Source organism: Pseudophryne corroboree, chromosome 4 (assembly GCF_028390025.1).
Source record: "Pseudophryne corroboree isolate aPseCor3 chromosome 4, aPseCor3.hap2, whole genome shotgun sequence".
Lineage (NCBI taxonomy): Eukaryota > Metazoa > Chordata > Amphibia > Anura > Myobatrachidae > Pseudophryne > Pseudophryne corroboree.
This window is the reverse complement of record NC_086447.1, coordinates 220,712,480-220,784,568: the sequence shown is the minus strand read 5'-3', so window position 1 is coordinate 220,784,568 and position 72,089 is coordinate 220,712,480. Positions and strand designations below refer to the sequence as shown.

Sequence of the window (72,089 nt, the reverse complement as noted above, 5' to 3'; positions counted from 1 at the left end):
TTGGGTCCTGCACCCCGGACCCATACCTAGTATTAGGGACCCCCAGTGACGGAGAAGCCTTGTCGATCGGCCTGGGGGCTTAACCCTATATCTGCAGATATATGCAACTAAGATCTCCGTATTATCTGACTATTATGTAGTAATATTATTCACTCTGTGTGCATTAGGGAACACAGTTTTTTCCTACACAGAATTACCCCTCCCTTTTAGCACCTGAGTGACATTACAGTCTGATTGAGCAGCTTTCCATTTTGTGTATTGTATTTAGAGAGGCATGGATGGGTCAGCATTAGGAGGGATTGCTGACTCCGGAGTGCCATAGGGGAAGCCAGGGGTATCCCCAGGTAAGCTGGCTCTCAGATGCTGTAGGAGCCATTACCATGTGGCCTTACACTGGGAATTTAACCCAGACATATTTGTAATTATTTATGGGGTGGGTGTGGGGTGCGATGGCCCCTGTGTCAGTATGGCTGGGCTGCTTCAGGTCGGCACACCCTAACACTTTATTAACACTTATGATTTTCCCTATCACTTTGTATATATTATTTTAATCACACCACTTACATAGCACTTCTGTGCTTCTTATTAACCCCTATTAATTCTCACCTGTGTGCTGACCTGGGGTGGCCGGCCTGTGCCGACATCATTGGGTCCTGCACCCCGGACCCATACCTAGTATTAGGGACCCCCAGTGACGGAGAAGCCTTGTCGATCGGCCTGGGGGCTTAACCCTATATCTGCAGATATATGCAACTAAGATCTCCGTATTATCTGACTATTATGTAGTAATATTATTCACTCTGTGTGCATTAGGGAACACAGTTTTTTCCTACACAGAATTACCCCTCCCTTTTAGCACCTGAGTGACATTACAGTCTGATTGAGCAGCTTTCCATTTTGTGTATTGTATTTAGAGAGGCATAGATGGGTCAGCATTAGGAGGGATTGCTGACTCCGGAGTGCCATAGGGGAAGCCAGGGGTATCCCCGGGTAAGCTGGCTCTCAGATGCTGTAGGAGCCATTACCATGTGGCCTTACACTGGGAATTTAACCCAGACATATTTGTAATTATTTATGGGGTGGGTGTGGGGTGCGGTGGCCCCTGTGTCGGTATGGCTGGGCTGCTTCAGGTCGGCATACCCTAACACTTTATTAACACTTATGATTTTCCCTATCACTTTGTATATATTATTTTAATCACACCACTTACATAGCACTTCTGTGCTTCTTATTAACCCCTATTAATTCTCACCTGTGTGCTGACCTGGGGTGGCCGGCCTGTGCCGACATCGTGGGGTCCTGCACCCCGGACCCATACCTAGTATTAGGGACCCCCAGTGACGGAGAAGCCTTGTCGATCGGCCTGGGGGCTTAACCCTATATCTGCAGATATACGCAACTAAGATCTCCGTATTATCTGACTATTATGTAGTAATATTTTTCACTCGGTGTGCATTAGGGAACACAGTTTTTTCCTACACAGAATTACCCCTCCCTTTTAGCACCTGAGTGACATTACAATCTGATTGAGCAGCTTTCCATTTTGTGTATTGTATTTAGAGAGGCATAGATGGGTCAGCATTAGGAGGGATTGCTGGCTCCGGAGTGCCATAGGGGAAGCCAGGGGTATCCCCAGGTAAGCTGGCTCTCAGATGCTGTAGGAGCCATTACCATGTGGCCTTACACTGGGAATTTAACCCAGACATATTTGTAATTATTTATGGGGTGGGTGTGGGGTGCGGTGGCCCCTGTGTCGGTATGGCTGGGCTGCTTCAGGTCGGCACACCCTAACACTTTTATTAACACTTATGATTTTCCCTATCACTTTGTATATATTATTTTAATCACACCACTTACATAGCACTTCTGTGCTTCTTATTAACCCCTATTAATTCTCACCTGTGTGCTGACCTGGGGTGGCCGGCCTGTGCCGACATCGTGGGGTCCTACACCCCAGACCCATACCTAGTATTAGGGACCCCCAGTGACGGAGAAGCCTTGTCGATCGGCCTGGGGGCTTAACCCTATATCTGCAGATATACGCAACTAAGATCTCCGTATTATCTGACTATTATGTAGTAATATTTTTCACTCGGTGTGCATTAGGGAACACAGTTTTTTCCTACACAGAATTACCCCTCCCTTTTAGCACCTGAGTGTCATCACAATCTGATTGAGCAGCTTTCCATTTTGTGTATTGTATTTAGAGAGGCATAGATGGGTCAGCATTAGGAGGGATTGCTGACTCCGGAGTGCCATAGGGGAAGCCAGGGGTATCCCCAGGTAAGCTGGCTCTCAGATGCTGTAGGAGCCATTACCATGTGGCCTTACACTGGGAATTTAACCCAGACATATTTGTAATTATTTATGGGGTGGGTGTGGGGTGCGGTGGCCCCTGTGTCGGTATGGCTGGGCTGCTTCAGGTCGGCACACCCTAACACTTTATTAACACTTATGATTTTCCCTATCACTTTGTATATATTATTTTAATCACACCACTTACATAGCACTTCTGTGCTTCTTATTAACCCCTATTAATTCTCACCTGTGTGCTGACCTGGGGTGGCCGGCCTGTGCCGACATCGTGGGGTCCTGCACCCCGGACCCATACCTAGTATTAGGGACCCCCAGTGATGAAGAAGCCTTGTCGATCGGCCTGGGGGCTTAACCCTATATCTGCAGATATACGCAACTAAGATCTCCGTATTATCTGACTATTATGTAGTAATATTTTTCACTCGGTGTGCATTAGGGAACACAGTTTTTTCCTACACAGAATTACCCCTCCCTTTTAGCACCTGAGTGACATTACAATCTGATTGAGCAGCTTTCCATTTTGTGTATTGTATTTAGAGAGGCATAGATGGGTCAGCATTAGGAGGGATTGCTGGCTCCGGAGTGCCATAGGGGAAGCCAGGGGTATCCCCAGGTAAGCTGGCTCTCAGTTGCTGTAGGAGCCATTACCATGTGGCCTTACACTGGGAATTTAACCCAGACATATTTGTAATTATTTATGGGGTGGGTGTGGGGTGCGGTGGCCCCTGTGTCGGTATGGCTGGGCTGCTTCAGGTCGGCACACCCTAACACTTTATTAACACTTATGATTTTCCCTATCACTTTTTATATATTATTTTAATCACACCACTTACATAGCACTTCTGTGCTTCTTATTAACCCCTATTAATCATCACCTGTGTGCTGACCTGGGGTGGCCAGCCTGTGCCGACATCGTGGGGTCCTGCACCCCGGACCCATACCTAGTATTAGGGACCCCCAGTGATGGAGAAGCCTTGTCGATCGGCCTGGGGGCTTAACCCTATATCTGCAGATATACGCAACTAAGATCTCCGTATTATCTGACTATTATGTAGTAATATTTTTCACTCGGTGTGCATTAGGGAACACAGTTTTTTCCTACACAGAATTACCCCTCCCTTTTAGCACCTGAGTGACATTACAATCTGATTGAGCAGCTTTCCATTTTGTGTATTGTATTTAGAGAGGCATAGATGGGTCAGCATTAGGAGGGATTGCTGGCTCGGGAGTGCCATAGGGGAAGCCAGGGGTATCCCCAGGTAAGCTGGCTCTCAGTTGCTGTAGGAGCCATTACCATGTGGCCTTACACTGGGAATTTAACCCAGACATATTTGTAATTATTTATGGGGTGGGTGTGGGGTGCGGTGGCCCCTGTGTCGGTATGGCTGGGCTGCTTCAGGTCGGCACACCCTAACACTTTTATTAACACTTATGATTTTCCCTATCACTTTGTATATATTATTTTAATCACACCACTTACATAGCACTTCTGTGCTTCTTATTAACCCCTATTAATTCTCACCTGTGTGCTGACCTGGGGTGGCCGGCCTGTGCCGACATCGTGGGGTCCTACACCCCAGACCCATACCTAGTATTAGGGACCCCCAGTGACGGAGAAGCCTTGTCGATCGGCCTGGGGGCTTAACCCTATATCTGCAGATATACGCAACTAAGATCTCCGTATTATCTGACTATTATGTAGTAATATTTTTCACTCGGTGTGCATTAGGGAACACAGTTTTTTCCTACACAGAATTACCCCTCCCTTTTAGCACCTGAGTGTCATCACAGTCTGATTGAGCAGCTTTCCATTTTGTGTATTGTATTTAGAGAGGCATAGATGGGTCAGCATTAGGAGGGATTGCTGACTCCGGAGTGCCATAGGGGAAGCCAGGGGTATCCCCAGGTAAGCTGGCTCTCAGATGCTGTAGGAGCCATTACCATGTGGCCTTACACTGGGAATTTAACCCAGACATATTTGTAATTATTTATGGGGTGGGTGTGGGGTGCGGTGGCCCCTGTGTCGGTATGGCTGGGCTGCTTCAGGTCGGCACACCCTAACACTTTATTAACACTTATGATTTTCCCTATCACTTTGTATATATTATTTTAATCACACCACTTACATAGCACTTCTGTGCTTCTTATTAACCCCTATTAATTCTCACCTGTGTGCTGACCTGGGGTGGCCAGCCTGTGCCGACATCGTGGGGTCCTGCACCCCGGACCCATACCTAGTATTAGGGACCCCCAGTGATGGAGAAGCCTTGTCGATCGGCCTGGGGGCTTAACCCTATATCTGCAGATATACGCAACTAAGATCTCCGTATTATCTGACTATTATGTAGTAATATTTTTCACTCGGTGTGCATTAGGGAACACAGTTTTTTCCTACACAGAATTACCCCTCCCTTTTAGCACCTGAGTGACATTACAATCTGATTGAGCAGCTTTCCATTTTGTGTATTGTATTTAGAGAGGCATAGATGGGTCAGCATTAGGAGGGATTGCTGACTCCGGAGTGCCATAGGGGAAGCCAGGGGTATCCCCAGGTAAGCTGGCTCTCAGATGCTGTAGGAGCCATTACCATGTGGCCTTACACTGGGAATTTAACCCAGACATATTTGTAATTATTTATGGAGTGGGTGTGGGGTGCGGTGGCCCCTGTGTTGGTATGGCTGGGCTGCTTCAGGTCGGCACACCCTAACACTTTATTAACACTTATGATTTTCCCTATCACTTTGTATATATTATTTTAATCACACCACTTACATAGCACTTCTGTGCTTCTTATTAACCCCTATTAATTCTCACCTGTGTGCTGACCTGGGGTGGCCGGCCTGTGCCGACATCGTGGGGTCCTGCACCCCGGACCCATACCTAGTATTAGGGACCCCCAGTGACGGAGAAGCCTTGTCGATCGGCCTGGGGGCTTAACCCTATATCTGCAGATATACGCAACTAAGATCTCCGTATTATCTGACTATTATGTAGTAATATTTTTCACTCGGTGTGCATTAGGGAACACAGTTTTTTCCTACACAGAATTACCCCTCCCTTTTAGCACCTGAGTGACATTACAATCTGATTGAGCAGCTTTCCATTTTGTGTATTGCATCTCACACATCGCTCAGTACAGATTACAGGATGTATAAAATCACCAGGTGTATAACACACGTCGCACAGTACAGTATACATACTGGTCACAACAAAGCAGCAGATATTTAGCACTGATCAGGGTACTAGAAGTGACACAGAGCTGCAAGATACAGCAATGGCCTACTGTACTGTACTATATGTATACTGCTGGTCACCAAAAAGCTGCACTGTCCTACTATATACTGCTCACAATAATGCAGCACAGAGATAGTATACTTGACACAGAGCTGAAAGATACAGCAATGGCCTACTGTACTGTACTATATGTATACTGCTGGTCACCAAAATGCTGCACTGTCCTACTATATACTGCTCACAATAATGCAGCACAGATAGTATACTTGACACAGAGCTGCAAGATACAGCAATGGCCTACTGTACTGTACTATATGTATACTGCTGGTCACTAAAATGCTGCACTGTCCTACTATATACTGCTCACAATAATGCAGCACAGAGATAGTATACATGACACAGAGCTGCAAGATACATCAATGGCCTACTGTACTGTACTATATGTATGCTGCTTGTCACCAAAATGCTGCACTGTCCTACTATATACTGCTCACAATAATGCAGCACAGAGATAGCATACTTGACACAGAGCTGCAAGATACAGCAATGGCCTACTGTACTGTACTGTATGTATACTGCTGGTCACCAAAATGCTGCACTGTCCTACTATATACTGCTCACAATAATGCAGCACAGAGATATATACTTGACACAGAGCTGCAAGATACAGCAATGGCCTACTGTACTATATGTATATACTGCTGGTCACCAAAATGCTGCACTGTCCTACTATATACTGCTCACAATAATGCAGCACAGAGATAGTATACTTGACACAGAGCTGCAAGATACAGCAATGGCCTACTGTACTGTACTACTATAATTATATACTGGTGGTCCCCAGTCCCCACAATGCAGCACACTGAGCATAGATATTTGCGGCACACTGAGCACAGATATGGAGCGTTTTCAGGCAGAGAACATAGATATTTTTAGCACACTGAGCACAGATATTTGCAGCACACTGAGCACAGATTACGGAGCTTTTCAGGGAGAGAACGCAGCCACGTCCTCTCCGTTTAATCTCCAATGCACGAGTGAAAATGGAGGCGACGCGCGGCTCTTTATATAGAATACGAATCTAGCGAGAATCCGACAGCCGGATGAAGACGTTCGGGCGCGTTCGGGTTAACCGAGCAAGGCAGGAAGATCCGAGGCTGCCTCGGACCCGTGTAAAATAGGTGAAGTTCTGGGGGGTTCGGATCTCGGAGAACCGAACCCGCTCTTCTCTAATGTATACACATATATATATATATATATATATACATATACATATATATTAGTCCATAGCGGCCGGCACTCCTGTAGATATAGACAGCTCCGCTCTGTGCCTAGGTAAATATTTAAGCATAAGAGTCCATAGAAACGGCACTGGAGGCTTTCATCTAACAAAGAACTTGTATTAAAGGTAAACATTTTGGAGCTCACGCCCCGTCCTCAGATTGGGTTTGGTACTGAGGACGGGGCGTATATATTGTAGTCACATGCAAACATACAGTGTCAGACTGGGGCAATGAGGGCCCACCAGGGTTATGCAGTTGAAGGGGCCTATGTTTAAATTGTGTGGTGGCTGCCCAGCTGCATACAGTCACAGATCTAAACACATACAGTTGCACATATACAGTACAGTCACATGCAAACACATACATAGCCATACACGTACATAGTCACACACATACATAGTTATACATACATGCATAGTTGCACACATACATACATACATACATACATACATACATACACAGTGGTCGAAGTGGAAATTATGAAGTGGGGGTATGCAAAAGTCAAGGATGTAATTATGCGTGCGCCTCGTTCTCCAGAAAAGGGGGCGTGGTCACCCAAAAAGGGGGTGTCACCCAAAAGGGGGCGTGTCCCGTGTAGTATAACCCCTTATACTATCTAGTACTGGTTCCCCTTTCACATTATAGCACACTGAATGAGCCAAAATTCACATTGTAGCACACTGAATGAGCTGGAATTCACATTATAGCACACTGAATGAGCCGAAATTCACCTTGTAGCACACTGAATGAGCAGAAATTCACCTTGTAGCACACTGAATGAGCCGAAATTCACCTTGTAGCACACTGAATGAGACGAAATTCACATTGTAGCACACTGAATGAGCCGGAATTCACATTATAGCACACGGTATGAGCCGAAATTCACATTGTAGCACACTGAATGAGCCGAAATTCACCTTGTAGCACACTGAATGAGCCGAAATTCACCTTGTAGCACACGGTATTAGCCGAAATTCACATTGTAGCACACTGAATGAGCCAAAATTCACATTGTAGCACACTGAATGAGCCAAAATTCACCTTGTAGCACACTGAATGAGCCGAAATTCACATTGTAGCACACTGAATGAGCCGAAATTCACCTTGTAGCACACTGAATGAGCCAAAATTCACATTGTAGCACACTGAATGATCCGAAATTCACATTGTAACACACTGAATGAGCCGAAATTCACCTTGTAGCACACTGAATGAGCCAAAATTCACCTTGTAGCACACTGAATGAGCTGAAATTGTGACAGCAGGGACAGCCAGAGTGACGATAGGGAGAGAGACAGTGACGACAGGGAGAGAGACAGTGATGACAGGGAGAGAGAGTGACGACAGGGAGAGACAGTGATGACAGGGAGAGTGACGACGGAGAGACAGTGACGACAGGGGGAGAGAGTGACGACGGGGAGAGACAGGGAGAGAGAGACAGTGACGTCAGGGAGAGTGACGACGGAGAGATAGTGACGACAGGGGGAGAGACAGGGGGAGAGAGTGACGACAGGGAGAGAGTGACGACAGGGAGAGAGTGAAGACAGTGATGACGGAGAGTGACAACAGTGATGATAGGGGGAGAGAGAGTGACGACATTGAGAGTGACGACAGTGACGACAGGGAGAGTGACGATAATGAGAGACAGTAATGACAGAGAGAGACAGGGGGAGAGAGAGTGACGACAGTGAGAGAGTGACGACCGTGAGAGTGACTACAGTGACGACAGTGAGAGTGACGACAGTGACGACAGGGAGAGTGACGACAGTGACGACAGGGAGAGTGACGACAGTGACGACAGGGAGAGTGACGACAGTGACGACAGGGAGAGTGACGACAGAGAGAGACAGTGATGACAGAGAGAGACAGTGAGGACATAGAGAGAGGCAGGGGGAGAGACAGGGGGAGATAGAGTGATGTCAGGGAGAGAGTGACGACAGTGAGAGTGACGACAGTTAGAGTGACGAGAGTGACGACAGTGAGAGAAAGTAACAATAGAGAGAGACAGGGGGAGAGAGAGACAGGGGGAGAGAGAGTGACGACAGTGAGAGAGTGATGACAGTGAGAGAGTGACGACAGTGAAAGTGACGACAGGCAGAGTGACGACAGTGACGACAGGGAGAGTGACGACAGTGACGACAGGGAGAGTGACGACAGTGACGACAGGGAGAGTGACGACAGGGAGAGTGACGACAGAGAGAGACAGTGATGACAGAGAGAGTGGCAGGGGGAGAGACAGGGGGAGAGAGAGTGACAACAGGGAGAGAGTGACGACAGTGAGAGGGACGACAGTGAGAGGGATGACAGTGAGAGCGACGACATTGACGACAGGGAGAGTGACGACAGTGAGAGAAAGTAACGATAGAGAGAGACAGGGGGAGAGAGAGACAGGGGGAGAGAGAGTGACGACAGTGAGAGAGTGATGACATTGAGAGAGTGACAACAGTGAAAGTGACGACAGTGACGACAGGGAGAGTGACGACAGGGAGAGTGACGACAGTGACGACAGGGAGAGTGACGACAGGGAGAGTGACGACAGGGAGAGACAGTGATGACAGAGAGAGTGGCAGGGGGAGAGACAGGGGGAGAGAGAGTGACGACAGGGAGAGAGTGATGACAGTGAGAGCGACGACAGTGAGAGTGACGACAGTGAGAGAAAGTAACGATAGAGAGAGACGGGGAGAGAGAGACAGGGGGAGAGAGAGTGACGACAGTGAGAGAGTGATGACATTGAGAGAGTGACGACAGTGAAAGTGACAACAGTGACGACAGGGAGAGTGACAACAGGGAGAGTGACGACAGTGACGACAGGGAGAGTGCCAACAGTGATGACAGGGAGAGTGACGACAGTGACGACAGGTAGAGTGACGACAGGGAGAGTGACGACAGGGAGAGTGACGACAGAGAGAGACAGTGATGACAGAGAGAGTGGCAGGGGGAGAGAGAGTGACGACAGGGAGAGAGTGACGACAGTGAGAGCGACGACAGTGAGAGTGACGACAGTGACGACAGGGAGAGTGACGACAGTGAGAGAAAGTAACGATAGAGAGAGACGGGGAGAGAGAGACAGGGGGAGAGAGAGTGACGACAGTGAGAGAGTGATGACAGTGAGAGAGTGACGACAGTGAAAGTGACGACAGTGACGGCAGGGAGAGTGACGACAGGGAGAGTGACGACAGTGACGACAGGGAGAGTGACGACAGTGATGACAGGGAGAGTGACGACAGTGATGACAGGGAGAGTGACGACAGTGACGACAGGGAGAGTGACGACAGGGAGAGTGACGACAGAGAGAGACAGTGATGACAGAGGGAGTGGCAGGGGGAGAGACAGGGGGAGAGAGAGTGACGACAGGGAGAGAGTGACGACAGGGAGAGAGTGACGACAGTGAGAGCGATGACAGTGAGAGCGACGACAGGGAGAGTGACGACAGGGAGAGTGACGGCAGGGGGAGAGAGAGTGACGACAGTGAGAGTGACAACAGTGAGAGTGATGACAGTGACGAGAGTGACGACAGGGAGACAGTAACGACAGAGAGAGACAGGGGGAGAGAGAGAGACGGGGAGAGAGAGTGACGACAGGGAGAGAGAGTGACGACAGGGAGAGAGAGTGACGACAGTGAGGGTGACGACAGTGACGACAGGGAGAGTGACGACAGTGACAACAGGGAGAGTGACGACAGGGAGAGTGACGACAGGGACGACAGGGAGAGTGACGACAGTGACGACAGGGAGAGTAACGACAGTGACGACAGGGAGAGTGACGACAGGGAGAGACCGTGACTACAGAGAGAGACAGTGACGACAGAGAGAGAGAGGCAGGGGGTGAGACGGGGAGAGAGAGTGACGACAGGGAGAGAGTGACGACAGTGACGACAGGGAGAGTGACGACAGAGAGATACAGTGACGACAGGGAGAGAGGCAGGGGGAGAGGCAGGGGGAGAGAGAGTGACGACAGGAAGAGAGTGACGACAGGGAGAGTAACGACAGGGAGAGTGACGACAGTGACGACAGGGAGAGTGACGACAGTGACGACAGGGAGAGTGACGACAGTGACGACAGGGAGAGTGACGACAGAGAGAGACAGTGAGGACATTGAGAGAGGCAGGGGGAGAGACAGGGGGAGATAGAGTGATGTCAGGGAGAGAGTGACGACAGTGAGAGTGACGACAGTGAGAGTGACGACAGTGATGACAGGGAGAGTGACGACAGTGAGAGAAAGTAACGATAGAGAGAGACAGGGGGAGAGAGAGACAGGGGGAGAGAGAGTGACGACAGTGAGAGAGTGATGACAGTGAGAGAGTGACGACAGTGAAAGTGACGACAGTGACGACAGGGAGAGTGACGACAGGGAGAGTGACGACAGTGACGACAGGGAGAGTGACGACAGGGAGAGTGACGACAGTGATGACAGGGAGAGTGACGACAGGGAGAGTGACGACAGGGAAAGTGACGACAGAGAGAGACAGTGACGACAGGGAGAAAGACAGGGGGAGAGGCGGGGGGGAGAGAGTGACGACAGGAAGAGAGTAGGTAGAGTGACGACAGGGAGAGTGACAACAGTGACGACAGGGAGAGTGACGACAGGGAGAGACAGTGACGACAGGGACAGCAGGGAGAGAGGTGACAGCAATGGAACATTACCTTATTTGTTGCTGGCAGCAGTGAGCTGGCGCTGGGCAGCTGGTGAGCGGGAGCGGCGGGCGGCTGGTGAGCGGGGATGGAGTGGGAGCGGCGGCCGGCTTGTGAGCGGGAGCGGCAAGCGGCTTGTGAGTGGCGTGCGCGGGCGGCTGGCAGCGGTGAGCGGCTGTGAGCTAATACAGCGCTCTACATAGCCGCCGGCCGGCGCGCAGGGACGGGGAGCACCATGTGCAGCAGGGTGCCACTTCCCTCGCCTCCTGCTGCACTTTCTGGGCTCATTTCCGGGTCAGTGGAAGAAGTGGCGGTATACCATACCGCCCCACTTCGACCACTGTACATACATACATACATACATACATACATACATACATACATACATGCATATATACATACATACATATAGGCAGTACTCTTTCCCTGAGTTACTCTTACAATATATACTGGCTGCTGGATAGTCAAGTCCTCTTACTCTGTCATGTGCTGCTGCCACTGACTGTACAGTGCATTGTAGTCCCACCCCCTGCTCAACCCCTCCCTCTTTTCTTCAGCCGGCTTTACAGTCCTACGCTGCATTGCAGCTGTGAATAAAGGATTGGGGGGGCCTCTGAGGGGGGTGGGCTGGGGTAACTTGCTCATGTGTCCCCTTCTCTTTAATCCAGCGCTGCATATGCCCAGATTTACGTTGGCATAGTTCACATACACTGATCTCCCATTTTTAAAAACATTTGTTTTGATATTAAAACTATGCATTCACCATTACAGTAGGTTTTTAAAATACAGTCACAAAATAATATAATATATGCATGAGCAACGTAGAAGGCACCTATCTACTTCAGCAGTCAATTCACAAATTCAGAAAATCAGGAGCAACTAGCTGTGAATATCATATGCTTTTTACAGGCATACAGTACGTGCATTTATGTGCGCTTCTGCAAATATTCACATTTACTTGAACAGGCACTTACTGTATTTGCCTAGGTGGACCACCCATTCCTTCTCCCGGCCCTATCACAAAATTATATTCCCAGTAAACAGCATGTTTTTATATTTAAGTTTTGTTTGTAAAAGTTATATTTATTGTATTCTTTAAACCCTTCATAATGACATTTATTTTGTACTTTCAGGATTATTATTAAACCTACAACTCTCGTTAGGAACATCCAGACATCAACCTCTTAATTTCCAGCCTATAAATATGTTTCTTAAGTAATTGCATAAACGAAAAAAAAAAAAGTAACTAGAAGACCAAGGTCGGCCATTTGTTAAAAAGCATATATCTAAAATGGCTGCACAGGCTGGAATTGTTGAGTTAGTGCTACTACTGTTTTAATTTCCTATTATACTGCAATTATGGAAATGGTGCTACACATGAAGGTTCAGACTTTGGAAAGGTAAAACAGTATTTAACATTTTAATGAAGTCTACACAGTAAATTTCACATCATTTTAGGGACGCACCAGGATTGTGAATTAGCAAGGAGTCAAGGGTATGTACATTCACAGCGTCCAAATTGAAATATCTGACCCTGGGGAAATATTTTATATACAGAAGAAAAACACTACGTTAGTATTAGTGAGAGATAAAAAAAAAGAACTAATTAACAATAAACTCCACTTGCCTACAAAATTATACTTCAAGCATTAAGGGCTTATACAGACTGACTACTGCACTAATTTGTGCAGCATAAAATGTATGGTTTTGTTCTGAGAATACCAAGAACAGTGGGCACATGCAGGGCTGCCAAGAGAAATACTGGGCCCCCGTAAAATAACTTCCGGGGCCCCCCTTCCCCTCCTGGAGGGGGTGTGACCACAGCATGCTGGGGGCATGTCCACACCTGTTTGGGGGCGTGTCTAGCACATGAGAAGCACCCACTCACAGGAGCATGGCATGCCTCTCAGCCAGGGCAGTAGAGATCCTGGTTGGGCCCAGGTACTTTTCAGGGGGGCATGGCATAGCAGCGTTTGCTGGGCTGAGAAGAAAAGCTGTAGCTGCTGCTTCCAGGTAAGCGGGTACCTGGGCCACTCCATCAGACTTGGGCCCTGGTCATTTGTACACCCCCTCTCGAAGCCACTGGGCACATGCATCTTTGCTGTTGTAGATTTTTGTGATTTTGTCACTTACACTTGGTTGATTGATTGGGTCATTCTAAAGTAAGGCCAAGTACAGTGAGGACATATTGCGCAATTGCAAACACATGTAGACTGAAAGAAAATGCATGTACGTTTGAGAAAATTGTCTCAAGTTCAAGAGGGAATGGAACGTATTTTGTCGTGAAGGACTCTTAGACATGTCAAAAAGGTACAGGCATATAACCTGCTCAAACTAGTTGGTGCCAAGGCTGTTGATAAGGCAGATATATTTCTCTTACGTCCTAGAGGATGCTGGGTCACTGGCACTTTAAGAGTTTAATAGTGTGGGCTGGCCCCTCCCTCTATGCCCCTCCTACCAGACTCAGTTTAGAAAATGTGCCCGGAGGAGCTGGTCACAGCTAGGGGAGATCTTAGGAGTGTTCTTATTTTTTTATTTTTTTTAGAGTTTGTCATTTTACAGGAAGGCTGCTGGCAACAGCCTACCAGCTTCGTGGGACTTAGGGGGGGAGTAGAAACCAACTTAATGGAGAGTTAATGGTTCTCTATCTCCACTGACAGGACACTGAGCTCCTGAGGGTGCTGATCGCAAGCCCACAAGGCGACCGCTCACTCCCACAGCATGGCCGCCACCCTCTAACAGAACCAAAAGATAGAAGAGTGGTGAGTACAGCGCCGGCGCCCCGGTTAGCGGGTTGCCGGCGGGTATGGCGGCACAAGGGTTGAAACGCAGCTCTGCGGGGCTGCGCTCCAGGAAGGCTCAGCAAAATCACAGCATGTAGACGCTGGAGGGGCGTCCTGAGTCAGCGGTTTAACCCTACACTGGTCATAGAGTTAACAGGGGCTAATCCTGCTGTTAACAGAAAAATCCTCAGGCCAGTTTAAATATTAAGTGCGGGAAGCCACGTGCCATTTCAGGGGGTGGGGCTTCCTCTCAGACCGGATCCAGTACTCACCAGCGCCATTTCATCCCTGAAATTTATACAGACAGGACGCTGACAGGGAGCGCTGCCCTCCTCATAACTCCAGCAATACCTTAATAGTACCAGGGTGTTATAGACAGGGGGAGGAGTGTTATAACAGTACTAACTACCCTATTAAGGGTATTTTGAAAGCGCAGGGCTTCTATCATAATAATTGCCTACAGGGGCACTGTGTGGCTGTCTCCTTATACTATGTGCTTCTCTGAAGGTACTCTGGGGGAAACTGTATCTGAAATAGTCGTGTGTGTGTGTGTGTGTGTGTGTGTGTGTGTGTGTGTGTGTGTGTGTGTGTGTGTGTGTGTGTGTGTGTATCCACATTACCATGTGGGTTATTCGCTGCAGAGTGTTTATCTTCTCCAGAGGAGTCTATTCCACATACTCGGGACAGCAATATACTGTCTCAGCCTTCCGAATCTGAACCCGCATGGGTGGATTCTTTAAGGGGCATGATTTCCCAGATTTCAACTTGGATGTCACATACTGAGAAAGAGACACGGTTTTTGAGAAAGACTGTGGGGGGGTTTGCAGTACTCGGCCCCCACTACTTCAAAAACCCCACCTACATGCCCACAAAAACATACGCTTGCCCAGATAATGCAAGCTGACACTGATACCGACTCTGATACAGGGGACAGTGATGGAGATATGCAGGGGGGATGCCTCCCTTGCTAAAGGGGTGCAACTAATGATTGAAGCCATTAGGGATGTTTTGCACATTACTGAGAAGATACCTGATCAGGAAGAGGAGACTTATAGTACTGTAAATAAGACATCCTCGCTTACCTTCCCTGCTTCTAAGGAGTTAAACTTCTTGTTTGACAAATCCTGGGAAAACCCAGAGAAAAAAATCCAAATCCCTAAAAGAATTCTCATTGTTTTTCCTGTCCTCTTCAGGGAAAGTATAAAGTAGGAAAACCAACCTATAGTAGATGCTTCTGTATCCAGATTGTCAAAAAAGGTGGTTTTACCTGTCCTGGATCAACCGCCTTAAAGGAGCCGGCTGACCGCAAGATTGAGACTATGCTCAAGTCACTATACACTGCTACAGGCGTGGCCTATAGACCCACTATTGCTTGAACGTGGATTTCTAAAGCCATAGTAAATTGGTCAGGCACATTACTAGAGGAATTAGATACTATGGATAGAAGTGACATTTACTTGTTTTTACGTCACATACAGGATTCGGCAGGTTTCATGGTGGAAGTCATGAAGGACATTGGCCTGCTTAATGCAAGGGCTACTTCCATGGCAGTCTCGGCACACAGAGGTCTCTGGCTACGCCAATGGACTGCGGATGTGGAATCCAAGAAGAGTGTGGAGAATCTACCCTTCACAGGTCAGGCCCTGTTTGGGGAAGCACTGGATGCGTGGATATCCATAGCAACTGCGGTTAAGCCAACCTTTCTTCCTTTTGCAGCTGCACCGGCTCGGAAATCTTATCCTACGCCTACGCTGCAGTCCTTTCAGACCGCAAAATGTAAAAAATCCAAGGGACCCCCCACCTTCTTTAGAGGAGGTTGGGGAAAGTCCAGAAAACCTGCATCAACAGGTTCCCAGGAACAGAAACCAGGTTCTGTTTCCTCCAAATCTTCAGCATGACGGTGGACCTCCCAGCCTGGAAATCGGGCAGGTGGGAGCGAGAATAAAAGATTTCAGTCATGTCTGGGTGGCATCGTGCCTAGTCCCCTGGGTAAAATATATTGTTACCCAGGGGTACAGACTGGACTTTCAGGTACTGCCACCTCACAGATTCTTCAAATCAGGCTTACCAGCTTCACTGACAGAAAGTACAATCCTGCAGGAAGCCATTGAAAAATTGGTACAAACAAATGTAATTGTTCCAGTTCCACCTCATCTCAGAAACAGGGGTTATTACTCAAACCTGTTTGTGGTACCAAAACTGGATGGTTCGGTGAGGCCAATATCGAACCTAAAGTACTTGAACCCATACTTACAAGTATTCAAGTTCACAATGGAGTCTCTGAGAGTGGTGGTTTCAGGTCTGGAGGAGGGGGAATTCCTGGTATCCCTGGATATCAAGGATGCGTACCTTTACATTCCGATCTGGTCGCCTCACCAGGCCTATCTAAGGTTTGCACTACAGGACTGTCACTATCCGTTCCAGACATTGCCATTTGGCCTCTCCACTGCACCGAGGGTGTTTACCAAGGTCATGGCATAGATGATGTTCCTCCTCCGCAAGCAAGGAGTGAACATAATTCCATATCTGGATGATCTGCTGATAAAGGCATCTTCCAGGGAGAGGCTGTTGCAGAGTATTGCTCTCTCAATTCAACTACTCCAGGATCATGGGTGGATCCTGAACCTTACAAGGTCACATTTGGAATCAACAAGGAGACTGCCCTTCCTGGGGATGATACTCGATACGGAACTGCAGAGGGTGTTTCTACCAATGGAGAAAGCATTGGTGATCCAAGCAATGGTCCGGGATGTCTTGAAGCCGGTCCGGGTGTCGGTTCATCAGTGCATTCGCCTTCTGGGGAAGATGGTAGCCTCCTACGAGGTCTTACAGTATGGAAGATTTCATGCACGGTTTTCCAGCTGGATCTCCTGGACAAGTGGTCAGGATCACATCTTCACATGCACCAACGGATACGCCTGTCACCGAAAACCTGAGTTTCACTCCTCTTGTGGCTCCAAACTTCTCACCTACTCGAGGGCTGCAGGTTTGGAATTCAGAATTGGATTCTTCTAACCACGGATGCAAGTCTCAGAGGTTGGGGAGCAGTCACCCAAGGGGAAGACTTCCAAGGAAGGTGGTCCAGTCAGGAATCTCTCCTTCCAATAAACATTCTGGAACTGCTGGCCATTTACAATGGCCTTCTACAGGCGGCACATCTTCTGCAAAATCAAGCCATTCAGGTTCAGACAACATCACAGCGGTGTCCTACATAAACAGGCAGGGCGGAACGAACAAAGTCATTCCTACTCTGATCCAAGCTAGGAAGGCAGTAATGTCTAAACATTACCATCGGATTTGGAAAAAGTATGTGTCTTGGTGTGAATCCAAGAAGTTTCCTGTAATGGAGTTTCAACTAGGACGTTTTCTCCTCTTTCTGAAAGCTGGTGTGGATGTGGGCCTATGCTCAGGCTCCATAAAAGTCCAGATTTCGGCATTGTCCATTTTCTTCCAGAAACAATTGGCTGCTCTCCGGAGGTTCAGACATTCTTGAAAGGGGTTCTGCACATCCAGCCGCTCTTTGTGCTTCCTACGGCACCTTGGGATCTTAATGTGGTGCTGCAGTTCCTGAAATCAGATTGGTTCGAACCTTTACAGGAGGTGGATGTAAAGTTTCTTACTTGGAAGGCAGTCACACTGTTGGCATTGGCATCTGCAAGATGTGTGTCAGAATTGGGGGTATTGTCGCACAAGACCACCTACTTGATTTTCCATGAGGATAGAGCTGAGCTCAGAATGCGTCAACACTTTCTTCTAAAAGTTGTATCGGCTTTTCATATTAACCAACCTATCGTGGTGCCAGTGGCTACTGACACCTCGATTAACTCAAAGTCCTTGGATGTTGTGCAGGCTTTGAAAATATATGTGAAGAGAACTGCTCGTCACAGGATTCAAACGCACTATTCGTCCTTTATGATCCCAACAAGATTGGGTGTCCTGCTTCTAAGCAGACAATTTCTCGCTGGATCCGACTTACTATCCAGCATGCTTATTCTACGGCAGGATTTCCTATTCCAAAATCTGTTCAGGCTCACTCTACCCGTAAAGTGGGTTCTTCCTGGTCGGCTGCCCGGAGTGTCTTGGCTCTTCAGCTTTGCCGAACAGCTACTTGGTCTGGGTCGAACACGTTTACTAAGTTCTACAAGTTCGATACTTTGGCCTCTGAGGACCTGAAGTTTGGCCAATGTGTTCTGCAGGAACCTCAGCACTCTTTCTCCCGTACTGGGAGCTTTGGTACATCCCCATGGTACTAAATGGACCCCAGCATCCTCTAGGACGTAAGAGAAAACAGGATTTTATATACCTACCGGTAAATCATTTTCTCGTAGTCCGTAGAGGATGCTGGGCGCCCGCCCAGTGCTTCGTGTTTCCTGCACAGTTACTTGGTTAAGTATTGTTGGTTCAACTGTTGCTGAATCGTTTCATGTTGGTTAGCTTGGGCTTTCCTTTTGTTCTGTGTGAGCTGGTGTGAATCTCACCACTATCTGTGTATTTCCTTCTCTCGAAGTATGTCCGTCTCCTCGGGGACAGTTTCTAGACTGAGTCTGGTGGGAGGGGCCAGCCCACACTATTAAACTCTTAAAGTGCCAGTGGCTCCTAGTGGACCTGTCTATACCCCATGGTACTAAATGGACCCCAGCATCCTCTACGGATTACGGAAAAAGGATTTACCGGTAGGTATAGAAAATCCTGTTTTTTCATTTCAGAGAAGCGAGATCTGGAGGATCCAGAAACACTAATAAAAAAAGTTTGAGGAGATATGGTTTGCAGTGAAAATGTTTTAATGAACAGACATACTTTTAAAACTGCTGTGCAGAGCCCCTCTGAAAGTATCAGTTATATGGACTTAAATTGCATGACGGCATTGAATATCAATGCTCCAGTGGTGGAAACCCCTTTGCAGCCAGAGGCAGATTTACCGCTAGGCACCCCAGGTACACGCTTAGAGCACAGTGAGTCCCAGGGGCCCGGCCGCGATGATGGAGTGGCGCTGCACATAGGACCTTTTGTTTTTTCCAAGTACATCTGAGCAGGCCAGGCCCCAGCAGGTGGTCAGCGCACACTGATTAGACAGCTGCCGCAGGGAGCCTGCACCTGCTACACAGCATGCTTGTCTGTCAGCGGCCATCTGAGGCCCCGCCCACTGAAAACCCGGTGGCCTCTGCCCACCACAACACCCCCCGATGTGTCCCTCTTCCCCGGGAAGTTCCTCACCCGACCGACAATAACCTTGGCAGGCAGCAGTGGCAGTCATTGTTATTGGTGCCGAGGTCCCAGCACCGCACAGTACTACAGTAAATAAAACACTGCATGAACTACAGCTCCCATCAGCCTTTGCTGCCGGAGTTCACAGCAGCAAGGGCTGCTGGGAGCTGTAGTTTATGCACAGTTTCTTTATTGTAAGTATATGTAAAATCATTTTTTTACTCCAGTAAATGCTCACTTAGATCATAATTCAAATTTACAAGTATAGTGCCACTCCCGACCTCCCAAGAGACAGCTCAGTGTTTATAAACAAAAAAGTAGTTACATTCTTTCCTTTAACTGGTATTGCAGCGCTGGGCGGTATAAGCGTGTAGAATGGTCTTATTTATTTATTTATTAACAGTTTCTTATATAGCGCAGCAAATTCCGTTGTGCATTTCAACTGGACAAAATTAGAACACAAAACTGGGTAAAAACAAACACAGAGGGAGGAGGGCCCTGCTCGTAAGCTTACAATCTATGGGGAAATAGGCATTGATACACAAGTACAGGTGCTATCTATTGCATAGAAATTCAACAGATTGTAAAGGTTCCTTGTGGGCTGCTTGATATCACATCACAGCAGTGATAAACAAGGTTCAGGGGAAAGGAGAGTGAATAAAGAAAATATGTGGGGGATGTGTGGACTGTATTGTGAAGATATAATTGGATAGGAGAGCTATGAAGGTAATGTGAGTGGTTCTGGAATTTGATAAGCTTGTCTGAATAGGTGAGTTTTCAGGGAACGCTTGAAGGTTTGGAGACTAGAGGAGAGTCTTATTGTACGTGGTTGTACATTCTTGTACTGTTGTTGAACTACGTGTTCCAGTGGTGGACCATATAGGATGTATGTGCAGTCCACCTTGTGTCGCGAGGGAGGAAGAATCACCTACTTCGCCGGTATTCCGGCAGCAGTATAGTACCCCTGCTGGGATCCCGGTGTCAGTATTGAGACAGCTGGGATCCCAACGGGCGGTATTGTAACAATATACTGTTTGAGTAACGGGGGCCCCAAATTGGTGTCTTGATTAGGGCCTCATGAGGTCTAAATCCACCTCTGCCTGTAGCTGTCAGCTATGCTTTCTGCAGTAGATGGTCCAGCACGCATCTGCATTGCAAATAAAGAAAAAGTTCCTGCGCACTTAAGAAGGTATATGACACTCCTTATTTGGTGTCTTATGGATATGAAGCCAATCCTTCTAGTTGTAAATAGATAGGATCATACTCAATTTTAAAATCTTCCAGACACTTTTCTCAAAGCAGAAATCTCTCAATTATAGAACATGAATGTCCCAATAGAGTCAATCAGTCAAGAATTAAATAAATCTCTTATCTGGTCTCCTCCTGAATACTCCAACCACTGGAAATACCCGATGGTGATAAAACTTGAAGTAAGTCGTCACCACCGTTTGCAATTCTCTGTCAAGGTCCTCAATTAAGGTACATGCAAGACAAATAATGGGGAATCATAGTGCAGACTTATACAAGTTTATTCTTGAAACAATATTTTTACACTTAAAATGCGTACCCAAAATTACCTTCCAGGAAGGCACAGTAAATAACATACAGGGGTATTTATGAAGCCCCCCTATTGAAATGTACCTTCACCGAATCCTGGGCAGCAGTGAACACCAACGCGTTTCAACCGATAGGGTCTTTGTCAAGGTGTAAGTGATGTTTGTGGGACCAGATATTTATAGATAGAACTAAAACACACCCACTTACTGCTCCAGTGGGCGTGATTACATTATTAAAAATATTGCACACATATGTCAGTAATAAACAGGCACTTGTTAGCCTCAGATTATATAGCAAAACATCATACATTAATTTCGATGTCTACAGAACATTATAGAGTGAGAAATACCGCATTTTTAAACATGTGTTCCAACCTTTGGAACGCATGGCGTCACTTCCGGTTCCGCTGGAAATTACGTCGCTATCTAAAAGTAGCAGTCGGGGAGCAGTGAAGGTGTTACACACCGCTCCTCCTTCCACTGGATGTGACGTACGTCTCCCGCCAACCAGAATGGGAGGTGTAAAGTAATGCTCTCCAAGTGAGTAGAGCGCATATTCCAACTTCCGGTTCCGTCGGAAATAACACGGCGGCTGGTAGGGGGAGTAATAGTTGGATTACTTAACTTCCATCAGGTAGTACAAATGATGTTAGCTGCCTGACAAAAGGAAGTAGATATAATGTGCTCTCCTTAAGTCACCATTGTTAATTAAAAGTGACTGTTATAGAAACGGAGTTAGAATGGATATGCGTTCCAACTCCCGGAACCCATATTAACACTTCCGCTTCTGCCGGAAGTGACGAAGGTCCACATAGTAAATTAAAAATAATGAATTAAAAATTCCATAACTAAAGTAATACTGATAAATGGAAACACATCATCAATAAAAAATGCTAATCATATGCACTAAACATAAAAAAGAGATGTGGCTATTATGGAAAAGGATATGCGTTCCAGCTCCCGGAATGCATATTAACACTTCCGCTTCCGCCGGAAGTGCACATAATAAAGAATTAAAAATGGTATAACTGAAAATGAAGTTAACACATTGTGAATAAAAAAGGACTACAGTATGCGCTAAACATGAAAAAGAGATATGAAGTTATATTTAACCAGGCTGAAAACCTACTCTTGACTTATAAAAGACTAAAATGAACAATGCATGAACCTTATGGTAAAAGAGAATATAATGAATGATGAATGGGAAAGAAGGGGATTTGATAAATATGGCCCCATGATAATTTATAAGAACGGCATTGAGGCCCCATGGTTCAAGTGTTTTGACTTCATGAATGGCTCTCATCTCTGCTTTGGCCAAAAAAAGTTTCTGCTCCTTTCGTTCTCCAATGACCTTCTATCTTTTTGATCCCTATGATACTCTTAATATGTGAAAGAGAACAATTATGTTTTGCTGAAAAATGTTGAGAGAGGGAATGATTGGAAAAACCCTTTTTAATATTTCTCAAATGTTCGGCCCATCTTTCTCTAAGTTTCCTTGAGGTTTTTCCTAAGTATTGAAGACCGCAAATACATTCTATGAGGTAGATACAGTTAGGGCTATTGCAGGTAATAAATTCACTGATTTTAAAAACTTTATTGGTGGTGTTAGAAATATATTCGACCATCTTGGTGGGTTGTTTGGTATGAGATGTACAAACAATACAAGAACCGCACCTGTGAAAACCTTTGGTTTTGATTCTACCGGTTCTTTTCTCTGGTGTAGCACTTTTAACTAGTCTATTTCTCAAGTTAGGTGCTCTCTTATACACAAATCTTGGTTTTGAGGGTATGATGTCTTTTAAAACGGGATCTTGCTGTAATATATACCAATTCTTCCTAACAATATGTTTGATGGTTTTATATTCATTATTGAAAGAGGTGATGAACGGAACTTTAGGTTTCTCCTCAGGCTGAGATTTCTCCTTATATTTCAAGAGGGATTCTTGTGTTGTTTCCTTGTTTCCTTCCTTGTGTGTACATCTCATACCAAACAACTACCTTAATAGAACCTTTTTGCAAATTAAAATAGTGTAAAGATTTAGAGGAAGAATTAGAGTATAAAGTCATTAAAAAAGAGAAGGAAATTATCACAAGGAAGCAGAGTAATTACAATAGAGATATAAAAGAAAGTGAAAGAATAGAAAGAGAGGAAGGAGATAGTCTTATGACTATAGATCAGGAGGAATTCAATACCCCCCTATTGTCCAATTCATACACCTCTCCTAAATAGTAGGGGGTTTACACCATGACAAAATAGAAAGATACATTTCAGAAATCTAGATAAATGACCCAGATATGGAGAAGGATTTAGATCAAGAAGAAATTATGAGGGAGAGAGAAATAATGGGGATAGAAAAGAAAATTGGGAAAGAAAAGACAATTGGAACCATCCAAGAAATAAAAGAAGGTTCACCCGTCAAAGATTTTCCACAGCTGGGAGTTATGAAGAAAACCCCCGCCTGCATAGACTCGATCACCACCCTACAATAACATCTAATCGATTTGAAACACTTGATAAGGAGGTTTTTTTGGACCAAAGTCAGAGAAAGAACAGATGGAGATGAAGGAATATCGGAAGAGAACACATAGAGGAAAAAGGGGGAATGAAAAAACTAAAAGAGTAACCAAAGAAAATAGTAAAGCATCTACATCTGTGGAAGATCCCTCTATAAAGATCTTTAATCTCAGCAAACATGAGCTCAAGGATAATGAAAGGACCATTCTACAAAAAGGGCTTAAGTTTGCCCCAGTGAATAAACTTAACAAGTTTGATACATATGTGGATATCCAGAAATTTGTTAGAAACCTGACCCTGAAAAAGTATTTTGCTGGTCAGAAAGTAGCTAGCAATGAAGAGGTCAAGATTTTTAAACCTAAATCCACATTCAATCCCACCTTCAGTCGGGGTTGTTTCGTGGAGTCATTCAATGAAATTGTCTGTGCTGAAGTGGAAAATATCAATGAAAAAAAGCAACTCAACTACAATATTACTAAGGAAGAACAACAGGCTATAATTAGTCTGGAAAATAATGAAAGTATCACGATCAAATCAGCTGACAAGGGGGGAGGGGTTGTAATTATGGATACCTGTAAATATAATCAGGAAATCCTAAAACAACTGGAAGATTGTACTACATATGTCCTCCTGAGAGGTAATCCAATGGACCGGATCGAGAAGAATTTCATCTCACTTGTAAACACATATGAAGAAAATGGGACCATTACAGATTCAGAGAAAAAATACCTCATAAGAGAGCATCCCATCTTACCAGTAATGTACGTTCTACCCAAAATACACAAAGACCCGATAAACCCCACAGGACGTCCCATCATCGCAGGTACAGACTCGATATCATCTAACTTATCACATTTCATAGATGCTCACCACCAGCCCGAAGTATTGAAGATTCCGTCATATATCAAAGACACAATAGATACCATTAATCAACTTACGAAAGTGAAGGTGACTGATCAAAATCTACTAGTAACAGCAAATGTCTCTTCACTATATACTGTTATAGATCATCAGTTAGGTATTACTGCAGTTGAGTACTCCTTTAGAAAAAATAATGAGATCATAAATGAAAATAAATTAAACTTTATTAAGGAATCCATTGCTTTTATCCTAGAAAACAACTTCTTCTGGTACAACAATCAATATTATATACAAAAAAGGGGGACTGCAATGGGTACTAAATTTGCCCCGGCCTATGCCAACCTATTTATGGGGTGGTGGGAGGACCAAGTTATATGGCATAATAACCCCCAGAGAGATAATATCTCTCTATGGATTTGTTTTATTGATGACATCCTATTTGTCTGGACAGGAGACAGAGAAAGTCTAGAGGAATTCTGTAGAATATTAAATATCAACTCATATAACATTCAATTAACCTTCAACATGATCCTACAGAAGTCAATTTCCTTGATCTCATTATATATAAAGAAGGGGATTCTTTAATCACATTGAATTTCTCTAAACCTACTGATAGCAACTCCTATATTCATGTAACCAGTCACCATCATCCCAAATGGCTAAAAAAACATCCCCAAGGGACAAATTCAAAGAGTGCGTAGAAACTGCATGAAAAGGGAAGTTTTCATTAATCAAATTGAGGAAATGAAAGAAAAACTTCTGGTCAAATGGTATAAAAAGAATACTATTGAGAAAGCAATAGAAGATTTCAAGGAAACAACACAAGAATCCCTCTTGAAATATAAGGAGAAATCTCAGCCTGAGGAGAAACCTAAAGTTCCGTTCATCACCTCTTTCAATAATGAATATAAAACCATCAAACATATTGTTAGGAAGAATTGGTATATATTACAGCAAGATCCCGTTTTAAAAGACATCATACCCTCAAAACCAAGATTCGTGTATAGGAGAGCACCTAACTTGAGAAATAGACTAGTTAAAAGTGCTACACCAGAGAAAAGAACCGGTAGAATCAAAACAAAAGGTTTTCACAGGTGCGGTTCTTGTATTGTGTGTACATCTCATACCAAACAACCCACCAAGATGGTCGAATATATTTATAACACCACCAATAAAGTTTTTAAAATCAATGAATTTATTACCTGCAATAGCCCTAACTGTATCTACCTCATAGAATGTATTTGCGGTCTTCAATACATAGGAAAAACCTCAAGGAAACTTAGAGAAAGATGGTCCGAACATTTGAGAAATATTAAAAAGGGTTTTTCCAATCATTCCCTCTCTCAACATTTTTCAGCAAAACATAATTGTTCTCTTTCACATATTGAGCATCATAGGGATCAAAAAGATAGAAGGTCATTGGAGAACGAAAGGAGCAGAAACTTTTTTTGGCCAAAGCAGAGATGAGAGCCATTCATGAAGTCAAAACACTTGAACCTTGGGGCCTCAATGCTGACTTTGAACTAAAATGGTTCTTATAAATTATCATGGGGCCATATTTATTAAATCCCCTCCTTTCCCATTCATCGTTCATTATATTCTCTTTTACCATAAGGCTCATGCATTGTTCATTTTAGTCTTTTATAAGTCAAGAGTGGGTTTTCAGCCTGGTTAAATATAACTTCATATAGCTTCATATCTCTTTTTCATGTTTAGCGCATACTGTAGTCCTTTTTATTCATGATGTGTTAATTTCATTTTCAGTTATACCATTTTTAATTCTTTATTTTTAATTTATTATGTGCACTTCCGGTGGAAGCAGAAGTGTTAATATGCATTCCGGGAGCTGGAACGCATATCCTTTTCCATAATAGCCACATCTCTTTTTTATGTTTAGTGCATATGATTAGCATTTTTTATTCATGATGTGTTTCCATTTATCAGTATTACTTTAGTTATGGAATTTTTAATTCATTATTTTTAATTTACTATGTGGACCTTCATCACTTCCGGCGGAAGCGGAAGTGTTAATATGGGTTCCGGGAGTTGGAACGCATATCCATTCTAACTCCGTTTCTATAACAGTCACTTTTAATTAACAATGGTGACTTAAGGAGAGCACATTATATCTACTTCCTTTTGTCAGGCAGCTAACATCATTTGTACTACCTGACGGAAGTTAAGTAATCCAACTATTACTCCCCCTACCAGCCGCCGTGTTATTTCCGGCAGAAACGGAAGTTGGAATATGCGCTCCACTCACTTGGAGAGCATTACTTTACACATACCATTCTGGTTGGCGGGAGACGTACGTCACATCCAGCGGAAGGAGGAGCGGTGTGTAACACCTTCACTGCTCCCCGACCGCTACTTTTAGATAGCGACGTCATTTATTACTGAAATATGTGTGCAATGTTTTTAATAATGTAATCACACCCACTGGAGCAGGAAGTGGGTGTGTTTTAGTTCTATCTATAAATATCTGGTCCCCCAAACATCACTTACACCTTGACAAAGACCCTATCGGTTGAAACGCGTTGGTGTTCACTGCTGCCCAGGATTCGGTGAAGGTACAGCTCAATAGGGGGGGCTTCATAAATACCCCTGTATGTTATTTACTGTGCCTTGCTGGAAGGTCAGTTTGGGTACGCATTTTAAGTGTAAAAATATTGTTTCAAGAATAAAATTGTATAAGTCTGCACTATGATTCCCCATTATTTGTCTTGCATGTACCTTAATTGAGGACCTTGACAGAGAATTGCAAATGGTGGGGACGACTTACTACAAATTTTATCACCATCGGGTATTTCCAGTGGTTGGAGTATACAGGAGGAGACCAGATAAGAGATTTATCCAATTCTTGACTTTTTGACTGATTGACTCTATTGGGACATTCATGTTCTATAATTGAGAGATTTCTGCTTTGAGAAAAGTGTCTGGAAGATTTTAAAATTGAGTATGATCCTATCTATTTACAACTAGAAGGATTGGCTTCATATCCATAAGACACCGAATAAGGAGTTCATATACCTTCTTAAGTGCGCAGGAACTTTTTCTTTATTTATATTGTATTCCTGTGATTGGTGCAGTCACTTCTAGTTCCAGCAGCCAGTTTACCAGCAAGGTGCACAGGTGGTAACTTTGTTTCTTTTCACGCATCTGCATTGACCCTGTGCATCTGAACTGAGACCGCATCAACTGTGTGGAGTTTGTATACTCTCCCCGTGCTTGCATGGCTTTAATACGAATGCTCTTGTTTCCTCCCACAAGCCAAAAACATACTGGCAGGTTAATTGGTTGGCAAAAAAATTAACCCAAGCATTAATGTGTGCATGTGTGTGTGCGTGTGTGTGTGTGTGTACATGTGATAGGGAATATAAATTGTTAGCTCCACTGGGGCAGGGACTGATATGAATGGCCAAATATTCTCGGCAAATTGCTGCTGAATATGTGTGCACTATATAAATACAGGTTGAGTATCCCATATCCAAATATTCCGAAATACGGAATATTCCGAAATACGGGCTTTTTTGAGTGAGAGTGAGATAGTGAAACCTTTGTTTTTTGATGGCTTAATGTACACAAACTTTGTTTAATACACAAAGTTATTAAATATATTGTATTAAATTACCTTCAGGCTGTGTGTATAAGGTGTATATGAAACATAAATGAATTGTGTGAATGTACACACATTTTGTGTAATGCACAAAGTTATAAAAAATATTGTCTAAAATGACCTTCAGGCTGTGTGTATAAGGTGTATATGAAACATAAATGCATTCTGTGCTTATATTTAGGTCCCATCACCATGATATCTCATTATGGTATGCAATTATTCCAAAATACAGAAAAATCCAATATCCAAAATACCTCTGGTCCCAAGCATTTTGGATAAGGAATACCCAACCTGTAATTGGTAATAATAATTTTAGCTGGTTTTTATCCATTTTTTTATTTTAAAACAATCTAGAACCAAAACTAAAACACGATGGGGTAACACGACTAAGGTCCCGATTTTGACCGAGATGGTGTTTTTTCTTCAAAGAGTCATCTCGGGAATTTACTAAACTCAAATCACGGCAGTGATGAGGGCATTCGTATTATTTTGGAAGTCCTAGGAAAAAATTACGAATCAATACACCATCGGTCAAATACGCCTGGAATTTGGTAGAAATCGGTCATTTACTAAAAAGTGCAAATCACAAACACTGCCGACAATAGCCAAACACTGCCGTGATAAAATACAAATCGTGAAAAATTGCTAAAAAAACCAGACCTGCTTTTTTTTACCGTGTTCGGATAGGCATGCACGGATCCATGAGATCCGTGCATGTTTTTCAGTGGGAAGGGGTGGGAAAGTGTTAATTTAAAAAAAAATGTGTGGGGTCTCCCCTCCTAAGCAAAACCAGCCCCGGGCTCTTTGATCCGGCCCTGGTTGTAAAAATATGGGGGGGAAAGTGACAGGGGTTCCCCCATATTTAAACAACCAGCACCGGGCTCTGCGCCTGGTCCTGGTTCCCAAAATATGGGGGACAAAAAGAGTAGGGGTCCCCCGTATTACTGAAACCAGCACCTGGCTCCACTAGCCAGATACATAATGCCACAGCCGGGGGACACTTTTATTTTGGTCCCTGCGGCCCTGGCATTACATACCCAACTAGTCACCCCTGGCCAGGGTATACTGGAGGAGTGGGAACCCCTTCAATCAAGGGGTCCCCCCCTATAGCCACCCAAGGGCCAGGGGTGAAGCCCGAGGCTGTCCCCCCCATCCAAGGGCTGCGGATGGGGGGCTGATAGCCTTTTTGTCAAAAAATTAATATTGTTTTTAGTAGCAGTACTACAAGTCCCAGCAAGCCTCTCCCGCAAGCTGGTACTTGGAGAACCACAAGTACCAGCATGCGGTGGAAAACCGGGCCCGCTGGTAACTGTAGTACTACTACTAAAAAAATACCCCAATAAAAACAGAAGACACACACCTTGAAAGTAAAAGTTTAATACATACATCCACACCTCCATACACACATACTTACCTATGTTCACACGAGGGTCGGTCCTCTTCTCCATGTAGAATCCATTTGGTACCTGTTGGAAAAATTATACTCACAAAATCCAGTGTAGATCGGTCCTCTTCTTTTCTATTTGTAATCCACGTACTTTGCAAAATACAAAAACGGACACCCGACCACGCACTGAAAGGGGCCCCATGTTTTCACAAGGGACCCCTTTCCCCGACTGCCTGGAACCCCCCCTGACTTCTGTCTAAGAGGGTTCCATCAGCCAATCAGGGAGCGCCACGTTGTGGCACCCTCCTGATTGGCTGTGTGCTCCTGTAGTGTATGTCAGGCAGCACACGGCAGTGTTACAATGTAGCGCCTATGCGCTCCATTGTAACCAATGGTGGGAACTTTGTGGTCAGCGGTGAGGTTACTTTCGGTCAACCGCTGACCACAAAGTTCCCACCATTGGTTACAATGGAGCGCATAGGCGCTACATTGTAACACTGCCGTGTGCTGCCTGACATACACTACAGGAGCACACAGCCAATCAGGAGGGTGCCACAACGTGGCGCTCCCTGATTGGCTGATGGAACCCTCTTAGACAGAAGTCAGGGGGGGTTCCAGGCAGTCGGGGAAATGGGTCCCTTGTGAAAACATGGGGCCCCTTTCAGTGCGTGGTCGGGTGTCCGTTTTTGTATTTTGCAAAGTACGTGGATTACAAATAGAAAAGAAGAGGACCGATCTACACTGGATTTTGTGAGTATAATTTTTCCAACAGGTACCCCATCGATTCTACATGGAGAAGAGGACCGACCCTCGTGTGAACATAGGTAAGTATGTGTGTATGGAGGTGTGGATGTATGTATTAAACTTTTACTTTCAAGGTGTGTGTCTTCTGTTTTTATTGGGGTATTTTTTTAGTAGTAGTACTACAGTTACCAGCGGGCCCGGTTTTCCACCGCATGCTGGTACTTGTGGTACTCCAAGTACAAGCTTGCGGGGGAGGCTTGCTGGGACTTGTAGTACTGCTACTAAAAACAATATTAATTTTTTGACAAAAAGGCTATCAGTCCCCCATCCGCAGCCCTTGGATGGGGGGGACAGCCTCGGGCTTCACCCCTGGCCCTTGGGTGGCTGGAGGGGGGGACCCCTTGATTGAAGGGGTTCCCACTCCTCCAGGCTACCCCGGCCAGGGATGACTAGTTGGGTATGTAATGCCAGGGCCCAATATAAAAGTGTCCCCCGGCTGTGGCATTATGTATCTGGCTAGTGGAGCCCGGTGCTGGTTTCAGAAATATGGGGGACCCCTACGCTTTTTGTCCCCCGTATTTTTGGAACCAGGACCAGGCGCAGAGCCCGGTGCTGGTTGTTTAAAAATGGGGGAACCGCTGTCATTTATTTCCCCATATTTTTTCAACTAGGACCGGCTCAAAGAGCCCGAGGCTGGTTTTGCTTAGGAGGGGGGACCCCACACATTTTTTTTTAAAGATTTTAACAATGATTTTTATTTTAATAAAGGTGCAGATCCGGCCGAGATTCATTGTGTTAAAGTCGGCAGTGTTTTACAAGTCACTCACGTAAAACACTGCAAAAAATGACATCGACATCGGTAAATATGAAAATGCAGAATACGACAGCTTAGTAAATTAGTCGTAATAAATTCAAAAAGTTGCAACTTTACACTTTCGATGTCATTCGTGATTGAACTTTAACCTCAATCGGCAAAATACGAATCTTAGTAAATATACCCCGATGTTGAATTAAGATCAAAACCAAAACACTGGAGTCGTGACCAGGCCCGCCATCAGGGGGGTGCTGCGGGCACAGCCATCCCGGGCCCAGCCTCTCTGAAAGAGAGGAGAGGGCCCGGGCCGCTCATGCCGCTGCCCGCCCGCCGCCACTGTCCATCCCCCGCCACTGCCTCTGCCTTTGTATTCCCACTGCCTAGTGCATGCAGGCTATTGAAAATGTCTTTCTTAAGATGGCCGCCACCTCAGAGGAGACAATTATTAAAGATACTACAGGAGGCTCTAGTATCTTTAATAACTGTCTCCTCTGAGCCAGTGGCCATTTTGGGAGGGACTTTTTCAATAGTTTTGCTAGAAGCAGGCTGCTGAACAGCCTGCTGCGGTGGCAGGGAAGGGAGAAGGATCAGCAGAACCCCTGACAAAGATTACAACTCCATTACAGGTACTGGGGCATTAATGTGTTGGGCATTGAATAATATGATGAAGGGGCCATAGGAATTATTATTATCATTATTATTATTATTATTATTATTATTATTATTATTATTATTATTATTTTTCTTTTTAATATATATTTATTTTTACATTTGTTTTTATATCTATATATATATATATATATATATTATTTTTATTTATTTATTTTTATTTTTTTTGGGGGGGCTGCCTATTTGGCCAGTCTCGGGCCCCATAATTTCTGATGGCATTCCTGGTCGTGATCGTGAACATCTCTAATTACTAGGTGCTGTACGTGGATGGATCATGATGCAAACAAACAACATACAATGACATGAAACAACGTGCAACTTTTGCGCTTCTTTCTCATGGTTCTGTATTAAGTATTGTTTTCTATGTTGTTGCATGTGAAAAAGACTGTACTCATTCACAACTGCTTAGAACAGTGTGCATTACTGAAGATTGTGGGCATATCCAATTATCCGCGGTTTACAGCGCTGGGAATAAGCTCTGGGTTTAACATCCAGAGCTATTCAAATATACAGCATTTTCTTTGCACAGTAAACCTGAGGGTAACATGTACACACCTATAGATTCCTCGTAAAGTGCTGGAATCTCTCAATGTCCTGTGCGTTAAACTCTCCAGGTGAGCATTTACTGTGTATTTTTCCTTGAAGCTTTTGAGGACCCAAGGAAAAATCCTTGTTTGATGCAGGACTTAATTGAATAGCTCTGAGCCAACACTTAACTGCGGGGTAAACCCCATGGCTAATTGGATATGCCCCTATTATTAGCATTTGATCTTTTCAAACTATTCCATATACTCAAGGTATTCTACAAGTAATACACTTATTTCTTCACAATGTCTTATTTCTTCACAATATGCTTATTCTGCATTTACAGATTTATATCTGCTTTTTAAACGTCCTGTGTACCCATAACTTACTCTTGATTACTCTGACAGCCTTTGAGCAATTTATATGTTGGTGCTTTAATTTATAAGTATGAAAACCAATCTGGAAAGTCTTGCACAAAATTTATAAGCTATCCAGTACAATCAATAAGTTCATTATTTAATGAATTTATAAATTGTGTAAGCAAACTATTATTCCTTGGTAAGTACTGCCAGGCTATTTTGCAGAGCAGGGCGCATTGAAAAAAGAAAAAAAAAGCTGACATCTTTCATTAACCTCATCATTACTGTGGAAACCCAAGTGTCCTTTGGTGACAGTGAAAAAGACCTGTGCAAATAGAGAGATAGCCAAGAATATACTGAACTTAAAACTATGGTATCCTCTTACTAAATTCATATAATTGGCTAGAAAAATTGATTCCAGTACCGCAATTACTATTTACTAAAGAGACAGCAGCTTTTTGCAAAGAAACCCCAACTGAATAAAGGTGTTATTGTGGTACAATTGCTGTATTATAAAAGGGTGAATCTAATCTCGCCCTTATTTCTTAAACATTGATAATCAGCTATGCTATAAATACCACAGAAAAATCACATTTAAAAACCATTAGAATAAAAAACTAGGTAAAAAAAACTCACATTTTTCTGATAGCGCTGGTGGCAGGTAGAAGCACAGTAGCGCTGGTATTGCTGTAATAGGAGGGCTCATTATGTATTCATAAATGTACCAGCATTCAAATATCTACCATCACCTTCAGAAGGGACAAGACCAGTGGTGGGACCGGTTCTGCAGAACCAATACCTAATGTTAGGTATGGTTCTGCAAACTGTTTGCTAATGAGCGCAGCCAGTGCTATATTCGTGCAGGAACGGCGTTCCGAATGGCGTTCTGGAACCAGTGGTGGAGCCCTCTCTCTGTTTGTGTACCACTGCAGAGCTCCTCCGCCCGGCCCTGGCATGCTGACTTCTCCTCTCCCTAGTGTCCTGACATGCGCAGTAAGCATGTCAAGACGTGGAGAGAGAGTGGGACGGGCGCGGAGGAACACTGCAGTGCTACACAGAGATGCTTTGCCCTGTTGCGGTCTGTGCTGGCGGGCGGCTGTGCAGGCGGCAGCTCAGCCTAAGCAGGGGTGACAGAGGGCTCCATCACTTGTTCTGGAATTCCCGTTCCTATCAGGCGCCATTTTCGGGAGCAGAGCGGTCACTCACCCACGACTAGTGTGCAGCTGCATCAAGGAGCCAAGTGCAGGCCCTGTCCTGGGGCAGACTGACGGTCTGGGGGTATGTATGTAGTCCCTCTTTTTCCCCACTGGTAGTCCCACTTTTTCCCCTCCGCTTCTCCCACCCTCCTCCCTCTGCTAGTCCCACATTTTTGCCCTCTTCTAGTCCCACTTTTCTGCCATGAATTACTATATTAAACTACCTTTCTGTATATCTTTTGGTATATTTAAAATGGTCATTAGGACAAACCTGTTGTTAATTTATTTGAATCCCACCACTGGAACAAGACCCCAAGGGTGATTGCATTACAGTAGGGGTTCTTAGGCTCAATCCTCAGGACCCCAAACAGGTCATGTTTTCCAGCAGATGCACAGGTGTACCTATTACTCACTGACAAATTTTAAAATGTGGAGCTAATTATTTCACTTATGATTCTGTGAGGAGACTTGGAAACATGAACTGCTTGGGGTTCTGAGGATCGAGTTTGAAATCCTATGCATTACAGTGTCGGGGGGGCCCCCTGAAAATGATTGTTAATCGTACAGGTTACGATTGTGTTGCAGGTCCAGTGATTAGTTAATGGGACCCAGAGTAACCACTTGCATCCGATTAAACCTGATATGTGTGGTTCAGTTCTTTAGAAATCCAAACCCACCTGAATTTTGTGGTTCTAAACCGAACTGAGTCCTGGATTAGTCCCCTGAGGAGATCTGACCTGAACCGAGTGCTGATTTGGATCCTTCTGCAGTTCAGAATTCAAATTTTAAACCCAAATTTAATTGTTTGGATTGCAAAAATAACATGATTTTAGCTTTTATCAATTTTTAAGAAATCCAAAACCAAAGATTTGGATGCTAAATCCAAATTCAGACCCAAAACATTTGAGGGGGGTTTTCCAAAACCAAAACACGACAATGAAATTAGAACCAAAACCAATACACAAGAATCCGCTAACATCTCTAGATTAAACTTGTGGGCTAAAACTCAGACAGTTTCACAAATATTTTAAATTAATTCCCAGATAAAACCATTGCTCTCAAGACCATAAATAACTTTAAACCTTTGTCATATATTGTCTAGAATAATATCATAAACTAAACAGATTTTCCTGGCAGATTACTATATTATTAGATTCATTTAGTCTAATTAATTGAAGTCACTATTAATACACCTAGCTTTTCAACTATTGTTTACACAATCAATGCTAGTCGTCTATAAGCTTACTGCAGTAATGTTATTATTCATGCAAGCATCCTGTCTACTCCAGAACAATTGTCTCTTCACATATGAAGATGTTCTTGACATGAGAATTTATAGGTGCTAAAACCGCAAAGAAATTATCCAGGTTCCTCAGCACAAGAGGAAAGCAGATACTGTAGTTTTCCAGTGCGGTATAAGAATATGAAATAGTTGACATATCACAGATGGTAAGATCTATGAGGGCACCGATAAATTTAATTCACTAGTCAAGAAGCCCTGAATTTAATCAATGTTTTCCATATAAAGTGCATTTTCCATTTTTATTTTAATGCTTTAACTCTGTCAGACACAGTGAGATTTCAAGAAGCCCCCAAACTGAATCTCAGCCTCAGCTTCATTTGCAGATTAAAGAATCAATATACTATAGCGTCTATTTAACAAAAAGTGCTGATACAAGAGATTTTCTATCACGACATATCACATCAATAGATAAATCTTGTATCACCACTATTTATCATTAAAATATCACTGAGGCAGCCGAGTGGTGCTCTGCTCCCTGGCAAGACTAGCTTCGGGAGAGGAATGTAGAGACTTAGGGGTACATTTACTAAGCAGTGATAAGAGTGGAGAAGTGAGCCAGTGGAGAAATTTCCCCATCATTAATCAGCAGCTCTGTAACATTTTATAGTATGCAAATTATAGATGTTACTTCAGTGCTGATTGGTTGCCATGGACAACTTCTCCATTGGCTCACTTCTCCGCCCTTATAGCTGCTTAGTAAATGTACCCCTTATTTCTTTCCCATCCAGTCATGGCCCTTTTGGTAATACTTTACCAAAGTTACAGTACACCTGGTGACACATGCACTTCTCTGGAAGCCCTGTCTCAGGTTTCCAGTGCCAATTCTTTAAATAAATATATATATAAACAATAAAACATTACATAATAAATAAAAAATATTGAAAAATGCAAAAAATTTAATTTAAGTTTAAATGGCAGTGAATGTTTTGCAATAAGATGAAGAAGGATAAAACATGAGGTGTTTTCTTTGCATTGCCCCTTTAATGTACTCGTGTAATCTCCCTTTTAAGAATTAGCATTCTGGTGGCGGGATTTGTTAACCTATAGAATTGTTTGGAGGAGAGGTTTTACAGTTTGATAGTTTATGCAAGTCAGTTTAATTGCCTCTTTGTTCCAGTTCACCCTCCCTCCCACCCTGGATAAATGTACATAATGTGTCAGTGTTAGGGATACCCACTTGATGAGGTTCACCTGAAGTTTTGTGGATGGCGGTAAAGAACCGTACAGATGGAGCCTCGTTCATCTATACCGTCTGTAGCGTTTGTCCCGATCACGGAGTCGCAGTGTGTATGGTCGCAGGGTGGCGCATAGTGTGGCATATGGCGTTACCAGTAAGTGTAATATCAGCGATCATCCACAAGATGTCACTTTTGAAAATCACCATTGCATATGCGTGAGGTCTCCAATCAAATACTATCGTGCAACAATCACCATTGTGCATGTGTGAGGTCTCTACTGAAATGCACTATAGCGCAAGAACTACTTTACTGTACATATCTGTGGCTATGTTGGCCTAGAGGTATTGCCGATGGTTACCATACACTTCACCATTCTGTGTGTAATAGCGGCTTTATCTGCATCCGAAATTAAACGTTACAGTGTTTTCCAGGAAACACTGTAGCAGAACATTTTGTATGCACATACAGTCGCAATCACACACAGAATATAGGCATGCTGCATATCATTTTAATCAGCAGAAGCTGTTTGTGTGTCATATTACATTACTTTGCCTCTAAGACACATCTTCGTGGAAAAAACGCAAACAAAGACGAACGGCACTACTGAGTCCTGCCGTGACATGGTCTAATTTCAAGGGCTGTTTAGTGTGACTGCAGTGCACACAAAGAAAAGCACAGTTCCGAGTTCTACACAGTTTTTTTCTAATTTTGCCAAAACAAGTCCTGTCATACTTTGTATGCAGTCTCAGACATGCACACAGATATACAGTCAAAATTAAAAAAAAACTGTAGGTGCTATTTACTACACAAATATACAAGTGTAATTTTTTTCAAATTACGAGAGTCTTATCTTTATGAGACTGAGTTTACTGTACTTCTTCCTGTACCTCCCCATTGCTTTAAAAGGCAGCCTCCCCTACCTCCAATCCCACACCGTCACCCATGAGACTTGTGATTTCACAGACTGTGTCTACTGCTTAGTAAATGACAAACACAACATGGCCGGTACACTACTGTATGTAAATGAATGGCTCCTGCTGGCTTTAACTGGTGGAAGGAAACACAGAAGGCACATTCATTTGTAAGGCATATTAGCAGTGTGCATGCACCGAGACATCGAGAGATGCCTGGCGTGAGTGAGCCATCAGTTCCCAGGCAGCACAGCTAACGTCAGGCGCCTTTTTTTTGCCATAAATGCATCTTATAAGTATGCCAATATTCTGTGTGTAATATCGGCTCTATCTGCATCCGAACTGAAATATTAGTGTTTTCCAGGAAAACACTGTAGCAGAGCATTTTGTATACAAATACAGTCGCAGTCACACACAGAAGACAGGCATGCTGCATATCAATTTAGTCATCAGAAGCTTCTTGTGTGTCCTACTACATTACTTTGCATGTAAGACGCATTATTGCATGAAAAAAATGCAAACAAAGACGATCGGTGCTACTGAGTCTCACCATGGCATGGTGTGACTTCAAGGGCTGTTTAGAGTGACTGCAACAAGGATGTAAGAGGACACATAATTTTTTTTATTTGTAACTTTGCTTTCTAGACCTTAGCCCCACGTACTGTATACAGGATATGTACATTAACCAGTAAGTAAGTGCTTATATGAAGTACTGTACTACAGAATTTGTGTAGCAGACGCTCGGCTGTGTTCAGAATTCTATTAAAAATAAGGTTCTTAAATGTATGAATGTTAAAAAAAAATTAATAAAATGTAAAGAAAAAAAAAGGCATTTGCTCTTTCCCGGGAATCAAACCCAGGACCTTGAGCATGGGGACCGGTACACCTCATAGCTAGGCCACAACGCATGGTAATACAGATGCAAACTCATGTGTAAATAGAAACAGTGATCCCTTTCAATTGGTTTTGCTTATGCCGTCTACGGGACTTAGACGCTCACATAACCCTAATGCCAATGGACCATTGCTTTAACATGTAAGTTTGTGTCTGTATACACTATTTTTATTTGTTGATTTATTTTTTTGGTCTTGACAGAAAATGAATATTTTCTACAGCATCCCTTTGTTTACAGTATGCTAAACACTTCAAGTTCCTGATTGACTCTCTCTGCCTGACCGTTGGTCTGTGTGTATAACATTACAGTTGTCACTGGCCTTTTGCCAGAGCTTGTTAAGAGTACACTATTACAGTTCGATTACTGTACTGTACTGTATATCCATCTACCGCTATTCGCTCTACAGTACTGAATTAGTGGAGCATTAACTACCCAGTGGTGAAGATGTGTATTGCATGCTGGGTATGTTGTCGCACCTCAAGGATCCTCTCCATGCAACACCTCAACAACCTGGGCTATAGCAAAGGTATGACAAATACTTAGTTTAGGCAGAGAAACTGCACAATGAAGGAGTCTCCATCTGTATTTGGCTTGTTAATTTTTAAGTTAAGATTAATGGGTGCACACTTCTTCTCATGACATGACATGATCTATAGTAGGCCAGTTGTCCTGACAGGTAAATAACTATACCACCGGTATGGGGGGGCAGTGGCGTCACAAGGGGGGTGCAGGCTGCACCCAGATGTCACCCGCCAGGGGGTGACACATCAAAATGTCGGTTACTGCTCAGTGACAGGAGCTGGGTGCTGCACTGTAACAAAGTTTGCAGCACTCGACTCTTGTCATAGTGCAGAAGCCAGCACTGCAACCACAGCAGTCTCCGGTGACAGTCCGCATCTCCTGTACCCCCGGGTGACAAAAACGGGGTCCAGGATGCAAAACCATGCCCCCTCCATGGGGCCACATCCCCTTTTGTGGAACGCGGTGCACCGGGTGTCACCGTGGTAAGTGACACATCTGTGAGTGGGTACTGTTATTTGGAGGGTTGAATACCAATGTTTGGTTTGTGTGGTTGTTTGTGTTTATCATGTCCATTCTTTAAACACTGTAATAAATTAATTATTAATTGGTTAATAAAATTTGACATTATTTTTAAAACGCCAGCACTGTTGTTTGCGTCTTTGTTAGATTATTCTGCTGTATTTGGTAATATAGTGATACCAGTAATGTTGGATTAATACACATTGTTAGTGAATTTAAAGGAAAAAATGCTTTATTTAATTAACAAAGCGATTTTCCCTCTGTCGCACTCTGCTATCACCATCCCAAGATAGTGATAAAGATCAGAGGATTATAGTGGTACATATACTGCCACAGTCCTTATTAAAAAGGACTAAACAAACTATTACAGGAAGCTTCTGACAAAGACCAAACTTTAGGGGTCTTCTCTATATGATAAATGCACCCTTTTATTAATCGTTATCTTTTTATATTTTACATATGTAAATAACAAGTGGCAAGGAACATATTTTTTTTGTAAATACCAGCCATAACAGAGATATCTTAGATCAGGATAGAAATACATGTAACATTTACTTTGAAGTAGAAATTGATATGCACACAATACAGTACAGACAATAACAGTAGTTCAAGAGGTCCATTTATGAAGCATTGATAACCCATTTCTCCAGGTTTTAAATGGGTTGTCCCCCCTTCCTCCTATTTAAGAAGAGGGATACCACCGAATAATCACTAATTTCTCCTGTGGACCCTCTTCTATAGTTTATCATAAAGCAGAGGAAAGCTTTACTTACATTTTACCCAATACCCCTCAATAGGGGATATGCCAATATGGAGAGTGTTTGAGGATCTCCCTCTGGGTCATGTGTCATTGCGCACTGTGGTGGTCATGGCTGCATTAAACCAATGAGCACACAAACTTGTACCTCATACCTTTACTATATCTATTACTGGGTTTATCTTTTGGTCTATCCATACATTCACTTATAATAATACTGTATGTATAATGTTATCCTACATCTCTTTTTTTATTGTTTAATTTTTCTTAGACAGCGTAGATTGTCTGAGACATTACTAATGTCCACATTTATACATTCATGGGGGATGGTAGGTGTATTGACAAGTAAATCACTATAACAATGCAAAATGATGCCAATAAACAATTTTCATATATACAGTATATATATATATATATATATATAGGTCCTTTATGGATCTATAATACAATTTTTTTGCATTTACCTTTGTCTCTGAGTGCCGCTTCTTGCCTGGACTTTTGTATTACCTTAATAGCGAGCACCAGAGCACCTTGTTCCTTTACTGGGAGTGCCGGCTGCTGCTGGAAGTTTTTATATATATATATATATATATATATATATATAAATATGTACATGTGTGTGTATATATATATATATATATATATATATATATAATTCAAAAAGTTATACCGGCACTCCAAAGGATATAAAATTACTTTGCTGCGGTGCCCTCCAGGTCAGTAGATGACAAAGACAGGATGAAGAAATCGGCGGCACTCAAGCAGGCTGATAGATGCAAAAACAGTGTCCCTTTATTTGCCAAATAAAGGGACACTGTTTTTGCATCTATCAGCCTGCTTGAGTGCCGCCGATTTCTTTATCCTATATATATATATATATATATATATATATATATACACGTGTGTGTGTGTGTGTGTGTGTGTGTGTGTGTGTGTGTGTGTGTGTGTGTGTGTGTGTGTGTTGTGTATATATATATAGTATATAATGTATATATACCAGAGAGGCTCTGCACTCACCATAATAACGACCAGTAATAAACAGAGGGGTTTTGGTTCATGAATTCATCAATGCATTTAAGAGATAAAGGGCGGCCGGTTACCGCAGCGATGTTGATCACATATGTACTAACATATGCGATCAACATCGCGATGCGGTGACGGAGGCCCCCCGCAATACCTGTTAGGTGGTCTGCGGGGGGTCTCCGTCACCTCCCAGGGGTCCCCACACTGGCTAGACGCTGGGAAGCAGCAGCAGGCTCCCCCTGCAGCCGGAAGGATGTCCGGCTGCGTTGCTAGGGGGAGGAGGAGACTACCTTCCGGGTCCAGGGCAGCCTGGAGGAAAGTAAGCCGGGGGAGAGGGGGGGGTCGGCGTCTGCGGCGGTGTCGGTGGGTTTCGGCGGACGGCGATAAGAAGCCCATAGGCTTCTACAGGGTTTCGCCATCCAAATACCCTGGACGCCGAAAACGCGGCGGTAGGGTGTTAGTAAATATGAAAATGCGGTAAAACCCCCGTTTTCAGGGGTTTTACCGAATTTTTGCTTTAGTACATCCCGCCCAAATTATCAGCCAGTCAGCTCCTAACTGTCATTTTTCAAACTCAGACTGTGACATGACAGTTAGGAGCTGATTGGCTGGTACTTTATTTCTGTTCACTTTATCTCCAGCCAAGGCTTAGTAAATAGACTCTTAATTAAGTTAAAAGAGGTGCATATATTAGAGATGTGCGCCGAACCCGTGTTTTGGTTTTGCATCTGTATTAATTTTGTATTTTGGTTCTAATTTGGCAGAACCAATCTCATGTTTTTGTTTAGGTTTTGTATTTATTTTAAATGCTAAAAACTGCTAACATCATGTAATTTGGGCCTTTTTGTTTCTGCAGTATTATTAACCTCAATAACAATTATTTCTAGTCATTTCCAGTTAATTTTGACCACTGTACAGCTAAAAATATTCTTCACCAATATTGGCCAAAGGCTGACTGGCTAAACTAAGCAACAGAGCACCAGCAGAAATACACAGCTTGTATATCTGTTTAAACATTTGTTGCAAATAGTAATGTTTTAGAGCTCTAACCAATAAAAATACCTATGCAAAAAAGACCATCCCCAAATGTTCCCCCAAAAATACAGTCCACTATGATAAGAAAAGTGGTGCAAGATGGAATTGTGCTTGGGAACTCCTACTCACAATTATTTTGGATATTAAAAAGGACATGCACAATTTAACAAACAAGTACTTTAAGCGACAGGTTTGTTTGGGCCCACACAAAACATTTTTTTGGAAGGACTACCTCTGATCACCAGTGAGAAGGTTGATGATGATGGTGTTAGTTACACATTCTTATAATTTAGTAAAATAAATTTCATGAACTCTCCACAAATGACGTAACATGGAGGAGGCTGCCTAGATGGTTGACATAACCCCACACCCAAAAGGTGGCTTTCTTGGTCTTATACCCAGGCATCACAATGGCTTTCTTTTTATCACGTGCAAGAACTGCTGCCACTGGTGGTTTCTGCCCCCTGGACCACCTTTAGTAAATGTGAAAGATATGTCTGGCAGCAGCCACAGCACTAGTACTTTGTTGCTGCTCTTGCTCTTCTATTGACTGATCGTGATCCATTACGACTCAGTACTTATATTTATTAATATTAAATCAGTGGCATGGCACTTACTGAGCTTTATTTAACACACATTAGTTGTACAAAAAAACACATTTTTTTTACAAATAATTTCACACCGCAGATTCACAGTGCTTATATTTAGTATATGTTCACCAAGCTGTATTGCCGGTAGCTGGAAGTCTCCTGCATTCCAAGCCTCGTTCTGGGACAGAAGACATCACCACATTTGGATCTATTCAAATCATTCTGAATATGAAGGCTATCTTGTTTATGGGTACAACCACCGGTGGCTCCTACCTGTTTTACCCAGAGAGGAGAAGGAGGTGAGGAGACAGCCTGGTTCTGGCACCTACGCAATGGATCTGGCAGGTGCCATGACTAGCAGATGCGCACAAGTGGTGGCTGTACTGTGCATGCTCCAAACCATGGCTTCTATAGACTGCAGCAGCTGCAGCCCATAGAAGCCAGCTATGGCTGATGATGCAGTCACAGACTGCAACTGGCTCAGCTGAGCTCACTGAAGTGACAGATTTTACTGGGTCCAACAGTTTGTTATTACAGTCAATGTGGTACTCAACCCACACTGATGTTTGTTCATGATGCCTTTTGTTAACTAGTAACTCTGACACAATGCAATTGGGGCCACACAATAAAGGTAGTGCCCAGCTCTCATGTAAAAATCAGATTTTGAGCAGACTTACAAAAAAGAAATCTGCAATAAGCAAAGCTGCTGGTTTTCTAAGGCAGTACAAGCCACCAGCATGGATAAGTTAATCTACAGGAGCAGAGGACTCTTGTAGACTAACGTATTGATTTGAAGCCAATGCACTGTCATGCACTGTGAGGATAGCTATTCTGATAGAATAGTGTACAATAAGTTCACATGTATGTCAAACTATATTTTTATGCCACTAACAAAATGGTGTACAGTACTTATAGCAAAAACTAATATTCTATGCCACAGGAAAACAAAGTCTGGGGAGTTTAGAAAGGTGTCTGAAAGTAGGGGTTGCTGAGTGGGATTTCAGATGATGTTATGCTTTAATCATTAAATACTACAGATGTGATCCTGAGCCTGCCTGCACTGTGGCCTCTTCATGATTTGCAGTCTAATAATGGAAAATCAAGTAGCCGTGTGACAGATTCGGTAACAGTGGGGGCTTTGTATGCCTGCGAGTGATAAGCAGGAATAAGTGATAACAGAATGCCTACATTAAAGATGCTTGTATAATTTCACATTTTCAGCAAATAATTCAACATCAGAAGGAGTACTCTTCAAAGCAGAAATAAATCATTATACTTTTGAATAGTAATTTGTCTGAAACTCTTAATGGAAAGACAGAGTGAGCTAGGTTCTTTGGTATAAAATATACTCAAAGTGATTAAATGCCTTCAAATACTTTTCATCAAAGGCTCTGAGTTTACGCTGATTACAATGAGAAAAGTAGCTTGATACGAGATAGTATATGCTCTTAAATAATCATTTTATAAGGGATAAATTTAAGAAAGTAAAAGATGTTGTGCGATGAAGATTAGACAAGCGTAACATAACTCACTGTCCGTCGAGGTTTTAAGAGCCACCCAGTTGGAAGTTATAGCTCAGTGTCAATCAGCTGTTTTATAGACATGTACAGAATAAGACCGAAATCTTTACCATTTAATGTGGCCATGCAGAGACAATGATGGTGTCACAGGGAACTCATTATGGTCAACTTAGAAATACAACCTTAAGGGTAATTCAGACCTGATCGCTAGGCAACGATTTTTGCAGCCCTGCGATCAGATAGTCGCCGCCTATAGGGGGAGTGTATTTTCACTGTTTAAGTGTGCGAATGCATGTGTAGCAGAGCTGCACAAACTGTTTTTTTCCAAACACTCCCTGAAGACGGTCAGTTGCCACCGACAAACACCCTCTTCCTGTCAATCTCCTTGCGCATGGATATTTCGTACAAACCCATCGCTGACCGGCAATCCGCTTTGCAGCTGTCTGTCACGCCTGCGCATTGCGGTGCATATGCATGCACAGTTTGAATCTGATCGCCCACTGTGTGAAAACGCACAGCAGGGATCAGGTCTGAATTACCCCACTAGATCCAACCACAAAGAGTTTCTACACCATTATTCTGTTGTTGTTGTTGTTGTTGTTATTATTTGTATACTTATGACTACAGGCTTGATTCAGATATATACACAAATACCTTTGCATTTGCAAATTTACATGCAGCTGCTGTGCGTCAATATGTAAATGTCACAGTCACAGGGAGTTGTATAGAGACACTCATAATCTGCATTCCTGACCCACCGCTTGTGTACAAAGACGCAAACATCAGATGCACATCGGGTGAACATTGAACATCTGAGTAGCCCCATCGTCACATAGCATGGCTGCTGGAAGTATGATGCCATAGCCATTTCTACTGCGGATATGATCGCAGTCGCAAGCCGTAACACACACCCAACGGGGTCACAACATGCCTTGATTTCAGCCACCACTCCCCTATTACCTTTCCCAAACACGCCATGTCAGTCACTTTGTGAAGAAATCCTGTATGCTACCGCAGCCACAAAGCCATGGCGGCACATGCGCAGTACGTCATAGATGCGTGTGCAGTGACAGTGCATACAAAATCAACATTGCGTCCATCTCTAAATCCAGCCTTATGTTTCCTCTTTCTCCTATCCTGTCATCATCTCTAGTACTTGTACGTTTGACAACTTTTACTAAGGGCAAACCTGGCTGGGTACCATGGAACTTAATATAGTAAAGGTAAATGATGCGCACAACTATTTCTGGTGACCAATGCAGAGCCTACTCTCATCACATCATCAGGATGATGAGCCTATTGTGGTTAGCCGAGTTCAACAGAGAATCTTTCCTGGTCACTCCTAAAGATAGGAGCCTACCATTGTAATTGAATGAAAAGCCCTAAAATACATTGTTAGTGGTTAGGCAGCACAAATATTAAGGATTCTAAAGCACTGAAAGAATGCACAAGAACGAACAGAGCTGGCTAGTATGCATCAGTATAAAACAAAGCTTACACACTCTTCCAGGTCCAGCATGTGCCCCAAGGTGCAGGGTAACATCTAATGTCTCAGAAATGAAGCACACCAGTCACAGCCAGGCATCAAAATGTATTTAGATTACCAACAATTTAGATTATTTCTCTGGGCTGAGAACAGCATGTTAAATGTCCAGTTTAATGGGGAGTTATAAGTGTTTGTCAGAGAGGAGGTAAGTCATTGGCCAGAGGCAGATCACAGAGGGCTAGAATGGGTGTATCTTACAATGATGTAAAGAAATATAAAGTGAAGGATTTTGATAGGGCTTTGAAGATGAGGATGTGAGTGAGTAGCTTAAATTACATTTTGGAACTAATGGGCAGTCAGTTTATATATATATGCAGAGTGGCTGTTAGGGAACTCCAGCACTATGTGTGTGAGACCCCTAGAGCCAGTGAGAAGGTCTTCCTCCCATAACAGCGGCTCCTGTTCCCATAGAGCTGTATGCGCTCACTGGTACTTGAGATGCTGCCTCGTCTTAAACCTCTAGCAGTAGGGGCTCACACAATAGGCTGGAGACCACAAGGTAATAAAACCTGCAGTGTAGCAGCTGGCAAGGTGAGGTTTAAGTGAACATATAGATTGGTAAATGCTCAATTAGCTTAGTGATATCATTCAGGTGCTCGAAAGGAAGGGGTATTTCTGAGCAAGAAAAAAAGCAATTGGTTTCCCCAGCACCCTGAATGATAACAGTAACCAGATATAAATCCCACATGATAATAGAATTCAGAGATCTTCGTTACACATATTTGCGCAAATGTGTGGTTAAGCCCCAAAGCCGCATCAAGGCCTCTCTGTATATTTGGGGTCCATAGCGCTATATCTAGGTGCAGGGTGTGGCACCCCAAAACACCAGAATGAGCCAGAAAGCCCAGCGTGGCATACCAGTGTAAAAAACTATAGTGTTAATAAATTAGTATTTAGGAAGCCGAAGCTATAGAGAGGGTGATACAAACATGAAATGTAATTAAAATAGAGAAATAGTGTTAGAAAATTAATAAGTGAAAAGTGTTAATAGAATGTAAAGGTATGCCACACTAAAGCCATCCAGCTCAGCCAGTCCAGAGGCACCACACCTCACACCTCCATTACCCCAATCTGGGTCTAATATTAACCAGCAAGGAGCCACTTGATAATGGCTCCTTACTAAAATATGTCTAAGCTAAGAGCTACCTACCTTGGAGCAACCCCATAATGCTCCATGTGGCATGTCAGGGCCTGCACCTCCTCCTAATGCAGGAACCTCTCTGCCTCTCACAACAGACATATAGATTGGTAAATGCTCAATTAGCTTAGTGATATCATTCAGGTGCTCGAAAGGAAGGGGTATTTCTGAGCAAGAAAAAAAGCAATTGGTTTCCCCAGCACCCTGAATGATAACAGTAACCAGATATAAATCCCACATGATAATAGAATTCAGAGATCTTCGTTACACATATTTGCGCAAATGTGTGGTTTAAGTGAAGACAGACTGGATACAGGAATGATAACTGCACACATGCTTGACAAGATATGCTAACTGAAGATTGCAAGAACGGATATGCACTGGTTACAGGAAATTATAACTGAAGGGATTAGATATTTGTTGAAGGAGTACACAGCCAAGAAATGGTTAAATGTTCGGAGACCAACAGGAGCTGGATGAGTACTGATTGAAAGCAGAGTACTGGCAGCATGAACCTAGTTGCAGAGAGACTAGCTGAATGGATAGTGTGATAGTCTGCAGTTTGCAATAACACACAGCTTTAAACTCAGTGGCTGGACTGTGGCTGGAATATAGGTTCAGATGTTTCAGAGACACTGTAGTTTGCTGAAGACTTGTGACTACTAGATATTAGCAGGTTGCAGTAGTCAATGTGGCAATTATGAAAAAAAATGTATAATGTGTATTCTAGCAATGATTCAAAGGGATGTGTGATAAGTTGGTGCAAGAGCCTGGATGTTCAGAGTGAAACTGTAGGTTTAGTCATGGTGGTGACCAAGGCAGATGGCTTTAGGAACACCAGCAAGTGTGATTTTATTGTTATGTCCTATTTGCATGAAACCTCGGAGATTAACAATAAATTAAGCAACACAGATTAAGCAACACGGTGTTCCTTACCCTTTCTTGCAGATCTATTGTAGAATTAAGTTACAAACAGGGGAAAGGTGGTAGCATTATGGTGCACAACGTCGATTGAAGTTTCACAATCAATATCAAATATATCTTTAATAAATATATATAGTTAAATAATGAATTAATTATTCCCCACCTACAACAACACTCTAATTTAATGATCAATTATAAAACATAACTTTTATTGGATATATGCAATTAATAAATCCTCATCTATTGAAGCTAAAAAGGCGAAATATTAAAAGATAGATACAAAGTAAAGAAAAAAATGTTAAAATATATAGCACCGGGATGTCAATGAACACTCCTGCTAATTGCTTAATTAGTGATTCAAAATATCGATAACTATACTGTCAATCACAAAATTAATATATTTAAACTCTACTATTCGCTGTAATATCAGCCTGATTGGAATGTATATAAATCAGTTCTCTTGCAGTTTTAATTTTTTTATAATGACTATTCCCAGGAGTCAGATTCTTAATATCAATCTCGTGCTGTCAGTGTGGATACAACTGCTCATATACTTATGAAGATATCAAATGATTAGAGTTAGCTGTGCAGCTATAGTTCAACAATCCTCTGTTCTCTGAATTCTACACTGTGTTGCCCACACAAGCCAATTTGTATACAAATGTATCCATGTTGTATTGTATCCACCTAATTGTTACTGGTTATTTCAATGTAAACAAGTTGTTAATAGCGCTCCATGACAGGGCGTCTCACTGAATTATTGCCGCATTGTCCAGGATAAGCGTCATATGTTTTAGTGTAAATACAAATGCTCATCAGACTTTACAGATAGCAAGTGATTGCAATAAGCTGTGCAGTTATGATTTAATAATCATGTTTTCTCTGAGCTCTGCACTATGTTACCCACGTGGGCCAATTTATACACAAATGTATCCCTGTTGCATTTAGTCACATTAACAATTTATCTGACTTAGTCTAATTCTCAAAGTGTCAGCAGTAGGATAAAGCCTCGTGAGTGTGTTACTCAGACTGCCTCAACAATAAACCCCTCATATATTTCTGATGTGTGGGGTTCGATACTGATTCAATGATATATGTGTACACAATTGGAGATACTGTTGATGGCAGCCAATAATCATGGAGCCATGATTAAGCCACGGGTGAAATGCGCATCAGAGTGATGCGTCGGGAGTAAAGTGTGCACTCCTGCATTACTGTCAATCATTTTCATATCAATCTTACATACTTTGAAGGTGTCACTATTGTATCACATGGTTCCTGAGAATAAGTGAGGCTGTATAAATCAATGTACCTAGACTCCAGATCATAATGTTAGGGCTCCTGTGAGCAGCAGCGTAGCTGCATAGTGAAACATAGACGATTGTCCTGGGCAGCGTGGCAACAGTTAGACGCTCTGTCACGGAGCGCGGTTAACAGCCTGTATATATTGTAACAACCAGTGATAATTAAGTGAGAATTATGCGTAGAATGTATTTAGCCTGAGGACAACTATTATTGGCTGCCATCAACAGTATCTCCAATTGTGTACACATATATCATTGAATCAGTATCGAACCCCACACATCAGAAATATATGAGGGGTTTATTGTTGAGGCAGTCTGAGGAACACACTCACGAGGCTTTATCCTATTGCTGACACTTTGAGAATTAGACTAAGTCAGATACATTGTTAATGTGACTAAATGCAACAGGGATACATTTGTGTATAAATTGGCCCACGTGGGTAACATAGTGCAGAGCTCAGAGAATACATGATTGTTAAATCATAACTGCACAGCTTATTGCAATCACTTGCTATCTTTATAGTCTGATGAGCATTTGTATTTACACTAAAAAGTATGACGCTTATCCTGGACAATGCGGCAATAATTCAGTGAGACGCCCTGTCATGGAGCGCTATTAACAACTTGTTTACATTGAAATAACCAGTAACAATTAAAGTGGATACAATTTTACTGTGATAAAATACAACATGGATACATTTGTATACAAATTGGCTTGTGTGGGCAACACAGTGTAGAATTCAGAGAACAGAGGATTGTTGAACTATAGCTGCACAGCTAACTCTAATCATTTGATATCTTCATAAGTATATGAGCAGTTGTATCCACACTGCCAGCACGAGATTGATATTAAGAATCTGACTCCTGGGAACAGTCATTATAAAAAAATTAAAACTGCAAGAGAACTGATTTATATACATTCCAATCAGGCTGATATTACAGCGAATAGTAGAGTTTAAATATATTACTTTTGTGATTGACAGTATAGTTATCGATATTTTGAATCTCTAATTAAGCAATTAGCAGGAGTGTTCATTGACATCCCGGTGCTATATATTTTATCACTTTTTTCTTTACTTTATATCTATCTTTTAATATTTCGCCTTTTTAGCTTCAATAGATGGGGATTTATTAATTGCATATATCTAATAAAAGTTATGTTTTATAATTGATCATTAAATTAGAGTGTTGTTGTAGGTGGGAAATAATTAATTCATTATTTAACTATATATATTTATTAAAGATATATTTGATATTGATTGTGAAACTTCAATCGACGTTGTGCACCATAATGCTACCACCTTTCCCCTGTTTGTAACTTAATTGTTCAATAGGTAGCAGGTAGCACGCCCCCATACATGGCTACAATTTCTTTTGGGCTGACATTGTGAATGGGAGGTAACCGTCGATTTGAACTTGTGCGGGAACATTTGTCTGTTTATCAGATCTATTGTAGAGACAGTAGTAACAACGGTAATGGTGGTATGACCATCCAACAGTGATAATAGGTACTGACATGCTTGAGGAGATAGGTGCTGCAGATCCACCATGACACTAAACAAAGAGACAGGGTCTCACATGCACAGTGACTCCACAGCGGCAATATTGATATAAGTGCCCAGTCAGCTTCACTAAATGAGACAGGATTGCAGCATTGGAGCACACAATTCTCCAATAGTTATAAAGGGAGGGAAAAAAGATAACGTGAGCAGTGTAAATACAATGCCTAAATAAAGGTAGGGTATTGTAGGTAAGGGATTTAGAAAGAGGGTTTGCGGTGATAGATTTGGTTAGTGGACATTTCTTGACAGATGGGGGTTTAATTACTAATATTCGTGTTTTTGACGTTTTTAAGGGTGTTTGAACTCGAATGGTATCGGGTGCATTTTCCTGCAACTTTTTGAATCCTGATACGGTTATTCACTAAGCTGCCGAGTTTTGCACAATCGTTTTTTCCGATGTCGATGTGATTCGTAATATCAGGCAGTGTTTTACGGGAGTGATGAGTAAAACACTGCCTGACAAAACACAAGGAATCCCAGCCGGATCTGTGAGATTCGTGCAGGGCTTCATTGTGTACCTTAAAAAGTTGATTAAAGTCTTAAAAAATCTGGAAAAAATTGCGTGGGGTCCCCCCTCCTAAGCACAACCAGCCTCGGGCTCTTTGAGCCGGTCCTGGTTAAAAAAAATATGGAGAAAAAAATTACAGGGGTTCCCCCATATTTAATCAACCAGCACCGGGCTCTGCGCCTGGTCCTGGTTCCAAAAATATGGGGGACAAAAAGCGTAGGGGTCCCCCGTATTTTTCAAACCAGCACCGGGCTCCACTAGCCAGGTACATAATGCCACAGCCGGGGGACACTTTTACACTGGTCCCTGCGGCCCTGGCGTTACATACCCAACTAGTCACCCCTGGCCGGGGTACCCTGGAGGAGTGGGGACCCCTTCAATAAAGGGGTCCCCCCCTCCAGCCACCCAAGGGCCAGGGGTGAAGCCCGAGGCTGTCCCCCCCATCCAAGGGTGGCGGATGGGGGGCTGATAGCCTTGTGAAAAATTGTGAATATTGTTTTTAGTAGCAGTACTACAAGTCCCAGCAAGCCTCCCCCGCAAGCTGGTACTTGGAGAACCACAAGTACCAGCATGCGGTAGAAAACCGGGCCCGCTGGTACCTGTAGTACTACTACTAAAAAAATACCCCAATAAAAACAGGACACACACACCGTGACAGTACAACTTTATTACATACATGCACACCAACATACACACATACTTACCTATGTTCCTACGAGGCTCGGTCGTCTTCTCCATGTAGAATCCTTGGGGTACCTGTGAAAAATATTATACTCACATAATCCAGTGAAGAATCCGACCATTGAATAATCCACGTACTTGGCAAAAAAATAAAACGGAAACCCGACCACGCACTGAAAGGGGTCCCATGTTTACACATGGGACCCCTTTCCCCGACTGCCAGGACCCCCCCTGACTCCTGTCAAAGAGGGTCCCTTCAGCCAATCAGGGAGCGCCACGTCGTGGCACCCTCCTGATTGGCTGTGTGCTCCTGTAGTGTCTGTCAGGCAGCACACAGCAGTGATACAATGTAGCGCCTATGCGCTCCATTGTAGCCAATAGTGGGAACTTTGCGGTCAGCGGTTGACCGAAAGTAACCTCACCGCTGACCGCAAAGTTCCCACCATTGGCTACAATGGAGCGCATAGGCGCTCCATTGTATCACTGCCGTGTGCTGCCTGACAGACACTACAGGAGCACACAGCCAATCAGGAGGGTGCCACAACGTGGCGCTCCCTGATTGGCTGAAGGGACCCTCTTTGATAGGAGTCGGGGGGGTCCTGGCAGTCGGGGAAAGGGGTCCCATGTGTAAACATGGGACCCCTTTCAGTGCGTGGTCGGGTTTCCATTTTTTTATTTTTATTTTTTGCAAAGTACGTGGATTATTCAAAGGTCGGATTCTTCACTGGATTATGTGAGTATAATTTTTTTCACAGGTACCCCAAGGATTCTACATGGAGAAGAGGACCGAGCCTTGTGGGAACATAGGTAAGTATGTGTGTATGTTGGTGTGCATGTATGTAATAAAGTTGTACTGTCACGGTGTGTGTGTCCTGTTTTTATTGGGGTATTTTTTTAGTAGTAGTACTACAGGTACCAGCGGGCCCGGTTTTCCACCGCATGCTGGTACTTGTGGTTCTCCAAGTACCAGCTTGTGGGGGAGGCTTGCTGGGACTTGTAGTACTGCTACTAAAAACAATATTCACAATTTTTCACAAGGCTATTAGCCCCCCATCCGCCACCCTTGGATGGGGGGACAGCCTCGGGCTTCACCCCTGGCCCTTGGGTGGCTGGAGGGGGGGACCCCTTTATTGAAGGGGTCCGCACTCCTCCAGGGTACCCCGGCCAGGGGTGACTAGTTGGGTATGTAATGCCAGGGCCGCAGGGACCAGTATAAAAGTGTCCCCCGGCTGTGGCATTATGTACCTGGCTAGTGGAGCCCGGTGCTGGTATGAAAAATACGGGGGACCCCTACGCTTTTTGTCCCCCGTATTTTTGGAACCAGGCGCAGAGCCCGGTGCTGGTTGATTAAATATGGGGGATCCCCTGTAATTTTTTTCCCCATATTTTTCCAACCAGGACCGGATCAAAGAGCCCGAGGCTGGTTATGCTTAGGAGGGGGGACCCCATGCAATTTTTTTTCAGTTTTTACACTAAACAGACCCTTTCCCATAGATAACCATACACAGATCTCACTGATCCGTGCATGGTTATCCAAACTCGACTGGAAAAAGCAGGTCTATTTTTTTGCTGCTTTTTTTAACGAATCGGAAAAAAACAGACCCGCACTTGAGCACTCAGAAACTAACACCCAAATACGAATGAATAGTGAATGCCCGTATTCTATGAAATAACAGCCGCGTTTGACCGGTGGTCTATTCATTCGTATTTCGGAACGTTGTCATTCAAACCATTACGAATAGACCAGACACTGCCGAGATTGGTGCTTAGTGAATTCCCGGATTGGGACTTAGAAAAAAAAACACAAATCGGACAAACTCTAATTTTTAGTAAATACTGGCCATGGTGTTAATTTCTATTATTCAGATATTTATCTATTGTATTTGTAGGGTGGTGCTATTTTTTAATTCATGCAGGCAACATTTACCTAGGCACGCCCAACTCTACTACAACTTTAGTTTATAAAGAGCCTTTGTAGAGGATTGGGTCAGTGTCATTTAGGTTTTGCTCTGTACAGTTTATTGCAACAGTTGCAGGCAAAGTAGTGATTTGAAAGCTAAGCTGGAAGGATAGTAGGTGGCAAGTTATCATTTTGGGCCTGATTCTGAGTCAGATGCAGACGCGACCATGGCTGCACCTTTTGCTGCAATTTTATCTGCAATTGTCTTATACTAATGCAAAGGTAAATTTTGTAAAAACTGAGACACTCACTTGCAACACCTTGAGGTTGTATTTTTTTGTCTCAGAGTGTCTTTAGGTTTACGGTCTTCAGTCACACCATAGAAACTTTCACCATCCCTATGGCAGGAGCAGCTTCTCCATCTGCGTGTGGTCTCCTGTGTGACCAGCTGTGCATCTTTGGATGCAGCCCTTTTGTTGACATGCCTGCGTCAGCTTAGCCCCCCCCCCCCCCCCATTAGCTACCAGATATGCCCATTACAATCCACAGACCCTTAGTCCAATTCTGTACTGGGCATTAACAATTGGGATGCATGGGTTGTGCGACTCAGACAATGGGGGTAATTCAGAGTTGATAGCAAACCAAAAAAGTTAGCAATTGGGCAAAACCATGCTGCACTGCAGGTGGCGCAGATGTAACATGTGCAGAGAGAGATACATTTGGGTTGGGTGTGTTTAAACTGAAATCTAATTAGCAGTGTAAAAATAAAGCAGACAGTATATATCCTGCACAGACACAGTATAACCCACCCAAATCTAACTCTCTTTGCACCTGTTACATCTGCCCCACCTGCAGTGCAACATGGTTTTGCCCAATTGCTGACATTTTTGGTTTGCTAACAATTCTGAATAACCCCTAGTGCACAGACTTACAACATCTGTCAACTGCATGCGGCATCGACCCTACATCCACTTCTGAATCCGGCCCCTAGAACCTATTGTTGATGTGCATTGTACTCTCTTGTACTTTATGTCTGCTAAAGGGGGTTGATTCTGAGTTTGGAGCAGAGCAAAATACAGCAAGTAACTTTGCACTTTGGCAAATCATGTTGCTGTACCGGTGAGGCAGACCATCAGAAGGTCACCTGTCCTATAGATTGGAGAGCAACTAGTCACATATTGAGTGATAAAATTCTATTTCACATGGCCTGATCTGCATAACAAAGTTGCACTCTATCTTGCAGATGGATGGTATCACCACTAAAGGAGTTGGACACTGTCTTCTCATTTGAAATGGATATAAGTATTGATTTCTTTATTACTTTATTACTATCTTGACTTTCAAACATTTTTATTTTCCTTAAATTCAGAGCGACTTTTTTTTGTTTTGTTACTGCATACGGTTCTGCTTGATAAAGCTTTGGTGCATCAGGACTCTAATTGGCAGTTTGCTGGATGAACGCAATATTTTGTACAGTTTAAATATGCTTTTAATTAAATGCTGTTTAGCTTTGTGAAGTTGATTACTGTACATATAATTTGCTAACATGTAATTGATTGATTTGATTATTGTTTCAAAGCTAGATATCTACTGTATATGCATTATGTATTGACATATATTTACTTTACTAGTGCTAAACATTACTTATCTGTAATTGAATTTAAACATATTTTGAAAACTGTTACATGGAATCTGGCCATGGAATCTTGTATGTTTCACAAGCAGAAATCAACCGTAAGTGTTCCACCAGGGATCCAGTTAATATACCACCACGTGTCGGGATTCCGGAGTTCATGGTTAAAGAGGCTGGAATACCAACAGGTGAGGAAAAGCTGGCCGTCGAAATCCTGACCACAACCCAATATTCCCACTCAGGAGGTGGGTCCATGGGAATATAACCTTTGCTCGCCATCAGGCCTGAAGCATGATGAGCACACTTCGCTGCCTCACTGCCGGGATTCCAGCCGATGGGATGCTGCTGTTGGTATAGTGACAGCCAGCATCCCGTCAGCCTTGTCACCCGCATGTATTCCTTCCACGATACCAAATACATACATGAATGTATTCACCATTTTCATCCAATTTTCAGGCTATACATTTCACTAAATGTGAATTTATAAATATTCTGCTGAATGGCAAAACACAAAGATTGTATTAGCGGAACTTCACACAGCGTCTTACTTCAATTTGCAATCAATGTTGCCTAAATGTTTCTAGTCATTACCAAATTGAACATTTTCAGTTTCAATGAATATCACAACAAATTTGTTTTATTTTCAAATAAACGGAGCAACTATTAGGTAAAAATAATATTTAATGCTCTTAAAATGATTGTAAACATTTTAATCTTTAATAAAAAGAATTAGGGGTCAATGTACTAAGCCTTGGAGAGAGGTACAGTGCCTGAGCTTCATAAATACAAAAGCGAAGCATGGAAATGAAATCAAATATGTTGGGAAGACACTAATTATGTGTCACTAGGACTCCTTATCCATAGTAGAATCACATACAAAGATTAAAAGGAAATTTAAAAAAAAACTAAAACTAAATTGCTCGCCCTCCCTCACTCCCCAAAATAACTTTCCTCTCCTAATAAATAGTGGAGGAGATGTATCAAGTAGTTAAAAGAGTGGAGATGTCTCTTGAGCAGTAGGTTTGGCTACCGCTGTCCAAGGTATTTTTTTCCAGCTCGGTGACTGACAGTTGTGACACAGCCTCTGCAGAAAAATAATAATTAAACCACTTTAAGGGAGTGAATACATACAGTAAGTATTTTCAATAGTTAAAAATGTTTATTAATACTAATAATAATAATATAACGAACACAAGTAATAAATACAATAAAAATATCAGTAAAAGAACATTCCCCAGAATGAAAGCATCAATCCATTATATAGGGATTAACAATTGCTTGATTTCAATTGTCAGCAGAGAACAATCCAGGTAAATCCAAATACAGTATATCCTGAAAATTGCTCAACAATATTAATCCAGGTAAGTAAATAATGTACATATACATTTGTTGCTTTGTTGCTTTCTTTAATCACCTGAATTAATATATTTTATATTTTTGCGCCTGAATATATCATCTGGGTTGTCTGCAAAAAAATTGGTAATAAAAATAAAGTCACTTGGAATATATGCATACTATAAGTACAAATCTAGAGTAAATATATTTTTGCTACATATATTTTTCCACATAGCTGCATCAAATTGATTTAAAACATCCTCCAGATTGACACTTATCCCAATGTAAACTATGTGTTAAGAAATATATTCCATGCAAATATCTAGTCAGCTGCTGTTCAGGTATACAGGATAGTCAAAACATAATTTGTTGTTGACCTGGAACAAGGATGTGGGGTTTTGCATATGCCTTGTGACAGTAAAGAGTGACAAAATAATATGAGTTATAGATACCAGTATAGCAGCATTCACGCAGCATGGCTGATATAAGTCGTTTTCCGCCATATGCAGACATCACTGCTAAGGATAGGCATGCAACATGCTTATCTGAGATGCTTTATCGGAAATTTAAAAAATACACCCTGTGGGTATTTACAAAGCAAATACAAAGCTATAAGACACCTGCTAAACCCATTCACTTCAAAAAGCTTCAGATGTACCCTGCAGCGCAGCACTGTTGAGCGAATATGGTTCTGCATGTCTCCTCTATCAGTTTAGAAAGCTGTTGGAACATTTTTTATTGCATATAATTAATTTCTGATCAAGATTATATGTTTCCTTCTGTGCTAGCAGCCTCTATCCTTCTGCTTCATTTATACGTTCTTCTATTTTTCTGTCTTCTCTTGTCTAGTCAAAATTCACTTTGTGAAGTTTACTGACCCGTGGATCTTTTTCTTTCTTCCTCTCCCTCATGACAACTAATCAGGAACCCTGCAGTCGGCAGCTGCTAATATGTCCACTGTTCCTTCAGCAGTTGTTTTCTGTTTGACGGCATTAAATAGAGATTGATTTGTCACACAGGAGAATTCCTCATTTTCACGGCTGAGTTAAGACTCTAGCCTTAAGTTGTCTCTAAATTATATGACTTAATTTAAGACATGTGCTGTAATGTTCTGGAATTAAAATTGTCTTTCAGAACAGGCTGCTGTTTCCAGTGTAGGGATGTCCCTGCAGGTTCAATTTCAGTGCGTGACTTAACCCAACTGGTCACTCTATATACCAACGGGCTTCAGGATGGCGCTTATTCTACCATGTTTAATTTACCTCAACTGACTATGTCTTACTTTATTTCAAGACAGCACCTATAATGTACTGGACCTTCTAACTGATTAATCTTTAGTCACACTACCCAAGGAGAACATAGAAATCCATTGAAGAGGAAGGGCAAAAACGTATTGTTACGTTCCTCTTATTGTTATTGCATGAGGGAGCACACAGTGATTGCTTTATGTAGTAGGAAACTGCATAATACATATGAGGTATGCATAAGCATAGGGAGGAACCAACAGAGAGTTAGTGTAGGAGTGACAGGCTGTGGGCTAGTAAGAGAGGTCTTGTGAGAGAACAAGGATATTACCTTGTTTAATTACACTCACTGGAAACAAATTGTTGAACCTGTTCTTGTAGCCTTCATTTTTCTTGTAGACGTCACACATCTTGTAGACTTGTCTCATTTTATATCTAGGAGAAGATAGGGGGTATTTGTGACATTAAAATAGTGTTAAACACACCTCCTGGATTTTGCAAGACACAACACTTAATAATGCTAGACATGCCACTGGTTGATGCATGATACTGTACAACACTGGATGTTGCTAAATATGAAACTGGTTAGGACTAGATACTGTATGCCACTGGATGGAGCTAGATAACTCTCATAAGCAGGACTTGCTAATAGGGCGGGCAAATAATGGGGCACTGAAACTCTCTGCTATAATGAGATCACCCCAGCCTTGTAAAGCCTAGTTCTAGTTAACCATTTTGTTTTAGATCCCCATATATGTTGTTGGTTATTCACTGGAGACATGGGGAGACACTTAAAAAAACATAATACTGCAAAGGTACAGTGTATACACATATAGTTTGCTTTAGACTGTAACTCTTGCGCGCACACACATAACTAGGTGTGTGCAGGGTAGGGGGCGCTGTTGGCAGCACTTGTCAAGCATCAATTATCTAATTACTTTCACTTGCAGCTTCGCCCCCTTTTTGAAGCTCATCATTTCCTGACCACCGCTGTCTCCTAACCACGCCCCATTTGTCGCTAATACCTATACAGCATTCATGGACTTGACGTGATAACTATTTGTTGTTCAGTTGCACTGTCCTGTATTACATTTTGGGATGCTGACATGCCCAGTATTCAAACCCATTGCCTGTGACATTGCAGTCAGACACTCTATTTATTGAGCTATCTATCCTTGCATAGAAAGCTAGAGTATTCCAAGAGTTTTAACTATTTGAATCCTACCTTAAACCTTGTGAAGGGGTGATCAATGCTGCGGCTGGGCAGATCTATGTAGTGTGTGGCTGCACACTGCATGGCTCTGCTCGATTATGGCGCTGTTTATTTTTTTTACAGGGTACAGTTAGTTTCATATGGTTATAAAGCTCATAGTTTTTTGCGGGATCAAGTGGCTCAGTGGGTGGGGTGTTTGGCTGGGATGCAGCAGGTTGTGGGTTTGAGTCCTGGGTGTGGCAGTATATTGACATTTGACATATATTATTTAAGGGGGGGTATTTTGGCTGAATGGCAGCAAGCTCTCGAACTGAGTGCATGAATGTGTTATAAAGAGGATTTGTGTCCAAGTCCACTTTTTTGCATTGTTCCATAAATGTGTGTGTATATGTCATTCCCCTTTCCCACGACGCATGCGCCTTGTGTCCTTATTGGAAAAATGGGGGGCACCAATTGTCTGTCTGGCACATGGCAACAAGAAATTAAATAACGTTACTTCCCTTTTTCAGGCAAGGATGAACTCCTCAAATACCATCTAACAGTGAGATAAATAAACTGAAAAAGATAATATACACAATAGTGCAGACATCCAGTTCAATAAAATAAGATTTTATTTCAATATCGCACTCACAATGTATCAATCAAACGAAAGCATGTAATGGATCACTGCTCTGAATGGATATGTCGATTCAGATGGATTTTTTTGACATCTTTCTGTGCTTTGCTGCAAAAAGTGAAGCAAAGCAATAGTGCAGACTCCCACTTATAGGAAAAGGATTTAATAAAAATGCACTCACAGACAAAGAAGTAATAAAAGCATATAAAAACTCTGGTGGTAGAGGCAAACGTATACTCATCAAGTTGTCAGGCTTTCCAGAGTTCCAGATACTCCAAGGATTTCCTCAAGGTAAGTTCCAGTATCGTTCCTCTATTTCCCAGGTTCACAGTAGCCACACCGCACATGGCACCAAAAAGTATAGTTATAGTTCTGCAATAAGCATTATGAGATATTTGGAGGAATTAAAGAGTTTAGCAAAATAATCTAACCTGAGGTTATAACTGAATGAGTTAGGTATCACATTGAGGAGTCTGTTTAACAGGACTTCTAACAAACAAAGATTCTCAATTGCTGCTCCATGTAATAAAGAGAAATTGTATACATTAATCAGCTTCTACATGTCATAGGGACACTTGATGCTTCACTTATTGCCCTTGTAACACCAGTTTGAAAAAAATAATACTTCATATTTGTAAACACAGACATCCTATAAATTTACAAAGCAGCAGCTTAGTATGTGGTTATCAAAAGAAACCAGAAATGATCAGGCGCCTATTAGTATATCCAAATACCTGCTGCTTTTCTATGGGTATACTCAACCCAAAAAACAAACAAGTATATACAGAGAAGAAAAGCGCTGGTATATGGTTAAAATGTATCTTACTTTTATTTTCTCAAAAAAGACATATTTTGTCTACAAAATGTATACAATAAAATATATAGAGAGAAGCATGAGCTGGCCGGCATTCCCTGTAATTATGCTTATAACACAATTAAACAGGTAAAAAAAAAAAAATATATATATATATATATATATATATATAGAAAGCATGGTATGGCGGCACTCACTCAGGACTTGAATGAAAAATGAATACACAGACAAGCTGTTGCTGTTGACGTTTCAGTTGTATTAACTTTCTTCAGAACAAGTGATACAATACAAAAAGACATACCTTTATACCCTCACCTAAAACGTGTGCACTTCTGTTTCTGGCCACGGGGACAGGTCGAGGATGGATGACGTCACTGCTTCACTGATGACGCCTGTGAACGCTCACCCCGCCGAGTTCCCGGTTGCCATAGAAACTCATAAACAAAAAACAGGAATATGCTTATCCTGTGCAGAAAACCTTCGCCCGCAGTGTGTCAATGACCTGTTGCAGTGATATTAACATAATTAACCAAGTGAATCGGGGGACTCCTCTTGCATTAGTAACATAATACACTTAATGTTACAGTAATACAGAAAATATGGAAACATTTGATTCGATCCAATCTAATAAGAACAAGACAGAATAATTCAATCATGTAAAACAATTAAGGCTGAATAATTCATTTAACCCTCTAGGTGCTATTGTATTTAATCTGTTGATCCACCTGGCCTCTCTCTGAAGCAGTGCTTTGTTACGGTCACCCCCTCTGATGTTATAGGGTTGTTGGTCAATGATTTTGTATTTCAATGTGTTCAGTTGGTGCTTATATGTTTGAAAGTGTTTAGCTACAGGTTGAGACTGTGTCTCACCTTCTAATGCTGAGCGTATGGCCGACCTGTGCATAGCCATCTAGCAGGTGTCTACACATGACTTCAATGTAATGGTGGAGGTGGTCAACTCATTAGATTCCACCATCAAGTTCACAGCACAAAGTAGTACCACCCATATAAATTTCTTAGATGTTACAGTATCTGTCAATGAGGGTTGCTTACATACTAATCTTTATACCAAACCGATAGACAAAAACACCCTGTTACATGCAGCCAGCTACCATCCACCTGCCAGTAAATACAGTCTCCCTTTTTTACAATTTCTCAGAATACACCGTATTTCTGACAATATTGTTAACACCACAACAGAAATCGACAAAATGGCAGTACAATTTAGAGAACGGGGGTACGATTGGGACAAATTAATGGCTGCCAAAAATAAGGTATTGGGCATACCGAGGGCAGATACTCTGAAATCCAAACCTAAAACTTCTATTGGTGATAAAAAATTCTGTTTGTACAACGATACAGCCATTTATCCAAAGATGTATCTCGTATTACAAAGGAGACCTGGCCAATAGTCACATCAGATAAGGACTTACAGATGCTAGCACAACATTCGCTCATGTCCAGCTATACCCGTAACAAAAGCATTAAGGACCTCTTGGTCCGCAATGATATATCTAATATAAAACCCGGGTTGCTACAAGTGCACGGGATGCACGACGTGTAGCTATCTAGAAACAGGCTCAAGTTTTGCACATCCACATTCAGGCAAACAGATCAAAATTGATAAAATACTTACATGTACCAGCACTCATGTTATCTACTTCATCAGATGTCCATGTGGCTTATTTTATGTTGGTAAGACTAACCGTCAGTTTCGCGAATTGATGGCTATGCACAGGTCGGCCATACGCTCAGCATTAGAAGGTGAGACACAGTCTCAACCTGTGGCTAAACACTTTCAAACATATAAGCACCAACTGAACACATTGAAATACAAAATCATTGACCAACAACCCTTTAACATCAGAGGGGGTGACCGTAACAAAGCACTGCTTCAGAGAGAGGCCAGGTGGATCAACAGATTAAATACAATAGCACCTAGAGGGTTAAATGAATTATTCAGCCTTAATTGTTTTACATGATTGAATTATTCTGTCTTGTTCTTATTAGATTGGATCGAATCAAATGTTTCCATATTTTCTGTATTACTGTAACATTAAGTGTATTATGTTACTAATGCAAGAGGAGTCCCCTGATTCACTTGGTTAATTATGTTAATATCACTGCAACAGGTCATTGACACACTGCGGGCGAAGGTTTTCTGCACAGGATAAGCATATTCCTGTTTTTTGTTTATGAGTTTCTATGGCAACTGGGAACTCGGCGGGGTGAGCGTTCACAGGCGTCATCAGTGAAGCAGTGACGTCATCCATCCTCGACCTGTCCCCGTGGCCAGAAACAGAAGTGCACACGTTTTAGGTGAGGGTATAAAGGTATGTCTTTTTGTATTGTATTACTTGTTCTGAAGAAAGTTAATACAACTGAAACGTCAACAGCAACAGCTTGTCTGTGTATTCATTTTTCATTCAAGTCCTGAGTGAGTGCCGCCATACCATGCTTTCTACATAGGCCTGCGGGTCACAGGAGGGCACCCGGGCATACCAGCGAGAGGTATTGAGTGCCGAGCAACCATTTTCTATATATATATATATATATATATATACACAGGTTGAGTATCCCATATCCAAATATCCGAAATACGGAATATTCCAAAATACGGACTTTTTTGAGTGAGAGTGAGATAGTGAAACTTTTGTTTTTTGATGGCTCAATGTACACAAACCTTGTTTAATACACAAAGTTATTAAAAATATTGTATTAAATGACCTACAGGCTGTGTGTATAAGGTGTATAAGAAACATAAATGAATTGTGTGAATGTACACACACTTTGTTTAATGCACAAAGTTATAAAAAATATTGGCTAAAATTACATTCAGGCTGTGTGTATAAGGAGTATATGTAGCATAAACGCATTCTGTGCTTAGATTTAGGTCCCATCACCATGATATCTCATTATGGTATGCAATTATTCCAAAATACGGAAAAATCCCATATCCAAAATACCTCTGGTCCCAAGTATTTTGGATAAGGGATACTCAAACTGTATATTAAAAACTTATTTAGCAGTATGGATAACAATGTGCTGTTCTGTTGTCAGAATGAATTACTACCAGATGTAAATTGAGTCTTGAATTAGTATTGAATATAATATGTAACAATAGTAAGCACTATAAGTAGCAATTTATTTCCCATAATTAAGTGATTGGCAACAGTTCATAGGGTGGTGTGGGAGTTAGGAGAATTGTATATGCAAACAAAGGAGTATTTACCACTTTCATGGACTAGATTGTCACCCACTTTCCTCACGGCCACTAGTGCTAATGTCCTTTGAAAATGGCCACATCCAGAGGAATATTTGTTATGAATGTTAATATTCCACTCTCCACTGTATCCCTTTGCAAAACAATATTCACTGTTGCCAATAAATGGCTGCACTCCATTACTGCAGTAACTGGATGAAAGGGTGATAGCGCTATTCAGGACAGAATTGCTACATATAGTGCTTACTATTGTTACATATTATATTCAATACTAATTCAGAACTGAATTTACATCTGGTAGTAATTCATTCTTACAACAGAACAGCACATTGTTATCCATACTGCTAAATAAGTATTTAATAAATATAAAAAAATGTTTACCTTTTTAATTGTGTTATAAGCATAATTACAGGGAATGCCTGGCAAGCTGATGCTTCTCCTTATATATTTTATTGTATACATTTTGTAGACAATATGTCTTTTTGAGAAAAATAAAAGTAAGATACATTTTAACCATATACCAGTGCTTTTCTTCTCTGTATATATATTCTAGTATGTGGTTAGTATACACTTACAGTATTATACATATCTTTGATACAAACTGCATTATATACTGTGGAGGCTCCCTAGATGGTTAACATCCCTACCTCTGCTAACTTTGGCCTCACAAATGGAACAGATGCGTCCACAAACATTGTCAGGATTTGGGTAAAAAAAAAAGACACCTAAGAGGTGGCTATTTTCGTCTTATGCCCAGGCATCACAATGCTGACACTGGTGGATCACTTACACAAACAACATCATCAAGATCCTCATTATCTTCAGTAGCGTCAGATAGTATACAAATATCCCCCTCTTACTGTTCCACTTCCACAATAGCATCCTCTGTTTCTATTATGTCATCATCATTACCATCTTTACTTGTACCACTGCAGATGGTGCCGAAATGGTGGAAGGAGGTGAAGGAGGCTTCTCTGTTGGTAAAGTCTGAGAAATGTCCATTGTCGGACTGCGGCATGAAGGGCCCACTGGAAGATGCTGTTTTATGGGGCCATTCTTATAGATGTGGCAAGCCAACAGAGGGGGTGTGGCCAGACCCCATAGAGGCTTGGCTTACCATTAAAGAATGCATGGTCTGGGCCCCCTGACATAGTGACATTTAGTAAATACTAATATTTTATGCATGATAATGTACCATGTTAACAACAGCAATGCACTGTAGAAAATACACCATAGTCATGTGCAGTATAATGTAACATAGGTATAATTCAAGTGCACAGTCTGGAACGTGGGTGGGTCCCCATGGGTGGGGCCCACCGGGGGTTTCCTCTGTACTCCTGTGGGCCAGTCTAACACTGGAAATTCCAAACTCACATATAGCTAATGTGGGCACCCCTAGAGTGGATGGACAGTGCTCAGATAGGTCAGCACTAGAATGAAAGGACATGGGTTAAATAGGTCAGCTCAGCAGCAGTGGAGTGGATGGACAGTGCTCAGAAAGGTCAGCTCAGCTCTGGAATGAAAGGACACGGGACAGATAGGTCAGCTCAGCCACTGGAGTGCAATCTGTGAGAGTCAGCACAGACCACCAGCGGTCCTCTGTGAAATGGTGCCCGAATCACGTGGGAGAGACATAACAAACCCAAAAATCTATGAGATCCTGACACCGAGATAATGACATTTTAACTCAATTTGGAATCCGAGCAAGGTGAAAAAACCCGGGCCGGTGCTCAGATTCCCTCGGATCTCTCAAGTTTGGATGGGCTTAGTTCTCTGAAAACTGAGTCTCTAGCCTTTTTAGGGATTTCACTCTGGCACTCCTTTGTGGGTTGTAATTGGACTGTTTTTGTCCATCCTGATGTTCACCTGGATACCTGCTCTGTTCTGTTTTTAAGGAGCTATTAATCTGTACTAAGATCTGTTAGTATTTCATCAAATACTATTTGAGCTATTCAGAAAACCTGCCTAGCATCATTTTGAGCTATTCAGAAGACCTGTTATCAATTTGAGCTATTCAGAAGACCTGCCGAGCATCTCTCTACAGTTCAATTACCTGTGCTATATTTGGAGCCTGAACCCCTGCCAGGATGTCTCTACAGTGCAACTAACCTTATCTATTCAGAAGAGCTGCCCAGACTCTCTACTTTGTATGTCACCTGTGCTATTTGGGAGATCTGGCTAGAATTTCTATACAGTGCAAGTATCTGTGATATGCAGAAAATATATTACCCGTCAGCATTTTTCTAAAGTGCAGTTACTGTATTTGTGTTATGCCCAAAACCTGCTACTTGTAGCATTTCTGAATTGTACAAACTACCTATGTAATTTGGAGGATTGCAATCATCAGGGTTATGAGGGAAACATGTTACCTGTCAGCATTTCTCTACAGTGAAGCTTTTATGCAGAAAACCTGTTGCCTGTCTGTATTTCTTCACTGTGCAAACTACTGTACCTGTGCTATTTGGAGGATTAGAAAACCTGCTAACATACTCTTCAGTGTAAATTACTAGTGTTTGCTGTTTTCTATACATAGTTTAGGGAATGCAGTCAAAATGCCGCCTGTCAGGATCCTGGCTAACAGGAGACCGATGCCAGAATCCCAACAGCCTGCATTTTACTGGTGGCCATAATACTGACACCTGCCCATTACTCCCACTCAGTTGGCGGGTCCATGCCGACAACCGAGTGGGAATAGAACCTATGCCCAATGCATGGCACGTCAAGTGAGCCTGCGAGAGGTTTCGCTCCCTCACTGCCGGTATTCCAGCAGATGGGATGCCGCTGTCGAGATACTGACAGCCGGCATGCAGTATTACATATTACATATTACAGTATTACATACTGGATCCAGTTTTAGCTTTCATAGTTAATTGGCATATTTAGCTAGGACATTTTGGTTCTTAGTGTCATTTAGATTTATAGTACATACAGTGCAGTAAGTGTATTTAGTTCCTTATGCCATTTAGTAAGTTTGAAATGTCCTGTTCTCCTTAAATATATGTGTCTGTGATCTTGAGTCTGCACTGCCAACAGTTTAAGTCCTGGTGGCAGCCAAGAACCAGTGAACGATAGTAGGAAAGGGGGTTATAGACAAAGCATTCAGCAAGTGGGTTCTGCAAACTCAGGATCATGGTTGGCTGTCATAACATCATCAGGGTGTTAGTAGTAGTAGTAGTAGTAGTAGTAGTAGTATGGGGCACACTTTTATATTAATGGGCACAATTTTATATTCGTATTATTATTATTATTATTATTATTATTATTATCATCATCACCATCATCATCATTAGTAGTAGTAGTAGTAGTAGTAGTAGTAGTAGTAGTAGTAATAATAGTAGTAGTAGTAGTAGTAGTAGTTGTAGCAGTATGGGGTAGTCTTTTAATTTATTAATATTTTTTACTTTAGTAAATCACACAATTTATAAACCCAACAGGAAGTTGCATGAAGGCCTGCAATATGCTCAAGTGGGTGTGATACGGAAGCCCGGTGGTAGTGAAGCATGCAGAATGAGGAGATCATACAGAGAATTGATGTGCCATATGGAGGGGGCAGGGCTAAATTATGTAAATGTGCATCATTTAGCCCCGTCCCCTGCCCACGGACTCATGAAACACGCCATTTGGGGGAGGTCTAGTTATGTGCAGCCCAACCCTGCCCTCCGCAGTGGAAAGTTGCTTCACTCGAGAGGAGATTTTAAATGTTGGCAAGTATATATTACCAGTACACGAAAGAACACATGGACACAAAAATTGGTACAATACAAAGGAGCTTTCACAGGTTAAATGATGCTGCAGCTGATATTTCTTTGCTAAATGAGGGTGATCAAAAGAATAACTCGTAAAAAGAAATCTCATGCATTTGAACATTTTTTTTAAGCCAGGAAATGTTTCGATGTTACTGTACTTTTATCAGAGATATCGACTTTAACTAATTTGTCTCTAAGATTTCTGCTCTTGAACAACAAAGCATCAGCTTGGTATTTAAAAATGGAACATGCAGAGAAGATTGCACTAGCTGCTCTCTCCTCACACTTGACACCAGGGGCAAGAACAAAATGACAGGGGGAGCACCATGACAGGCGAAGAAAGGGGGAGGTGGTTGGTTATTTTCCACTCCTGGAAAAGTGGGTTGTTGGTCACGCAACAAGAGGTGTGGCCTCAAAGGGAATGCTCTGCCCACAAGCCACTCCCTCATTTTCATCATACTTCCTAACCCACTCCCTTTATGCGAGCATCCTCACCCACTCCTCAGCTCATGCCAACCTTTGCCTCCTCAGTCCTCACCCACTCCTCTCAGCAGTCACAGCCAGGCTCCCCTTCCTAGGCTCTGGCCTCCAAGTAACAGTCATCTCTTCCACCTCCTGACCCCTATTCCTGCACCCAGTACTGCTCAGCTCCTCACCTCAATCACAGGCAGTTTTTATGAATACATGGAGAGATAGTGGGTGATATCAGGGAATAGGTGACAGGGGAAGGCAGTGGGGGACATAGAGTATAATGGGGAGAGGCAGTGAGTGATAGTGAGGAAGTGACAGTGAAGAGAGGTGACAGGGAGAGATAGTGGCACATGTAGAGCAGGGGGTGACAGGAAAGGGTGAAGGGGAGATGCAGTTAAGTGACAAGGAGCAGGTGATGGAGAAAGGCAGTGGGTGACAGGGAGAAGCTGAAGGTGACAGGGAGAGGGTTATGCATTGGAGATGCAGAGGGTGACAGGAGAGAGAGAGGGGAATTTGGAGATAATGATGCAGAGGAGAAGCAGAGGGTGAGACAATGGGTGATGGGGAAAGATAATGAGAGATGGATAGGCAGTGGGTGACAGGGAGAGGCAGTGAATGATAGACATATAGAATATGATGGCAAATAAGATCCACTTGGCCCATCTAGTCTGTCGATGTACATGCACACTTGCACAATAGAGTTCATTTTTGTCAGGAGCCAATTAACCTACAAGTATATAAAACAACAAGTAATAAACCAGTGCTTCAGATCAGGTGCAGCATCAATCAGTAGGTGGTCCCTTCATCTACGCATAAATACTGTAAAAAATTAATAGGGTATAAGTCCCAAATTAGAAAATGTTTCATTTCCCAGGACAGCCAAAAAAAAGTAAAAAAAACAATAATGGTGTCCCAATAGAAATATCCACAGTCTTATATCACTCTTAATGTATTCCTGATCCACAGAGGGGGAGTATCGTATTACTCGCGGTAATTGACCAGAGGTATTTATATTGCCGGGGGCTATCCTATTAACCCTGATGTGGCGCGCTCCTCCCCCTGATGCCGGCACTTATTGCAGGTTATGCTTCGGGTACCTCAGGCACCTGAAGCATAATCCACGATAATTGGACTGCTGGAGCCACGATAACACATGGGATCAGGCACTTATCCCTGATCCCATGTGTTTTTGCGCAATCGCAGTCCGTTTTCGGCAGATGAAAACGGCCTGTAATAGGATAACGCAATAATGACCATTGGTTATCAATCGTGATATCTTGCTGTTTTCATCGGCTGAAAAATGGATCGGATCTAATTAGATACCCCCAAGAGTGAGATATCTTGTTCCAAAGTGCATGTGTTCCTTTCAGATTACTCCCCAGTATACAGTACATCACACATACAAAAAGGGAGAAAAGAAATCTCAAATAGTGAAATACTGTTTTATTTAGACAAAGTACTGTATATAAAAGTATTTTTTAGTGCAACCACCACAAAATGCATAGAGCAGCGTACCGGATTGTAGGGGGTGAAGAGTTCACGCACCCAAAATTGCATGTACAGTCAATTCCAATGGCCTCCTGGGAACGAACTTAAATAACTGCTGGTGTTGGTGAATGTCCCCGCAATCGATCCTAAGCTGCTATAAGTCCTCTTCATGTACCACCAATGCGTTTTAACTCATAACCAGAGTCTTTTTCAAGGTGCATGCTCCATGGTGGTTTGGAGCTGTATGCAGTATCCTCATTGGATAAATAGGAGCGTGCTCAGAATAATCTCATTAAGTTTAAAAATGCATTAAATAAAACTTTTTAATACACTATAATATATTTCATTATTAAAAACATTTTGTGCTTTTTCACCAGTTTAATATGTCTCTAAAAGTTAATATACAGAGGTTCTATAACTTATCGGCATGCGTTCCGCCAGTTCTATGTGGCTTTTACACATCATACAAAGTCCACATCCCACATCTATGGAACCTCATTGTTTTTACTCTTCCTTCTCCCTTCAGTGGAATGGCACTCTTTACTAATTTATTTTTAAGGTCTGGTGCCCTCCTATATGCAAATTTTGGTTGTTTCAGGATGAAGCACTTTAGGGTTGGATCCTGATCCAAAAGGTGCCAGCTTTTTTTTTTTATAGTTTTTTTCTACTTTTTTTCTACTGGCTGTTAAAAGATGTTATGAAGGGTAGTCAAATATAATTTCCACCTGTTTCTGGACTGAAATAAAACATCTCTGTTTACTTTTATCATTTATTTCATAGATTCATCAATTTCTTTTTCATTATATCCTGTCAAGATTAATTTTTGTTTAATCGGTGCAGTTTCTTCTTATTCTTCTCATTTGTCCCTTTGGTACATTCTTTAACCATAAGGGGTGGTTGCTGTTGATATTGACGTAGGAGTTACTGTCTGTAGGTTTCCAGTAATTTGCTGTTCTTGTTTCAATTAAGTATATATTTGGACTGTGGGAGGAAACCGCAGTACATGGAGGAAACTCACGCAAGGACGGTAAGAATATACAAACTCCACAGTTAGGGCTGTGTTGGGAATGGAACTCAAGTGCTGTGAGGCAGAAGGGGTAACCACTACACCATCCATACTGCCTGATGCAGCCAGCACATTACCATCCCCAGTGAGTTTTCCCCCTCAAGGACTTCAGCAAGCATAAACCCCCTCGCTAGGAGTATGCCCCCACTTAGAGCAGCAGAGTGGTACAGAAAACACACATACCCTCCCCAGTGGCACAGTGAGTTTGACCCCCTCAGATAGTGCATTGAGCACTTAGGCAGCATCAATCGCTAAACTGAGTAAATCGCAGATGGATGCTTTTCGGCCATCTGCCCATGCACAGCGCATGCAGCGTGTGTGCACAGCCATTCACATAGTGATCCCATCCCAGAAGGATGCGATCGCTATATGATTGACAGCAGCGGCCATCGTGGGGCCAGCGATGCAGCGTTAGAAGGGAGCAGTCTGGACAATGCAGGCACATGTAGGCCATTTGAGGTGCGGCTGCATATGTGCCTGCATACGCAGCCATGCTGAGTATGCAGGTGGTCAACTTCTAATTACCAGTTCTACAATTGCAATTAAATTACGATTGCATCGCTGGGCGGTAATTAGCATGCTGGGTCGCCCAGCATGCTAATTACTTGCCCTGTGCTGGGCAGCCCCCAGCATGCGATCAAAAGCAGTTGCAGTTTTGCTATTTTAGCTATTTGACATCATGAGGGGGCTTTGAGCACAACCTCCCTCAGGAGGTCAAGTGAGCATGACCCACCCTCAGGTGATATAGTGAGCAGATACCCCCTACACAAGTGGCATAGTGAGTAAGACCACTTTCAGGTGGTGCAGTGAGCACATACCCCATCCACAAGTAGAGAAGTACAAAGCCCCCTCCACAAGTGGAACAGTGCGAATAAACCCCAGGTGGAACAGTGAAAATGACCCCCACCACATGGAAAAGTGAGATATATACAAATCAAACAATACAACATGTCACACAGAAGGGGAGCACGCAGCAGTGAGATGAGGGACGCACGGACTTCCCTGCCGTCCCCTGATCTGGAACACACCATTCTCCTGAGATCAGCCGTGCCCACACCCTCAGAGTCACCTCACTTTAAATGTGACAATTTTAAAACGGTCTTAAACAGCAACAAGAAGGGCTCAGCTGCGCTAAGATTCGGGCAACGTTGAACCCTCTCCACTCCTCTGGCATCTATTGGACTCTTTTGCACCCACTGGATATTATCAACACAAGCATCTGTGGATCCAGATCAATCCCCGTTTGCAACTTGGATCTCCATCTAAATTGAGATACCTAGGGGATCTTCTTTGAAAGATCTGGTAATATTCCTTATTTGAAAGAACTTGTGAACTTTTGTGGAACTGAGTCCTAGCCAGATACTGTGGCTTAAATAATAATTGAGGGGACAACAAGTGGCAAACCTGCATATGCTATTAAGGGGTATATGCAATTGCGGTCGAATTGCCGCAAATGTTGAAAAACGGGGCATTTTCGACACACAAAAAATGATTCGACAACGCAATACAGTACTTTTCGACAAAAAAACGTCCGTTTCAAATTCGACTTTTTGCAATTCGACAGTAGTCAAATTCGACATGTCTGCAATGGTAAAAATGCGGCTTTTCGACAAAAGTATATTCAATTGAAGAATGTCGATTCGACAACAGTGCTTTTCGACAGTCATTTCGTCAATTTCAGTCCGCCTCATTTTGCTGGCGGGATCTAATAAAAATTTTTAAAAACATGT

The 72,089-nt window shown here is 42.6% G+C and overlaps 1 long non-coding RNA gene across 1 annotated transcript; it reads right to left on the bottom strand.

The window, feature by feature from the left end:
- Positions 1–55,880: 55,880 nt before the first annotated feature.
- Positions 55,881–59,819, bottom strand: LOC134911284 (uncharacterized). The gene is made up of 3 exons (XR_010176450.1): positions 59,733–59,819; positions 58,054–58,157; positions 55,881–56,227 (listed from the first exon to the last, which is right to left on the bottom strand). It is a non-coding gene; the product is annotated as an uncharacterized LOC134911284 (long non-coding RNA).
- Between the last annotated feature and the right edge of the window lie 12,270 nt (positions 59,820–72,089).